The 72,089-nt window shown below is 40.4% G+C and overlaps 2 protein-coding genes across 3 annotated transcripts; both read left to right on the forward strand.

The window, feature by feature from the left end:
* The first annotated feature begins 1,544 nt into the window (after window positions 1–1,544).
* Window positions 1,545–15,469, forward strand: PSMA1 (proteasome subunit alpha 1). Its single transcript, XM_024202159.3, has 10 exons — window positions 1,545–1,669; window positions 4,155–4,199; window positions 7,709–7,810; window positions 8,291–8,394; window positions 9,188–9,276; window positions 10,048–10,118; window positions 11,017–11,146; window positions 11,908–11,987; window positions 14,493–14,597; window positions 15,113–15,469. Exons 1-10 carry the CDS (start codon window positions 1,667–1,669, stop codon window positions 15,167–15,169), a joined length of 786 nt encoding a protein of 261 aa, XP_024057927.1. The 5' UTR covers window positions 1,545–1,666; the 3' UTR covers window positions 15,170–15,469.
* Window positions 15,470–24,995: 9,526 nt separating this feature from the next.
* Window positions 24,996–59,650, forward strand: COPB1 (coatomer protein complex subunit beta 1). 2 transcript variants are annotated; one of them, XM_024202157.3, is made up of 22 exons: window positions 24,996–25,271; window positions 29,820–29,970; window positions 32,860–33,089; window positions 36,982–37,151; window positions 38,353–38,467; window positions 39,651–39,743; window positions 40,293–40,430; window positions 42,506–42,625; window positions 43,215–43,322; window positions 43,418–43,564; window positions 44,225–44,370; window positions 45,601–45,697; window positions 46,284–46,444; window positions 47,650–47,770; window positions 48,219–48,446; window positions 48,602–48,781; window positions 49,988–50,132; window positions 51,608–51,727; window positions 52,212–52,357; window positions 55,723–55,812; window positions 56,842–56,997; window positions 59,230–59,650. In XM_024202157.3, the coding sequence occupies exons 2-22, from the start codon at window positions 29,880–29,882 to the stop codon at window positions 59,287–59,289; spliced, it is 2,862 nt and encodes a 953-aa protein (XP_024057925.1). In that variant the 5' UTR covers window positions 24,996–25,271; window positions 29,820–29,879; the 3' UTR covers window positions 59,290–59,650. The 2 variants fall into 2 exon arrangements, with proteins under 2 accessions (XP_024057925.1, XP_024057924.1); XM_024202156.2 differs by having other exon boundaries at window positions 24,997–25,275.
* Window positions 59,651–72,089: the final 12,439 nt, after the last annotated feature.

The following is a 72,089-nucleotide window of genomic DNA, read 5'->3' on the forward strand; positions in this document are numbered from 1 at the left end:
TTCCTGGAGCTGCTTGAGGTAAGCGCCGCCCGGAGCCTGCCCACCTGAGCCCCCACCCACACCCCAACCCCCTGCCCCAGCCCTGATCCTCCTCCTGCCCTCCAAACTCCTCGGTCCCAGCCTGGAACACCCTCCTGCACCCCAAACCACTCACCCCCAGCCAGAGCCCTCAACCCCCCCTCCCGCCCTCCGAACCCCTTGGTTCCCGGTCAGAGCAGCCTCCTGCACCCCAAACCCTGCATCCCTAGCACCACCTAGAACCCTCAACCCCCCCCCACACCCCAGCCCCCAATTTCATGAGCATTCATGGCCCACCATACAATTTCTATACCCAGATATGGCCCTCAGGCCAAAACATTTGCCCACCCCTGCCCTAGTCCAAGGTAGGGACCAGCCAGAAGGCACAAGCCCATCAAGTCTTCTAAGTATTGATGAGAAAAAAGATTTTACAAGCCTGAGGAATCTCTCTTGATCAGAGTAATCTCTCACTGCTGATGTTATTGAAGAATTAATGCAACTTCAAGATCAGTGTCCCAAACTTCTATTGGAAGCATGCCTTGTGACAAAAGGTATGGGAATTTCGCCAGCATTACTGCAGAAGAGAGGTAGGAAACTGAAACAATTTCATTATGAGATACCTGAGGAATAATGTTCTATCACCCCAGAAGATAACTCTGAGCCTTTATTCAGAAGGAATGTGTTCTATGCAATTCTGGACAATGCTATCTGTGAGTTGAAGCGCTGCTACAAAGCAACCGATGACATTAGTTTTATGTTCCCTTTGGTTCTAAGGTATGTCACACTGGAGCCTGAGGAACTGAAAGCAGCATCCAAATGTCTACTTCTCCTATGGACCTTAGAGAGAACTTTCCATAGGAAATGGTGCATCTGAAAAAAATCTTCAGCTCTGCTTTTGGCAAAGAACATGAACTGCCACCATTCAGAACAAAAAACTGCACGTCATTTTCAGTGACGCATACATAGCCCTAGGAATTGTTTCACCCATTGCCAGTGTCTAGGTGAGAGGCTAAAAGAAGTTTCAGGGAGCAGCTGGCCCGCATCAGAGTGCGGCTCGCTGCTGCGGCCCAGGAACGCTTACGTCCCCTGGCTGGTTTGTGGTTTGACCTGGCAAGACAAACGGATGGCAGCGAGGTCACTGGTGATTTTGCAATGAAAAGGGCTAGACGCGTGACGCGGCCTCCCACTGCCACTTCACAAACCCCCGGGGCAGTGACTGTGCCTGTGCAGGCTGGGGGGGGCCAGTCACGGGTCTGCCCTGGGCCAGGGACACAGCACCTGCCCTCAGAGGGGAGAGCAGGGGGCTTCTGTCCCCTCCTCCTTCCAGAAGCCGGCCCGCAGCTCAGGCGCGCTTTGTTGGCGACTCTCCCCACCCAGTCCGGACAGGGGCCCCCAGCTAAGCACTACGCACGCGCGGTCCGCGTAGGCAGCAGCGTGTTCCGGCTCCACAGGGCCCCTGCTGGCGCCTCTCTCTGAGCTAGGGGCGGGAGGAGGAGGAGGCACAGCCGCATCCGCCCTTCGATCGATGAATCTGGAGCGGCTGCTCTTCTCTGGGGAGAGGGCGGAAGTTCTAGTCTCTCAGCCTAGACTTATCGCTCGCTGAGCTGCTCGCCGGTCCGAAGCTCGCGCCGGAGTTGGGGGAAGGAAGATGGTGAGGAAGGGGTCGCTAGGGCGGGCTGGGCCCAGGGAGCAGGCCCCTGTTGAGCCCTGGGCCGCTGCCGCGCTGCTGAGCCCGGGCCGAACCGGTGGCGGGATGTGGGAGGGGCCGTGAGTCAGCGCTTCCCATGTGCGGCCGGGCAGGCCGGGGGATGTCCGCGCGCAGCTCCGGCAACCGGCGGGGACAGGCTGGCCCGGCTTCGCCCTTAGCGCGTCCTGGGGCTTCCTCCGCTTTCCCCGAAACCCGCCCCCGCTCTTCACAGAGCGATCTCCCTCCGTTCAGAGACCGACCTGCCCCACCCTAGAGCATCCCCTTCCCTTCCCCCAGAGCGACTGACCCCCTGAGCAACCCCCCTTCCCGACAGAGTCTGACCGCCCAGCTTCACATAGATCTTCTCCTCTCCACAGCAACCCCAGCTCCATTCAGAGACAGACCAACACCGCCTCCCCCCGCTCAGCGTAACCCCCTTCTCTCCACACACAGGCCTACCCCAGTCCCCTATACAACCCTCCCATGTTCTCAGCCCACACAAGCCAAACCTGTATATAGGTTTCCCCATCTGATTCCATTCCATATGAGCCAAGTTTTATTATAGTAGCTTTTAATTTCTAATTTCAAAAAGAAGAGTGGAATAACAGATAACATCAAATCAAACCCTGTATACTTTAGATATGCTTTAATATGCAATAAGAATATTTTACAAGTCACTGTATATAAACATAAAAAATAGGCCCAGATACTTGCACTTGTGAGTAATGTTATGTACCTGACTAGTAGTGTGAGTTATCATGTAAATCCAAGAGTTTATTATGCTTTATGCCGTGTCAATGGTAGCTTTTTGGTGCCCTTTCAGGTCAATCCCCATGGTAGCTATGTACAAGATGCCATTATAAGGAAATTACATACTTGTAGTTGTTGTATAATGTTCTTACAATTGTTTCAAATGCAAACAAACTCTTTATTTCAGTGCATTTTGAAATCATTAGTTAACTAACTTCCTGTGTGGAAAAACAAACACTTGATTTTCAGTAGAACAAAAATCAGAGAACAGAAAATGAAACAATTGCAGGATTGGAGTTTTGAGACATGAATAATTCAGCAAGGTACCTAAGCATGTGCTTAACTCAGCATGTGAGTAGCTCCATTACTTACTTAAAGTTACAAATGCTTAAATACCTTGCTGAACTGGGGCTTTAGTTTAGGAACAATGAACTGTTGGGTTAATGGGTCCATGTGCCTGCATTGCACAGTAATCCTTTGACTTTGCTGAGACTATCCACAGGCACAGGATTCTGTGTGTAGGGTGCTTATTGCAGGAAAGGGGCCTAAGTCTACAGAGGACCTACAAAGTTCATAGCACAATAAATTTATGGAGTATAGATAAGACCTTGGTGTCAAGATAAAGGTGAAGCCCTTCCTTTAGATTTGTAGAAAAGTATTTTTTGTTACCTCACATCTCCCTGTTCCTTGCCACCTGTCTGTAGCTAGGGTGAGTGAGGACTCCACTTACCTTCCTCAGCCTCCTGTTGCTGCCCTACGGTTGTGTCTGCTACTTCAACCTCTGCAGCTTTCTGGCGGATGGGAGGTGAAGGGGGACACCTTTTTACTCAACTCTCCCCCAGACTCTGTGTAAATATTTCTCCTCTTCACAGTTAGGCCCTGGAGCTATTATCCTGGGTACTACTTTTTCAAGCAACAGCAGAATGAAATTGACCTGATTCTTGTCAGGTTTACAGTTGTCCACTGTGTAATGAATACTAGCAGTGAAAACTAGACAATTTTCTTTTTGCTGCAGCTTGGCATTCCTCACCAGTAACATGGCTCCTAAGAGAGCTTTGTTGTCATTGATTGGCTGCCCATGCTTGAACACTCTGGCTTCCCACCCAAAAAATCTGTAGACAATCTGGAATTGGTGTTAGTTAATGCAGACAGGATTATCATTAACCCATGCAGGAAATTAATAGGAATTTCTGCATGTTTCTCTGGGGATTATAGTGCAGTGAAGCTTTCCACTGCCCCCAAACTAGCTATATCCAGATACCCAGTTACAGTTGCTGCTGTTTGCTGCTCAGATACAGACACATCAATGTGTTAAGAGGCTGGTGATGCCTTTTGCGTTACATATCTTTAAAAAGCAATTGTCTCATAATTTCTTGTTGCCAAGGTACTGTAGAGAGGATATAGGGTCACAATGCAAGTTAAATGTATACTATGTGTCTTGTGCGGAAAATGTTTTGAGGTGTCATTTTGTGTTAAAGTAATTCAGAGCACAGTAAGTATTATGCTGATACCGTAATGTTGTATTTACTAAATAATGGTAAATGTGCAGAAAAATATATTGTGGTCGAGCTCTTGTTTTAGACTGGAGAAACTGTGTATGTTGTATTAAGCAAAGAAAATTAATATAATTGAAAGCTCAAAGGCTTTCTTTTCCCAGCTGCATATTCTTTTCATACTAATGAGTTGGTTTTGTTCACAGTTTCGCAACCAGTATGACAATGATGTCACTGTCTGGAGCCCTCAGGTAAAAGAATATAATCGTGTTACTTGCTTTCCATTTTTCCTTTTCCCTTTTTTCACTATTATGGTAGTGGCATGAAGGCAGTGGATGTCCTGTTCTGGTAGCTCAAGGAGTATGATGCTGCTAATGCTGCTCCATAAAGCAACCTTTGAATGTTTTAAAGCATAGTATGAATAATGCTATGTGCCTAACACACCAGGGAACTGTTAAATATGCAGTTTTGAGGATGAATTTTGTGATTTTTGTTTTTATAGTTGAACTTTACAATAATTAACCAGTGTTTTGCTTGTTTACAGAAGATATATAACTATATACTAGATATGTTCTGCAGGAGTGTGTTTAGTTCTTTTTCAACTCTATTGTTGGAGTATTGCTGAGAGGCAGTCATCCAACACTTCAGATTGCTTTTTTAATGTGAAATGTACAAACATTCAATTATATAATAGGAGTACACAAGCAACGTTATCAACTAATATCAGGGTGGATTTGATTTAAATCAAATTGATTTAAATCACTAGTCAGGAAGGCTTGATTTAATCACGGATTTCTGCATAAAAGTGCATTCTGGAATATGCTGCTCAAACAGTTTCACTTTTGTTTCTACTGCCTGTCCCTCCCTTCTCACATTTATCTCCAGACTTCTCCTTGTCCAGATCTATTCTGCCCCCAACAATCTTCTATTCATTGAACTTTTTGAAACTTTGCCCGTTTAGAGAGAGGTAAGGGATTGACGCTGTGCACACAAATCTGCAGAGGGACAATAGGGTTGAGGGCTGTTATTTCTCACATCTCTATATTTTTTTAATTTATTTTAAAACATTTTTGCTGTTAACAAGCATGTTATCTCTGGAGACACAAATCCAGTTTGAGAACTGTAAAACTAAGCATCTCTGATGGTATCTTCTAGACTGTGTACTGAGTCCCATTGGGTAGATAGATTATTTAGGTTAATCTTTCTATACAGAAGCCTCTGGAGCCCCCATATGATTAGGTCCCTAATCCATGAACTATTGGAACTTATTTACAAAACTTTGCTTATATTGTCTCATACTACAGAATTAGAATTTATAATCCCTATTCCATGAGATATCTTTGAGTTATAATGTATCTTAATTAAAACTATCTTTAGATCGAATGCTTTTTGAGGAAAAAACTATCAAAAAAAACCCCCCTGATTTAAAATAAAAAAATCTGATTTTAAAAAAAAAATTGATTTCTATCCATTCTGATTAATATATTTAATGAGATATTTGCAAACATAAAATGGAGAGTGGGAAAATGCGAAGAATTGAATTATAAAAGGATAAGTTGTCTCTGTGATGCACTAACATTCTGTAGTTACAGTGTCTTATTAATTTTCTATGTATTTACCTGGTATCTGCTGTAATATACAATGTGTAATTATGGAGGCCTCATAGTGGCTCTAAGTTAAGGTTGCATTGAGAGTTACATGTAGCAGGAATTAAACCTTTTGATATGAATAATATATTGTACCTTTTCAAAACTTACAGAGGTTAGTGTTTGAGTGCAGAATGAATCTTCTGAAAACTAACAAGCAAACCTCTTAACTAGTTTAAGAATTTTAAAGAGGTCCCTTTGCATAGTTTTTGCGAGTCCAATCTTTTTTCAGATACTTGTAGCAAGTTACAGAAATTTTGAGATCTGAAAACCGACTCACTTCTCTGATTTTGCTACCGGTAAAATCTAGATGTATGCTATTTTTAAAGTTTATTAATGTTAGTGTGAAGTGTAAAAATTACTGTTTCTGCACAGCAATTATTATTAGTGAAGATTTTCGTCTTATACAAATTCCGGAAAATAAAATTTCAACTAATAATGGTTTCTAGCCTCTTGTGAAAATAATCTTGAAAACTTGAACTGAGCATAAAGCAATGCAGGGTTGTCTGTTTTACTTTTTATTGGGTTTTCAAGTTTATTTCAAAATCTTGAGGCCTAGATTTGCCTTCACAGATCTTTACTGTGAGATCATGTGCCCTGTTACGAGTGACAGATCTCATTTCAAAGCAGCTAACCAGTTGGGTATTGTGTTTTCTTGAGGCAAGTGAAATTGGTAGTGTCAAGAAGCCAGACTGCCACAGTTACAATCTTACAAGTTTGCCCTTGAGCCTTCCCTATTCTGTAGTGTTGACTGCAGACTGGTATGTGTCTGGTAAAATTTTCAAGCTATGGTGTTGAGATCCTTGAATTAAAGGTGTTATGTTACTACACTGTGTCTTCTGTAAGGTTGCCCATTACCATAATATGTGAGTGCTATACTCCTATGTTTGCCAAAGGCCTACCCAATTCCTATCTTGTTTGTCTGATATAAAACCCTGCTGCTGTGTTGTAACTTAACTATCCACAGAAGAAATCTTAAACTTGATATGCCCTTGTGTTTATGCCACATATACTAAGCCATATAAAAACTGCAGCAAACATGGTTTGAAGCTGCATGTGAAATGCTGAAGTATATGGGATTTAATATGCCCCCAGGCACCAGTGTTTTAGGATGAACAGCCAAGTAATTGCTGTTAATCAGATATGGTACTTGTTAGTGATATACAAACATTATGTGGGGTGAGACATAAGTGTAGAGTTCATGTTCTAGGTACCTGAATTCTGTATTTTAGTTCTTTCCAGCTTTTTCATCTGTGTGACTTTAACTTTGAATTTCCTGTTTTATTTTTAAAACTGTAACATTCCTTAAGATATTTGTTACTGATGCCTAATTACTGCCTTACTCCTGCTCAGTTTTATTTTTTATCTGATATTATTTATACTTTGCTCTAAAGTACCTTGATACTATGACAAAGATGTGTTTAAAAGAACACTTAAAATAGCTATTCTCTACAGGTTGAAATTACTTCTCCACAAATTCTTGTTTTTAAAAAAATAAATAAATAAAAATTAGTAGGTGGACTTAAGGCTGTGGTGCAGCAGATGCAGTGGTGTAACACCACAATAATATTTTTTGGATCTGTTACTGTTTATGGTGCCATAAAGGAGTAATCAGGCCTTAATGGTGCATGCTGTCAATATTTGTATTAGAGTCAAGAATATACACTTCAATGACTGGAAAGGATTTTGACACATGAGTTGTGATCTTCTGTGTCAACCATGCAGTTCTTAGTCAATAAATAGATGTATATGGGACAGCCCATAATAGTTTCAAAGTACTCTGTGACAGGAAATGTCTTATCCCCTATTACTGAAATTCCTTATCTCAGTGGAAAATAAGAGTGTTTAGATACTTATGGTAGATCTTTCACTGTTGTGATAAATGTAAAACCAACAAACCCACAAATCAGTTAAAGGTCTGATTTCAGTTGAGACTGAAAACTCTGTTCTTAATTAATCTTGAGTGAAATCTTGGCCCACTTAAGTCAATGGCAAAATTCTCATTTACTTTAATAGGGCCAGGATTTCACCCTTTGTGTGTAGTTATTGCAGAGTCTCTACCTTTCTTATATGGAGAGTCAATTTTAGAGTTGTTAATTTATTTCATTCTGTAGGGCCGAATTCATCAAATAGAATATGCTATGGAAGCTGTGAAGCAAGGCTCAGCTACTGTGGGGCTGAAATCAAAAACCCATGCTGTTCTGGTTGCTCTAAAGGTAAATTTAAGAAAAAACATTGGAATTACTTTTTTCTTCTTGCAAGTGCAAACATGATAAATCCAAGGCTTTTATCATTGTTAAATTAAAATGTCAGATAAGGGGAGGTAAATTTCTGGTTTGGGGGAGACAAATTTTATAACTTTTTTCTTTTGTACATTAGAAAATAAGATTTACATATTTTCATATGTTTTAGCACTGGTGTAGAACTACTAATATTTTGATTAATCTGTGATAAAATGGGTCTTAATCTTTTACTAGAAAGCCCACATTTTTTTTTTCAGTACATTTCTTATTGGGGTGGGATCAGCCCTTTATGTATTAAGTCTATTACAAGGTTACAGATTTGGGGCTGTAAGTTCAGTCCTTAATGATAGTTGCTCACAGTTTTTTTTTTTAAGCATTGTCCCTATTGATTGACACATTGCTTAAAGTCTGACGCAATAATTTTTATAACTAATATGGATTTTTGGTGTGTAGAGAGCACAGTCTGAACTGGCAGCTCATCAGAAAAAAATCCTGTATGTTGACAACCATATTGGCATCTCAATTGCTGGGCTTACTGCTGATGCAAGACTGTTGTGGTGAGTTTCTTAATGACTAATGCGTACAATACTCTAGTAACAATGAAGTAAAAAAACAGACTTCTCATACTGTCATTTAATGACGCCAGCTAAGAGAACTTGCCTATGGTTACTGGTCCTGCACTAATATGCAAGAAACCAGGGGTGAAATCCTCGTCCTATTAAAGTAAATGTCAAAATTCCCATGGTCTTCAGTAGGGCCAGGGTTTAACTGCTAGCCTTTATTCCCTGTCCAATGTCTTGCTTCCCCAAGCTGGTCGAGACTGAGCAGTCTCAGAAGTGTACATCACACATTGGCTACTAACAATTCCTTCAGCTAGTGATGTAGATAAACTCTAGAGAGATTCTTTTGAACTCTCAGCTGGCTGTGTGGTTCTGGCAAACGAGATAAATATAAAATGAGCAAGAAGGATTCCTCGGTTGGGTAGAAAGGGACAGAAAAGGCATACTAAGGACCACTTACATATTAATTGCAATAATATTCTAAAGGAATATTTCCTATTAATTTTTCATTTTGCTCCAAATAACCCCTCTTCACTGCATATTCTATAAACATCCGTTTTACCTACATTCAGAGTGTTTCATCTGTACAATATTCTTTCAGGCATGTGGTCTTCTAAACAACAATGATGGGTCATAAAATGTAATTTTATAGTGGCATTTTTGGTCTTCGTAGGCAATGCTGAAACAGTAATAAATATATACATGCACACAAGCTTAAAGAGGAAAATATCAAGTTGGAGAAGCTTCCTTCTGTTTGTGATCCATATATTTTTATTTGCTCTTCTTACAGTAATTTCATGCGTCAGGAGTGTCTGGATTCTAGATTTGTGTTTGACAGACCTCTTCCAGTGTCCCGTCTAGTGTCTCTAATTGGAAGCAGTATCCTTTTTATATTTTAGATGTGTGTGTGTGTGTGTGTGTGTATATATATATATATTTGACATGTAATGACTCCATGCTTTTCTTAAAATTCAGTTCAGTTTTCGCTTTGTTGATGTGTTTAGAACTCTTCTGTATCAAAATATTTATTTTATTTGTTTTATTTCAAAGATTGCTTTGAAAGTTACAGGAAATAGATGCAAAGATCTTGTTTTGTTTTTTGGGAGGACATCCTTTCTTCATCCATGGAATTAGTAGACAAGGCAATGAAGTGCCATGAAGGAGACCTATTGTAGAACTAGAAACCATTTTTTTTACTTGTTTTCTGGAACGCTTAAAAAGCCCCAGATAATGTCACTTTCTGATGTAAAGCACATTTAATGTTACTGCCTCATTCACCTTAATTGCCTATCTCTGGAACACACTGAGCGTTTCATACATCCATTGTACTTGATAAAAGCAAGTGTATCAAATGGAAAGGGGATGAAATTGGCCAGACTAGCATAAAATCAGTCCCTCATATTACTTGCCTGAATATACCAGTCACTTTGTTTGGGGAAGCTAATTGCTATAGGTCTGATTGGAGGTGAAGAAGACCTTACCATTGGTGCTCAAGACAGATGATGAGATCTGTTTCTCTGGAACAAATTTTTTCACCGCAGGAAATGGCTAACAAACCTATAGCTGTTCTGATGGAGTTTTACTTGGATTAAGAATAAAATTTAAAAGGTGTTAACTTGTTCTTTGTGAAGATTCCTTAGCTTGTTTAAGAAACCCAGATACCAACACAGCGATATGGCAGAAGACCATATGGTGTAGGTCTGCTCATTGCGGGTTATGATGTAAGTACACTCTGTGTGTGTTTCCATTCCAATTGATCCAAAAGAAAAATGCAGCCAGTAAAATATTTCACTTTTGTAGCAACTAACATTTTGTTGAGAGGGAGGGAGGCTGACTATAGCAGTACTTATCAATATTCATATGGCTAGAGGAACCTCTTTTTTTTTTTTTTTTTTTTTCTAGACCCTGAAACTTAATTCTCATAAACGTTAAATGAAGGTAATTTTTCTACAGGTCCCTGGAGTGGATATTGATGTATACATATACACACCTAAACCCATGTGGCTTAGAATTTAAAACATGGCTAATGATTTTGGGGCCCAAGATGAGACACTTTAAGGGGGCTTGACCTTCAGAGGGTGGGTGTTCACCACTTCTGAAAATCAGGGCCCCTTTAAGGTGTCTCCAATTGGTTATCCCATTTGTTCTGTGTAGCACAGACAAGACACTGCCCTCATGATCTTACAAACTAAGCAAGTTGAAGGTAGTGGGCAGCCTGATTGAATCTTGCATACCAAGATTCAGCCCTGAACAGGTTTGGACATTTGTACATGTGGGAAGCACTGGGAAATGTGTTTAATATTTATTCCAGGTCATAAAATGGGAGCTATTCATAATATAAGATCAATACAATTTATAGGATTTTACAGAGAAACAGGGTTTTCAGTGGCCTCCATTGAACTTACATAAAAACTTCTGATTAAAGGACATAGTGAAAAGGGACAATTTAGAAAATTTAGGCTTGAAGCAACTATGTAAGAACTGCGATGTGAAGCACAGTATAAAACATACCTTCATATATGACACACACATCATGTGACCGAGTTAGTGCTAAAAATATTTTAGAAAACTGCATGCCCTCCTGTGAACAGTTTATAAAATTCACACCTTTTTTGCCAGGATATGGGTCCTCACATCTTCCAAACTTGTCCTTCTGCAAACTATTTTGACTGCAAAGCTATGTCCATTGGTGCTCGTTCACAGTCCGCTCGAACTTATTTGGAGAGGCGCATGACTGAGTTTGCTGACTGTGAGTGATGACTCTTCCGTTATATTTTCTAATGATCTTTAAAATATATGCTTGCTTTGTTTATCGCATCTTATCTGGTAATATTTATTTATTACTGTGCAGAAGGGGAAGATATAAGAGTTGAATAGAAATATCCAATGTAAATCAAGAGGAAGAAAGAAACTAGATTCAAAACACTGACAGTTTTCATGTCTAACTTATTTCAGTTGTTTAGCAGGCCAAATGGAGGAAAAGTGTCTGCCTAGAGAACCTGAGAGAGAATTAAACAGGAAGAATGAATTTTTTTTTTAGAGACAGTGATGTTCCTTCCATTTCAGAGAGAGGATAGTATTTCAAGATATGCATGTTTTGTCTGCATAATATTTAATCTGTAAATAAGAAGTGGATTTTAAATCCCAAATTAATTTTATTTTTAATAATTATCAGAGGCCACCGAAAAATTGTGGGGGAATAAAGCAGCTCAGATATCATGGCCCAGAGACTATATAAGTACCTAGATGGATTTATCTGCCATTAGCTTAGAGTGTAATACTACTTTTGTGATTTAATTGTCTTGACTGCAGGGGAGGATTGGTTCCTTATGGCATACTTGTATTGGATTTCCAGTTACCTATCAAAGAAGCAACATGCGTAAAGCAGTTTGGGGACATAGCTAGCCAGACTATTTTTCCAGCTAGGAATGGAAGGTGGGGGAGGGAAGGGTCTCGGGAAACAATACTGTATGTTTAACTGTTTTTCTGACGACAGTGTATTGTTTGTAGGTAACCTGAATGAGCTAGTTAAACATGGTCTACGGGCTCTCAGAGAGACCCTTCCTGCAGAACAGGATCTGACGACCAAGGTAAACACCAGGATCTTCCTTCTTACTAGAAATTACCGTGACAGAGTTGATAAGTATGGGTGTGTATTGTAATCCTCATTTTAAGTATGGGAGTCAAACATTAGTATTTAGGTAAAATATATTCAAGTGTGAGTCTAATTCCATATACTATCAGTGTACTATCAGTTCTGAGTCTTAATCTTATAGATTACAGTGTAACTTTCTGAACTTTTGGTGTTTGACCTTAACAAAATAATGCTATTTCTAAATAGAAGACTGTTTCCCTTGTTAGTGAAGTTTCCCTTGTTAGTCTCATAAATTTCTGTGTAAGATAGCTCTTTACTTTATTGATTATTTAAGATTTGTTGAACATAGCAAAATTAGTTACAGCATAGAGTAACTCAGCTTCATGCTTAAATGTTCATTTACTTTTAACTGGAATCTGCTGTTGGTTTCTTCAAGATAAAGTATTTACCTTCATGTTTGTGGGTTTTTTAAATACACTGTACTGTTCCCCCTAAAAACAATATAAAGGGGGCTGGAGCATTGATTCTTATCTCATGATTTCTGGCCCTGAGACCTTGTCCTTAGGTTTATAAGATAGATTTTATATATTTTTTCAGTGTAAGGGAAATTTTAGTATCTTAACATTTTTTTCCTATGGGGCTCATAAAATACTGTCAATGAGACTTTTCATCTGAACCAGTGTTTTTTAAACACTTATTTTAAGGTAACTTTAAAAAAAATAATTCTATTGTGTAATTTTCTTTGTCCCCTTTCTGGCTACTAGCCCCCATTCAAAACTATTTGTTTGGCCTAGTTTAGTCTTGCATATTCTGGAGCCGCTGCAGAGCTCTTGGAGCATAATATGAAGCAATACGTTGGTCATAATATGAAGCAAATACCAAATGGTTATGTTGGTCATCTTTCTTTGTTTTTGATTTGCTTTTTCTTATTTACACTTTGAATTTCACATACTTAATACCTGGAGTTGCATCTTAAAATGTCCTCTATGTTTCACTCTATATGCATCCGAAGAAGTGGGTTGTAACCCACGAAAGCTTATGCTCTAATAAATTTGTTAGTCTCTAAGGTGCCACAAGTACTCCTGTTCTTTTTGCGGATACAGACTAACACGGCTGCTACTCTGAAACCTAAAGTAGTAATGAAATTTGTTCGTTCACGCATGCCTATGTCCAAGTATTCATTAAATATTTTACAGGTCTAGTAATATTATTATTCAGGTACAGTACAAGGCTATTGATAAAAGGCATATGACCGGTGGGATGCGCAGGGATTTGGGCACGATTCCCATTGGTTATCATTGTGCATCATATGGAGAACTTAAAGAAAAGTCTTTATGGATTTTTAAATAACTAAACCTACACCTGTAAATAACAAACCATGAACACACAACAAACATTTTATAAAGTCTTGAACTTCTCGGCCAATTTCCACAGCTGTTATTATCTCTACCAAAAAGCCATATCCTTAGTTACCTTGTAACTCTATTTTCAGAATTTTTTTTTCCATATCACATCAAGTTCTTCAGTTTGATCATTAATTTTACCCAGTTCTGTCATGTTAATTTACCAAAGTGTCATGCCACTTTCTAAGGATCCATCTCTTTGAACAACTTAGGACAATTTTAGTCCATTCCTCAAGAGGCTTTGTAGTTCCAGTAGTTAAAGTATATGTTTAGATCGCATTCCCATATCCTTTGAGAAACTCAAGTGCGCGCATAGGATAAGAGACAATGAGAGAAGGCTGCAAATTTTAATATTTAAAGATTTATGGAAGATGACTCATACTTTGGGTAGTCAGATAAATAACTTGAAATTCCATTAATTTTAATTGAAATGAAATCTAGTTTGTTGAATGCATTGGGATTACTCTGGATTTACACTGGCGTAGCTGAAATCAGAATCTGGCCCTAGGTCTGTTTGATTATCTTAAAGTTTAGGTTAAGATAAGTCTTGCATTTTGTTTTTGGTGTCAGGAAACTTAATACAGTAATGTTTTCCTGAGGTACTCTTCGGGGTTGATCCATTGAATACCAAAAGGAAGAGTCATGCACGTTAGTGGGTTTTGAATCAGAGTTAATAAAAGCTTTTCATCTTAGACAGTTTTGTTTGTTAAAATATTTATACTAAATATATGCTGAAACCAGCAATATTGAAAAATCATATGATATGTTTGTTTATAAATGCTGAAACCCAACCAAAAAATGAAGGGAGTTGAACCTGTTGTGTCTGAAATCATCAAACTGCATTTTTGGCTGATACCATTTTGGAATATGATAGCATCCTTGTAGAGAGTGAGCCTCCCTCACTTTCTTTTTTCTAAGGAAGCCTGCCATAAAGTAAATCTGATAGAGAATTTCCTTCCTTAATTTGATTCACTGTGCCAAATGTATCTTAATCTTAAGAGGAAGCTGTAATTGATACATTTCCCAAGTAAAAGCTGCATAACGTTAGAGATTCACAAGAGACAGTTTCTCAGTTCTTTCAACATTGTACTTAACAGAATGTTTCCATTGGAATTGTTGGCAAAGAAATGGAGTTTACTATCTATGATGATGATGATGTGGCTCCATTCCTGGAGGGACTTGAAGAGAGACCACAGAGGAAGGTATGTGACTTAGTTAATGATCTTAAAAATAGTTTGAGTTGCTTCCTGTTTGAGATGGAATATCTAATCTTCTGCAATAAGACTGAAGATGAAGGCCAAGAAGTCTGTTTAACCAGACTAGCCTGAATTAGCAGAAAGCCCCTTCAAGTTGTTTCCATCTTCTCACCCTGCCTGGCTACATGTGCTTTGAACATGTCAAGCTCTATACAAGTATAAAATATTATTACCCTGACCTTTTAACTCAAAGATGCAGCTTGCAGATTCTGTAAGTCACAACACACAGTTCTGCCATGCCTCTGATGAAAGTGGAGTATTACATGTTGGGGCCTGTACACCTCTGCTTGCCTTGTTTCCATATTAATGAGGGGGTTATGGGAGCCTCGTACATCTGTGGGCTTCTTTTTGCCAACTCTCTCTCTCTCACAGTTAATTCCTGTGCAAAGCTGTCTCTTTCCTGTTTGACGTCTGCCCTTTTATAGTAAAATCTTTTTTTTTTTTTTCCCCCTCTCCTTAAGCTTGCTCCACCTGCTGAGGAACCTGCAGAAAAGGCAGAAGAACCAATGGAGCACTAATATTTGTGGATAAGCCCATGTGTTAACCTATATGTAACAATATAGGAATGTTCATCCATTAATCTTCACCCTGAACCAAATGCATATTATAGTAATACATGATGGGGAATTAGTCCTAGAGTATTTTCAGATATCCCTAAACTGACATCAAAGTCGTCATACTTGGGCACCTTTTCTTTGAAAGGAAAGGTAAAATCTTTTTTTTTTTTTTTTTAAAGAACCAGAATACTATCTGTTTTGTATGAAGAGCAGATTGTCTTTTAAGGGCATCTGGAATAAATTTTTCTTTCTTGAAACTTGCTATATGGATTTGTTTTTAATCTGTTACACAAAAGAATAATTGGTCTAATTACTCACATTCTCTCTTCATATATATTTTCAAGGCACACATCAGACTGGTGTCTAGGTACCAATAGATATTTGACCATTTGTTATATTAGCTACAAAAGTAGTAGCTGATCAGTGGGCTTCATCACTTTTTTTTTTTTTTAAATGAATTTAGTGCTCTTGAAAGGTGCTGAATTGACAAATGGAAATGAAGGTCTATTTATCTTGAGAATAGATCCAGAAGCACAAGCTTCTCTGCATCTTATCAATGTCTCAACCTTGACCTGAAAGTCTAGTAATAAGGGTTGTTCACTACTCTGTGCTGTCAGTTCTTGGCATTTCTGGTGAGGCCTCCATTCGATGTTCTCCGTTTTTATTGATGGTAGTTTTAATGATGTTGGATCCCTGCTCATTTAGAAATGAACTGAGTCAATAAATTCATTTCACAAGAGCCACTAAACAATCATCAGGTGGGTAGGGACTTTCAGAGCACTAACTGGGCTAAAATGAACTGATGAAGGAAACAGGCCATTTCTTATACCAAATAAATGGTGAGTTGTGGGATTGGGATGAGAGACATTACCAGCCCCCAAAGCCATCCTGACTGTGTTGTGACTTACTAAGCATGTGCATTTTATGGATCTCAGTCTGCAGCACATGACAGTCAGTGTTTAGCCACAGTTTGGATTTAAGTTGAATGCCATAGAATCTAAATTATCTTTAAATAACAAGACTTTCCATGCCACTGTTATACAGATCAGCTTATCTCAAGTTTCTCATTGAGGTTCCATAAATCATATCAACATTAGGCATTTTATTTGATTGATTAATATTAATTTGATAAAGTAACATTAAAAGTTTGCAATTTCTAATATTGTGCTGCTATATGGGACATCTCTAATGAAGCTGCTTTTCAATGAGACTGCTGCCACTAGCTATAAATTCTGATATGCCAACTGAAGTTACAGTGAGTTTCAAATACATTTTGCACTTAGCACAATGGAGCTCTATAAACGTGATAAGCAAATGAACTCAGCATTATTTTTTCATTTCCACAGTATTTCACACTCGTATCCTTTGTATTAGATTTTAGTGTTGTAAGAAAGGTATTTGTAAGATATAACTGCGTGGGGGCGTGGATTCATTCTTTGTCTTAAATGTTCTTCAACATATTTTCTTGTGCAAGTTACTAACCCCACATTGGTTATTTGCGTTTTCTGGTTCTCATGCAGTAACGCACAATGCTGTCATGTTGGGTTGCAAACACTATATATGGGAGTGTTTTCTTAAGAAGTATTTAAATATTTTTATTTCAAAAATGTTAGTGGGATTTTTATTTTCATAAAATCATAGAAATGTAGGGCTGGAAGGCACCTTGAAGTCATCGAGTACAGCCCCCCTGCACGGAGGCAAGATTCATAGATTCTAGGACTGGAAGGGACCTCGAGAGGTCATAGAGTCCAGTCCCCTGCCCGCATGGCAGGACCAAATACTGTCTAGACCATCCCTGATAGACATTTATCTAACCTACTCTTAAATATCTCCAGAGATGGAGATTCCACAACCTCCCTAGGCAATTTATTCCAGTGTTTAACCACCCTGACAGTTAGGAACTTTTTCCTAATATCCAACCTAGACCTCCCTTGCTGCAGTTTAAGCCCATTGCTTCTTGTTCTATCCTTAGAGGCTAAGGTGAACAAGTTTTCTCCCTCCTTATGTCACCCTTTTAGATACCTGAAAACTGCTATCATGTCCCCTCTCAGTCTTCTCTTTTCCAAACTAAACAAACCCAATTCTTTCAGCCTTCCTTCATAGGTCATGTTCTCAAGACCTTTAATCATTCTTGTTGCTCTTCTCTGGACCCTTTCCAATTTCTCCACATCTTTCTTGAAATGCGGTGCCCAGAACTGGACACAATACTCCAGCTGAGGCCTAACCAGAGCAGAGTAGAGTGGAAGAATGACTTCTCGTGTCTTGCTCACAACACACCTGTTAATACATCCCAGAATCACGTTTGCTTTTTTTGCAACAGCATCACACTGTTGACTCATATTTAGCTTGTGGTCCACTATAACCCCTAGATCCCTTTCTGCCGTACTCCTTCCTAGACAGTCTCTTCCCATTCTGTATGTGTGAAACTGATTTTTTCTTCCTAAGTGGAGCACTTTGCATTTGTCTTTGTTAAACTCCATCCTGTTTAACTCAGACCATTTCTCCAATTTGTCCAGATCATTTTGAATTATGACCCTGTCCTCCAAAGCAGTTGCAATCCCTCCCAGTTTGGTATCATCCGCAAACTTAATAAGCGTACTTTCTATGCCAATATCTAAGTCGTTAATGAAGATATTGAACAGAGCCGGTCCCAAAACAGACCCCTGCAGAACCCCACTCGTTATGCCTTTCCAGCAGGATTGGGAACCATTAATAACAACTCTCTGAGTACGGTTATCCAGCCAGTTATGCACCCACTTTATAGTAGCCCCATCTAAATTGTATTTGCCTAGTTTATCGATCAGAATATCATGCGATCAAGTAAACCTAGACCATTTCTGACTGGTATTTGTCCAACCTGTTCTTAAAAACCTCCAGTGATGGGGATTCCACAACCTCCCTTGGAAGCCTATTCCAGAGCTTACCTCCCTTTATAGTTAAAAAGTTTTTTCCCTTATATCTAACCTTTGCTGTTGATTTAAGCCCCATTATTGCTTGCCCTGCCTTCAGTGGACATGGGGAACAACTGATCAGTCATTCTGAAAATGGACCTTAACATACCTGAAGAATTATCAGGTCCCTCCCTCAGTCATCTTCTCCCTCCTCCCCTCAAAAAAAAAAAAATATGCCCAGTTTTTTTAACCTTTCCTCATAGGTCAGGTTTCTAAACCTTTTATCGTTTTTGCTGCTCTCCTCTCTACAGTTTATCCATCTCTTTCCTTAAGTGTGGCACCCAGAATTGGATGCATTACTCCAACGCCAAGAAGAGTTGGACAATTACATTCCGTGTCCTACACATAACACTCCTTTTAATAAAACCCAGAACAATATTAGCCTTTTTGGCAACTGCATCACACAGTTGACTCTCATTCTAACCTAGCCAGTCATTTCCCATTTTGTAGTTCTGCATTTGATTTTTTTTTTTCAATTCATAAGTGAAGTACTTTGCACTTATCCTTATTGAATTTCATCTTGTTGATTTCAGACCAATTCTCCCATTTGTTGAGGTAGTTTTTTGACTTCTAATCTTGTTCTTCAAAATGTTTGCAACCCCTCCCAGCTTGATGTTATCTGCATATTTTATAAGCATACTTTCTACTCCATTATCCAAGTCATTAATGAAAATATTGAACAGTACCGGACTCAGGACTGACCCTTGAGGGACCCCACTACATATGCCCTCCCAGTTTGACAGCAAACTATTGATAACTACTCTCTGAATAAGGTTTTTCCACTAGTTGGGCACCCGCCTTCTAGAAAATTCATCTAGACTGCATTTCCCTAGTTTGCTTATAAGAATGTCATATGGGACTGCATCAAAAGCCTTACTTACATCATGTTTACTGCTTCCCCCATATCCACTAGGCTAGTAGTCCTGTTAGAGAAGGAAATTAGGTTGTTTGGCATGATTTGTTCTTGACTAATCCATGCTGGCTATTCCTTGTAATTCTTATTTTCTACTAGGTGCTTATAACTTGATTATTTAATAATTTGTTCCAGAATCCTTCCAGGCATCTAAGTTAAGCTGACTGGTGTATAATTCCCTGGGTCCTTTTTGTTTTCCTTTTTAAAGACAGGTACATGTTTGCCCTTCTCTAGCCTTCTGAGACCTCACCCTTCTTCCATGAGTTCTCAAAAATAGTTGCTAAGGGTTCCAAGATTGCTTCAGCTAATTCCCTAAGTAGGTGAGGATGAATTTCATCTGGCTTTGCTGACTTGAATACATCCCATGTATCTAAATATTTTTTTCCCTATTTTGGCTTGCACTCCTTCCCTCTTGTTCCCTCAGGTAATGAAGGCTGCTATAAAATCCCCCCTCACTCTTCTCTTCTGCAGACTAAATAACCCCAGTTCCCTCAGCCTCTCCTCATAAGTCATGTGCCCCAGCCCCCAATCATTCTCATTGCCCTCAGCTGGACTCTCTCCAATTTGTCCACATTCCTTCTGTGGGGTTGGGACCAAAACTGGACACAATACTCCAGGTGTGGCCTCACCAGTGCCGAATAGAGGGGAATAATCACTTCCCTCGATCTGCTGGCAGTGCTGCTACTAATACAGCCCAATATGCCGTTGGCCTTCTTGGCAACAAGGGCACACTGCTGACTCATATCCAGCTTCTTGCCCACTGTAATCCCCAGGTCCTTTTCTTCAGAACTGCTGCTTAGCCAGTCAGTCCCCAACCTGTAGCAGTGCATGGGATTCTTCCTTCCTAAGTGCAGGACTCTGCACTTGTCCTTGTTGAACCTCATCAGATTTCTTTTGGCCCAATCCTCCAATTTGTCTAGGTCACTCCAGCATATCTACCTCTCCCCCAAGGTTAGTGTCATCTGCGACCTTGCTGAGGGTGCAATTCATCCCATCATCCAGATCACTAATAAAGATGTTGAACAAAACCGGCCCCAGGACCGACCCCATGGGCACTCCGCTTGATACTGGCTGCCAACTAGACATTGAGCCGTTGATCACTACCCGTTGAACCCGACAATCTAGCCAGCTAACTTGCTGGCAAGAATACTGTATCAAAAGCTTTGCTAAAGTCAAGCTATATCACATCCACTGCTTTCCCCATATCCACAGAGCCAGTTATCTCATCATAGAAGGCAATCAGGTTGATCAGGCATGACTTGCCCTTGGTGAATCCATGTTGACTGTTCCTGATCACCTTCCTCTCCTCCAAGTGCTTCAAAATGGATTCCTTGAGGCCCTGCTCCATGATTTTGCCATGGACTGAAGTGAGGCTAAACTGGTCTGTAGTTCCCCAGGTTCTCTCTCTTCTCCCTCCTCCCCCCCCCTTTTTTTTTTTAATATGGGCACTTTATTTGCCTTTTTGATGATGTAAGATGCCATGCACAAGCTTGAACTGGAGAAATAGTTTTTAGGTAATTATTTTGTTTTTACTTTTGCTATCTAAGACTCATGAAAATAGAAAGATGTAAAAGAAATGTGAACTTTTGAACTTCAGCAACTAAAGCTAAATGGTGCCAATTCAGAGACAGCCAAAATCTGAGTTCCTGGATAGTGGAAGTCAGTTGCAGGCTTTATGGGTGCTTTCAAGTTGGCTTCTCTGTTTCCTCAAAACCTGAAACAAGGGGAAATTACTAGAAGTCTTCTCTTCATATTCAGAAGACTAATTTCCAAAATATCTATTGAATGCTTCTACTTTTGTTATACATGGACAGTACATTCATATTCCATCCCAGAAGAGAGGAGTTCAACCTGTCTAGATGTCCAAAGATGTCATCAAGGTAGGCTAAGCATTCCACTCAAGATGAATTGAAAGAATCAGCAAGTAGAAATTGCTGCTCCTTTGAGAAAACCTGTACTTATGCACTCTTTGGGTTCAGTTAGTACTTTACTGTGGGAGACGTACCTCTTAAGTATGAAACAAGAGTTACTGGTTAAAGGAACCTATGCCATCATGAAGCAATACAGAACAAGAAATCATTAGATTGCAAACAACTTAATTCATAGCTGTGTTGTAGCCTTGTTGGTCCCAGGATATGAGGGACAAGGTAGGTAAGATAATACCTTTTTATTGGACAAACTACTGGTGGAAGGTATAAGCTTTCAAGCAGCACCGAGCTAGGTTGTACCTTCCACCCAACAGAAGATGGTCCAGTAAAACACATTACCTTGTCTCTCATGAATTAAGTTTTTGATTTTGTCAACTTCTTGCAGGACCTCATGGTGATTTTTCAGGCATTTCCTCAACAATAATAGTATTACTACTGAGGGAATTCTGTGCCAAAAAATTAAATTCTCTGTGCACAAATTTTTAAAATTCTGCAAATTTTATTTGTCAAAATAACACAATGATATAATCACACCATTTTCAATTATTTGCTGACAAGTATTTTGAAATAAATTACCAAAATAATTGAAATTGCTGTGATTATATTATTATTTTGAAAATTAAAATATGCAGAAATTAGCAGATTTTTTTTTTTTTAATTTTTTTGTACAGAATTCCCTTAAGAGTACCAGGGTTCTGGGAGGTGCAATCTGGGTACGGACAGCTCGGTGAGGACAGGATGAATTTGATTTAAATCACTAGTCAGGAAGACTCGATTTAATCATGGATTTCTACATAAAAGTGCGTTCTTGTTGGTTGTTATAACCTTAACACACATTCTTCACAACTCAGAGATACATGTAGGTTTCATTTTTAGAAGGTACACACTATACATTTTTAAAGTGATTTATTTTGAAAACTTTTCAGATTAGTTTTACAGCTATATCAGAAAATGAATGATTGGTTATTTCATTTACCAAAGGTAATTGAAGCAGATATTTATGAAGTCATTGGGAGGTGAACTATCTCCAATTCAACGGGTTAATCATTAGTATTTGGAGGATTTTCTTGCCATGCTGTATTACCATCACCAGACAGACATTTAAATTGTTTTTATTTAACTAAAACAACATTATGTATTCTGGATTTTTTTCTTCAACAGCAAACATAATATTTTAACAAATCTAGTGCATGAATTTTTGAATTTAATTAAACTTAAGTTTTTTAAAATCAGGTTTGTTTTTGTTAAAATTGTTTTAACTAAAATAGTTTTTTTTTTAATACAAAAATTAAATCGACTACATCAGCCAGGTCAACATGAGAAACTTAAAATATTGGCTTCTGGCGCTAACTCAGTCATCTTCATCTTCATTTTCCTGTTTGTTCATAATCTGGAAAAGAAAAACAAGCTTTCCTGCTTTTTCAGGTCCCAAACGATTTCTCAATTTGGACTGAATTAGTCCAAAGGAAGAAAATTTTCTTCCTCCACCAACAGAAGAAGCTACTGCTGTTAAAAGTGAGATTATCACTTCAACAGTCTCTGAATCCAAGTGCTTACGTGACTTGCACCAGTTTACTGGGGTGACTTTCTTTAAAACATCATCAGCAAACATATATTTCTCGAATGGTTCTTATTCCCAAACTGAGTCTCTTTTATGGCCTGCTGCCATTATAGATTTTCCCTTCTAGTGAGAGAATAGCATGGTAGATCTCAAATAAATGAAGGCTGCACTCAGAAAGACCTCAAGACTTCTGGAATATGTTGCTCAAACAGTTTCACTTTTCTTTCTACTGCCTGTCCCTCACTTCTCACATTTATCTCCAGACTTCTTCTCCTTGTCCAGATCTATTCCGCCCCCAACAATCTTCTATTCATTGAACTTTTTGATACTTTGCATGTTTAGAGAGAGGTAAGGGATTGACTCTGTACACAAATTTGCAGAGGGACAATAGGGTTGAGGTCTGTTATTTCTCATCTCTATATTATTTATTTATTTATTGTTGTTGTTAACAAGCATTGTTGCTGTTAACAAGCATGTTATTTCTGGAGACACAAATCCAGTTTGAGGACTGCAAAACTAAGCATCTCTAATGGTATCTTCTAGACTGAGTACTGAGTGCCATTGGGTAGATAGAAAGATTAACCTAAATAATCTATACAGATGCCCCTGGAACCTCATAAAATTGGGTCCCTAATCCATGAACTATTGGAACTCATTTACCCCCCCCCCGCAATCATTGATTTTTATCCACCGGGAGTCGGAGGATCTGGGTGCAGGGGAGAATCTAGATGCACAGGGGCTCGGTGTGGGGTTCTGGGTGCAGGGGGAATGGGACTCTGCAGGGGAGTTCAGGTGAAGGTAGTTAGGGCTCAGTGGGGGGAGTATAGTATGATAGTGTAAGAGACAGTGAATGCACACTATATTAACTACTAGGATTTGGATCCATGTGACTCATCTGCTATTCTGTTATTGCTGACCTCCTCCATGCACAAGGAAATACCCTCTCCTCACTGAACATGACAAATCTTTGACTGCTTCCACAAATATCTTAAATAAGCCTTTTCTTTTTTCTGGAACATCTATACCAAACAGCAAGGGGTTTTTTTTTTTGTTTTTTTGTTCCCCCCCTAAGAGAGAATTATCAGACATGTATGCCTCATGAACTTCAAAGTTGTACAGGAACAGGTTTATCAGTTATCTGGAATTACATGCTAGATGCTCTTCCTGGGGGTTTAAAAGCAGTTGCTCTATTACCTGCAGTGATATGGGGGAAATAGAGTTTTTAATTTGGTAGCTGCTTCAGGCACTGTAACTTCTGAAACTGTCTACTACCCAGGAAAGGATAAGATTTTCTGAAGTGATATTGCACCTTATAGGCTGGTGTGATTTACTGAGAAAACAGGTAAGATGCCTGAAGGATGTTTGTGTTGATAGTATGAGTAATAGTCTTGTTGATTTTTAAAGGTTTCACATTTTCTTTGAAATCTTCAGGTTTGTGTGTCTGTAGCTGGATGTTCAGTTTCTGACTGTGGTAAGAACTTTGTACAGTCTTGCTTTGTGCAATCAGCAATGAATTCTTCACATTGTTTTCTAATTGCGGTAAAATCATATGTAGTCGTTTTCTTCCCATTTTCTTTTTCCTATTTTAAGCAATCATTAGTACAACTTGCTACTCTACTTTCCCAGAAATGTTTCTCTTACCTATTTAGCCCATGGGAGAGCTGATCGCTACCAGAGACTGACTAGTCATGCTGTGTGCGATGTGACCCAAGGAGGCTCAGCCACTGGGACAGCATGCTAGCTAGCTCGCAGGGCAACTGGACCAGCTCTGACCGGTTTTTGTGGTGAGCTGTCTGTGTGGTGCGCACACTGTTTATAATGGGGCTTGTTCTCTGTTTGACAGCTAGGGTGACCAGACAGCAAGTGTGAAAAATCGGGACAGGGGGTGGGGGGGTAATAGGAGCCTATATAAGGAAAAAGACCCAAAAATCGGGACTGTCCCTATAAAATGGGGACATCTGGTCACCCTATTTGCAGCAGAGAAGCTCAGGCCCAGACACAAGTTTCATTAGCAGCTGGTGTAGTGTAGTAAATTGCTTTGCATAGGAATATGCTATTTATGGTGTATGGAGCATGCTCCGTTCATCTGCTGAAGCCACTACCCTTCACCCTGCCCTTCTTAGCTGTAACATGCTGCTGCCTGCTATTTACAGGGGTTAAAAAGGGGCAAAGGGGGTGAATCGAAAACTGCTACATTAGGCAGCAGTTTTATACAGTAGCAGTTTCTTACAAACCAACGTACCAGTAGCTGCTACCAGTAGCACATTCCTACACTACACCGGCCGGGCCCCAACACGCGAACAGCCGCCTGCCCGGGGCATGCAACGCGCTTTGCCCAGCCCTGCCAAGAACACCCGGGGGAAGTGACGTGGCTGCTCCGTGGCCTCCTGCGTGCCTGCCAGTGCCAGGAGGGCGACTCGGACGGTCAGGGGTCACGGTCACGCGGCGAGTGAGGGGTGCGCGCGGGGCTGGGACTGGCCCATTCAAACGCACAGGACCCAGCCACCGCCGGCCCCTCCTCTCCCGCGCGGGGTGCGCGCGCAGGAGCCCCCATTTGTGCATTGTTGCGTACGGAGGAGGCGTGTCCTGCTGCGGCCGCCGTACTACCGATGTGGTCCGTCACTGTTGGGGGGAGCGGTTCCACGTCAGCCACAGCGGAGCAGCGGGCAGAGCCGGGGCTGGAGGGGGCCTGCCGCGGGCAGCACGGGAGGCAGGTACAGCGCCTAGGGCGGCTGCGGAGCGTGGAGGGCGCGAACTCCTCTGCTGGGCCCGTGTCGCCCTGAGGGCCGCGGCCCGAGACCGGCCCCCGCCCCCTTCCGGAGCCAGCGGCCTCGGTCTGGGCTGAGCCGCAGCCTCGGGGTGGGAGCGGCTCCCCTGGGCGGGCAGCCGTTCCGGTCCCTGTGCTTGAGGGTCCGGGGGGGTACGGTCGCCGTGTAGCCGCCTAGTCAGCGGGTAGCGCGGCCCAGTGCCAGAGCGGGGAGCCGGGACCCCCGGGTTCTGTCCCCGGTCTGCCACCGATTTCTTTCGTGAGCTGTGGGGGCAGCCGCGGAACCATCGGGCCGGGTCTGTGCAGCGCTGGGGAGGCTCCCGGGGAGGTGATGCAGAGAGGTTTAAACTTGAGCCCCCCGCCCACCCTGCGATTGGCTTTGCCCCTCTGGACCTGAGGCTGAGGCCGCCTGCCCAAAACTTATCGCAGGGTCGGAGTGTGAGGTTGCAGCTTTACTTTGTTATGATTTCTTTTCACCGTTTCTAAAAATTCTCATCCTCTTTGGACTGAAACTTTGTGTCAAAATTGTTTGTGGAAAGTTTCAACAAAGATCTATTCAACTGATGTTTGTTTTATTTCTAGATTCTTAAACATATGTTTTTTGTAATGGTTATTTAGCAATATTGTTAAATCTATGGAGTCAATATGAATACATGGACAATTAAAAGTTATATCTATCGATATTTATAATGGAGATTATGAAATAAGCCTTTATTTCTATTTACTATTTAAGTTTCCATTTTGCAGACGTATTTGAATAGCTTTGTGTCAGAGCATTCCCATTGAAGTCAATGGCACATACTTAAAATTGAGTCCATATGAGTTTGCAGGTTTGGGGCCATGGTATTTTTTTTTTTTTTTGTATAGCCATTCATCATTTTTTTTTTTCATAAACATTAGGAAAAATGTGAAATAAAAATGACTGAACTTTAAAACTTCGAACTAATTATGTGGCTAGTTCTCATCAAGGAATAGTCACTTGGAAAAATGAAAAGAGAACTTTTTGAACTGATGTTATAAGCAATTGTAAATTTCCCTTGCATTCTTCATAGATGTTTTTATCCTGTATCTTCAGAGCAGTGAGTTTTAAAATAAGTGAAGTTGCTGAAAAACAAAGTTATGCAGCTCTGTAGTTCTAGAGCTAATGGTTTAGGGCAGGGGTTCCCAAACTTGGTTCGCGGCTTGTTCAGGGTAAGCCCCTGGCGGACCGCAAGATGCTTTGTTTACCTGAGTGTCCGCAGGTACGGCAGCTCCCAGTGTCCACGGTTTGCCGTTCCCTGCCAGGGAGTGAGCGCAGTGGAGCCCCCCTTTGTGGCCTGCACCGCTTCCCGCAGGTCCCATTGGCCGGGAACGGCGAACCACGGCCACTGTGAGCGGCTGTACCTGCGGACGCTTAGGTAAACAAAGCATCTTGCGGCCCGCCAGGGGCTTACCCTGAACAAGCCGCGAACCAAGTTTGGGAACCCCAGGTTTAGGGCAATGGTTCTCAACCAGGGGTGCGTGTATCACTGGGGGTATGCAGAGGTCTTCCAGGGAGGGTACATCAACTCATCTAGATATTTGCCTAGTTTTACAACAGGTTACACAAAAAGCACTAACGAAATGAGTACAAACTAAAATTTCATACAGACAATGACTTGTTTATACTGCTCTATATATTTGACTGCCGCTGCACATTGCGGGGATGTTTTCAGAGAACTATCCACAATGACTCCAAGATCTCTTTCTTGAGTGGTAACAGCTAATTTAGACCCCCATCATTTTATATGTATAGTTGGAATTATGTTTTCCAATGTGCGTTACTTTACATTTATCAACATTGAATTTCATGTGCCATTTTGTTGCTGTCACCCAGTTTTGAGAGATCCCTTTGTAACTCTTTGCAGTCTGCTTTGAATTTAACTATCTTTAGCAGTTTTGTATCATCTGTAAATTTTGCCACCTCATTGTTTACCCCTTTTTGCAGTTCATTTATGAATATGTTAAATAGTACTAATCCGAGGACAGATCCCTGGGGGACTCCACTATTTACGTCTCTCCATTCTGAAAACTGACTATTTATTCCTACCGTTCATTTCCTATCTTTAAACCAGTTATGGATCCATGAGAGGACCTTCCCTCTTATCCCATGACAGCTTACTTTACTTAAGAGCCTTTGGTGAGGGACTTTGTCAAAGGCTTTCTGAATATCTAAGTAAACTATATCCCCTGGATCACTCCTGTCCATATGCTTGTTGACCCCGTCAGAGAATCCTAATAGATTGGTGAGGCATGATTTCCCTTTACAAAAACCATGTTGACTCTTCCCCCAACAAATTGTGTTCATCTATGTGTCTGATAATTCTGTTCTTTACTATAGTTTCAACCAATTTGCCTGGTACTGAAGTTAGGTTTACCAGCCTGTAACTGCCAGGATCACCTCAGGAGCCTTTTAAAAAAATTGGCGTCACATTAGCTATCCTCCACTCATCTGGTACAGAAGCTGATTTGAATGATAAGTTACATATCACAGTTAGTAGTTCTGCAATTTTGAGTTTCTTCAGAACTCTTGGGTGAATACCATCTGGTCCTGGTGATTTATTCCTGTTTAATTTATCAATTTGTTCCAAAACCACCTCCTATGATGCCTCAATCTGGGACAGTTCCTCAGATTTGTCACCTAAAAAGAATGGCTCCGGCTCCCTCACCTACTCAGTCGTGAAGACCTATGCAAAGAATTCATTACATTTCTCGCAATGGCCTTATTTTCCTTGAGTGCTCCTTAGTCCCTCCTATTTTCTGACTGTGGCACATAATATAGTCTAGTCTCCTATGGGCTGTAATACTTTGATCTCATTTTAGTTGCTGGATTAGTGTGCGAGTGCTTGTTAGTATTGGTGGCCTGTGCTATAGGAAGTCAGACTAAATGATCTTTCTGCCCTTAAACTCTGACTTGATCGCACCTGTTTTCACACATTTATAACTTCCTGATTATGCTTTGGGGCTCAAATGCTCCAAGTTTACTACTCTGGTGGCTAAAAATCTCATACTATATAGCATGCTTAATAAATATTAAAATAGAGAGTCTCAAAACTCCATAGTAAAGGGTATATTTCAATTTCCATTTTGAGACCAATTCTGAACTACTTACATACAACTTCCAGGAAAAAAAAAAGATACTTTCTGCATAAATTTATCATGGGTAATCTTTACCCAGAGAATTCTTAAATTTGAAATTAATTGAACAGATGCTTACAAAATATTGGAAAAGTGACAGTTTTTCATTTAAAAAAAAAATCTCCTCCTAATTAAAACATTACTATGTAAAGCTTCAAACTTGTTTTATATACCAGTTCTTAATAAGAACTAGTGAAAAGGACTTTTCTTACACCAAAAATGCTCAGTTATTACAGGGTGATCTCCAATATGTGTTCTGATTTTTGTGAAAGGACTAACAAACATTACAAGTTTTACTCTCCTAACTTAAGGTTATAGCTTCACGGCATAGTTAGCTTCTCTCAAGTTAGCTTAGCCCAAGTGAGAGCTTCCATATTGCAAACAATTCCTATTTGGAGGCTGTTCCAGAACTTCATCCCTCTGATGGTTAGAAACCTTCTAATTTCCAGCCTGGATTTGTTCATGGCCAGTTTATATGAATATTCTTGTGCCAACATTTTTCCTTTAGCTTAAATAGCTCTTTACTCTCCCTGGTACTTACCCCTCTAATGTATTTATAGAGAGCAATCATACACCTTTCAGCCGCCTATTTGCTAGAGTAAACAAGCCAGGCTCTTCCAGTCTGTAAGACAGGCTCTTCATTCCATTGATCATAGAAGTGTGGGACTGGAAGATACCTCAACAGATAATTTAGTCCAGTCCCCTGCACTCATGGCAGAAGTACATAATAACTAGACCATTCCTGACAGGTGTTTGTTTAACCTGTTCTTAAAAACCTCCAATGATGGAGATTCCATAACTGCCCTAAGCAATTTGTTCCAGTTTAAACTAAATTAACTTGTTTCAGTAGTTCTTCTTTACAGTTGTTCCAGTTTAAATTAATCTTTAAAGGGTTAAAGGAAATGTTATAATCTTGGTTATAGTATTTGTTACTATTTTATTTACTATAATACTTTGCTCTTACAGCACTCTTCATTCATAGATCTGCCTTATACTCAATCCACTAGACCCTAGCTGTCCCTATAAAACTTGTTCATTAGTATCTAAGTAGTACACATATTCATTAGATTTTTGCATATTACTTTTTATTTGGGGATTTTGCATACTTGTTTTAACATTTTAATACACAGTATTAATAAGAACATTTATAAAGTGAAAGGGGATCTCACTCTTTCGGGAGAGGTTTTGAATAATGTAGTTTAAAAGTCCTTTAAATCCAAATTTTTAGAGAAATTGAATATTTAATATTTTTGTGGACATTGCAATAGCATACTTTTGTGCTGTTTGTTATGCAGTTATTAACACGTTCCATTAATTTCATTTTGTTTTTTCTAGAGTGCCTGATATTTGTCGGAAGTAGTTCTTCTATTAAGAAAGTATTTGTAACCAAGAACAATGACAGCCGCAGAGAATGTATGTTATACGTTGATTAATGTTCCAATGGATTCAGAACCGCCTTCTGAAATCAGCTTAAAAAATGACCTAGGCAAGTAGTATACTTTATGGCTAGCAGGCGATTCAGTTTTACTTGAATTAACTCTTGTTTTTCTCTCATTATATGATAACCTTTAATGTAATACTTACTGTAAAATATAAAACCAATCTCTCTTAAACGAATGGCTTTTATAGTTATTTTAAAAAGTACATAACTGTAATATTATGTTTAAATAAACTTAATTTGGTAATTGAAAAACTGAACCTTTATCCATAACATTACTATTCTAGTCCAATAAAAAAGTAGTCAGGATACAAACCTGTACTTAAGCATGGGAGTTCAATGGGACTACTCACTCACTTAAATACCTTGCTGAATTGAGGCCCTAGTTGGTTGATATAGGATCTAAAGCACCTATCAGAATATGCCTTACAATTTAAAAGCAAGAAACCTTGGGGCAAAGTTATCATTCTGTTTTATGACTAGAATACGTTTCAAGTATCCTAAGACCTGTTTGAGGATGGGAAATAGAGAGAGGTTACTTCATGGCCCCTCAAATACAAATTCTTTTTGGCCCCTCAAATACAAATTCAAACCACTAAGTAAACTGCCTCCCATGCATAAAAAGGTAAAACTTAATACCTTTCTGTATTTTATGTATGTAGAAAGATAGCATTTCCTATTGAGGTCAGTGAGAGTCAAAGTAGTCCTACAATGCAGATTTCAAGGAGAGTTCCTGGTTGCAAGTTCTGTTCTACCACATCACATGTTGGAATACTTCAACCGTTCTGAAAGCAGAGAAAGGAAAGAGGAGAATACCTCCAAAAACCACTTGAAATAATTAACATTTTCAAAGCCAGTGGTACTCTAGAAACCATTTCCTCCCCATAATTCAAGAGTACCTACATTAGTATGCGTTGGGTCGGAAGTCTGTCCATTGCAAAATAAATGTCTGATGGCCCTAGCAATCTCTTCTAATTAAATACTGATGTATACAGTAATCTGTGAATTTAGGTTTGCTGGATTAATGTTGGATTTTGAAACTTGAGTGAAAATTTCCTCTGTTTACAGTGTTCTGGTAGGAACTGTCCACTAATGACCTGTCATTTATATAGATCCTATCTTTATTGTATCTGAGCAAGTCTCTCTTTTTGTGTCTGTTAATACTCTCTCTCTCTCTCTCTCTCTCTCCTATTTATGTAGTATGTGTTTGTGCTCAGGTAGATTTAATAAGGAATGCACTGACATACTGGAGTCTTGAAGTTTTTGCTGCTTTGTAGTTCAGTACATATTGCCAACACTATTGCATTCTTACTAACTCAGAGGTTACTCCTGAGGGCATTCTGCGTCAAAAAATTAAAATTTTTGCACACAATAGTTTAAAATTGTGCAAATTTTATTTGTTAAATAAATGTGGAGGCTCCAGCATGACATTGGGGAGCACAGGCCACTGGCTGCACAGAGGTGGGAGATGACTGTGCAGCTCCCCCCCGGACATGGACTCAGCAACGAGGCTGCACCCAACCCTGACACAGCGCAAGGACCGGGCCTGCCCCAGAAACACCTCAGGGCCCTGCCCCTCTGTGCCAGGCACACTAGGTGTGGGCAGGCAGGCTCAGAAAGGCAAGATCCAAGTGTGGAGGGGCTTAGTGTGGGGGGATCCAGGTGTGGGTTGAGAGGGTTCTGTGTGGGGCAGTTTGGGTGTGGGCGGCTCAGTGCTGGATCTGGATGCACAGGGGCTTGTTAGGGGGTTCTTCGTGCAACGGTAATGGGAGTCTGCAGGGGGGGCCCAGGTGAAAGTGGTTGGGGCTCAGGGGGGGTGTCTGGGTGTGGGGGGGATAGAGCTCAGCGGGGGGGGTCTTAGTGGGGGGGCCAGATGCTGGGGAAGTGGGGCTTAGTGGGGTGGGGATCCAGGTGCAGCTAGTTGGGGCTCGGTGGCGTGGGGATCTGGGTGCTGGTGGCTTGGGGTGGCTCAGGTGCAGGGAGAGGGGGGCTCATCGGGGGGCTTCTGAGTGCGGGGTGTGTGGCTCGGCAGGAGGGTCTGGGTATGAGGGGGTCTGGATGCGCGGGGTTTGGGGAGATGGAGGAGCAGCTCCTGTAGAGGGATCCCTCTCCCTGCAGTTGAGGAGCAATGGGTGCAGGAAGTGGGGGCAGGGGAAGTTTGCAGAGCTTCCTGCAGCTGGGGGAGAAAGCTGAGCGTGGGTCTGACCCAGCTCCAGATGCCGTGCAGGTGAAGAGGATGTCCTGTCCTCCCCAGCCCAGCCGGGACTAGCAGCTGAGCCTGGTGCAGGGTAGGAGCCACCAGCCTTGTCTTCCCCAGTCCCGCCCCCTGCTCCACAATAATTTACGTTTCTGCCAGCTGCCCTTGGCATCCAAAACATACTGCTGGGGAGGGTTGCATGACTGCTCTTGTGGCTTCCCTTTGCTTCCTTGTCAAAGTCACTTTTCTGCGAGGAAGCAAAGAAGTTTGCAGGGAACATAAATTCTGTGCATACACAGTGGCGCAGAATTCCCCCAGAAGTAAGAGGTTCATATGCAAGAGTGACTGCAACACCATAATGCATTGTGATTTCTTGGTGTGAATATGGTCTGTCAGTAATGGAATTCCGAATTAACTGAGCTGCAGTGGAAGCTAAATTACAGCTGTATTTATTAAACCTCCTATGCTCTTTATTATTCTCTTAAATTTAGGAGTATGAATTCATTACAGTCGGGTCCTGGTCTGTGACTAGGGCTCCTAGGTACTTCGGTAATACAAAAAAATAGTAATGTGGTGGTGTCCTGAGGGGCAAGGTTTATATTTGCTGGCATCAAGTATCAATATTTCTGTTAGATTGTTTTAACAAGCCTTGATTATTTAAGTAATTCTGGGAGCGCCTGTTATTTGTCACTTTCTATAATTGCTGTGCTTACTTTTGAACTCCTCCTTCCCTCTACCAGAAAAAGGAGATGTAAAGTCTAAGACAGAGGCCTTGAAGAAAGTAATTATCATGATCCTGAACGGTGAAAAACTACCTGGACTTCTGATGACTATTATTCGTTTTGTACTGCCTCTTCAAGATCATACCATCAAAAAACTGCTGTTAGTCTTTTGGGAGATAGTTCCGAAGACCACTCCAGACGGCAAACTATTACAAGAAATGATCCTTGTATGTGATGCCTATAGAAAGGTAAACATGTTTGTTATTGTATGTTTTTACGCCCTATCACCCTTGTATCTGACCAATCTCTACATAAAGCATATCCAGGTAATATAATATTTTGATCCAAATGAGTGGATGCACTGCATTCCTTTCCTCAGTGACCTAACCACTCTGCCTGCATGGGTCAGAACCGAGGAATTGCCATCCGGAAGATCTGTTGCCAAGAAAATACAAATATTTTCAGTTATGCCTAAACAAAGATGTGCACTGTCTGCTTTCCAGCAGGAGTGGAGCTGAGTGGTGAGGACCAACCCTGTTACCTTTTCCTGTGATATCTTCTCTGGGGATTAACAATGTTGGATGCAGTTGTTATGAGGGAGTATAAAAGGGAGAGGTTATCTTTGAAATAACTGTATCCTATGCTATTTAGGACTTTACAGATGGTAACCAGCACCTTCAGTTATACTGGAACATGAAATTGCGGGACACATGTCCATGTGTAATATGCACTTATCAATTTCTCTTACCTTCTAAAAGATGGCATATGTGTCTGGTCTAGCTGGAGCATTCAGGTAACCTTCAGGAGTAGCCCTGGATAATTTGCATAGTTAAGTGCTAAAGGCATGGACTGTGGTGGCGTAGTCTGCATCTGAGAGGAAAGGTTGTAATGTCTTGGCCGGTTGCAGATAAAAGATGACGATTCTGGTCATGGCTGATATCTTTTGTCTTATGCAGTGTTGTTCTAGCCATGTTGGTCCCAGGGTTTTAGAGAGACAAGGTGGGCGAGGTAATATCTTTTATTGACCCAACTTCTGTTGGTGAGAGAGACAAGCTTTCGAGCTTACAGAGACCTGAAGAACTCTATGTAAGCTCGAAAGCTTCTCTCTCTCACCAACAGAAGTTGGTCCAATGAAAGATGTTACCTCACTCACCTTGTGTCTCTAATATCCTTTGTATTAATCAGATTTAGCCTGTGAGCTAGTTTTCGTCCACTCGCTGGAAGTTCCAGGAAATAGCTCTGTCCAGATAAATGAAAGAGGCATACACCTGAGCATCATCATAGTGAATTTACTATTTCCCTCTGTGGTTTCACAAACACTGAATAAAAGAGGCCTCAATTTTGCACCCTGAGGGATTCCTTTGGTGAGAAAGAATGAGAAAATACTGGTTAGTGTGATAAACAGTGGTCTCAGCACATTAATTGCCCAGCTGTTGTCAAAAATATTTTATAGACATTGCAAAAAAAGATGTTTTAAGGAGGGATTAGAAAGAAGGCAAGGCTTTATGGGAGACTCCTTCCATACAGAGTGGGAGCGAGAGAGAAAGCATGAAAGTACTTGTTCCGAAATTTAACAAGTGGGCAGTGAAGGCTGACATCATTGGCAGAGCAGAAGTGGGATGCCATCTCAAGATCAGTGGAATAGGTCTAATAGAATCAACCTGTATTTCTGACCTTTATCCATCTTTTTGAAGAGATTGACTGCTGAGTTTAATAGATTCTGTGCCATGTCCAGGTTTGAGACCCAACTGAATATGGTCCAGAAAAGGAGGATATTGGGTGCTGCTAGATTTTGGCATTCTGTCACCTATCCCTCAGAAAGAGTTTAGAAATAGGGCAGAAATTGGCAAGTTTGTTTGAGCAGGGACCAGACCCTATCATGTTTAAGGGTGGTTGCAACTGCCTTCCCTCAAGGAGGCATTAATTATCTCTCTCAATAAAGAGCACAAACATTTTACACTAGGAGGGTCATAACTTCAGCTTGTTGAATGAACATTTCTCTTCCAGTGCGTTTGAAACGTACTGTTCTGAACTGTTAGAAGAGACTGTACATTCATTCTTTTCTGCACTGATGCTACTGCTTTGGTGCCATTGAGACTGTCCTGAATCTGATAAACATTATCCTTGAAATATGATGAGAAAACTTAACTAGATCTCAAAGTCAAATGTTTTTGATAGTGAACAGTCTGGAGTAATACAATGACATTGCTAGACCACATTCTTTCCAATGAAATCTTCAAATTATGAAAATATGGATAGTCAGTTATTTTTCCTAGATTTTTTTTTTTAATTGTCATTTTCAACCAGAATAATGTAGTAATCAGCATGATTCATTCAGCATGGTTGCCATTGGGTCTGAAACACTTTAGGAATTTGCTTGTTTTTGTTGATCAGGAAAAATAACTATATTGGAATCATACAAGTAGCAGTAAAAGCTTAAAAACTTGAGGCCAAGGAGTGTAGCAATGCCACACAAGTGTCTGGGTGTTTTCCATTTATAACAAGTACATTCCTTTGTAAATTTGGAAGTCCCCTTCCTGTTTGCTTGGTGATGCATGCAGTGGTCTCAGTGCTTATTTCCAGGTGACCATGCCTGCTCCACACACCAGGCAATCCCCCGCTTGGAGCAGTGCCGAGCTGCTGGATCTCATCAGCATTTGGGGAGAGGAGGCTGTGCAGTCCCAGCTGCACTCCAGCCATAGGAATTATGATACCTACGGGAAGAAAGTCCCTGCTTGCAGCTTCCTGAACAGGCCAGTGTTCCCAAAGATGCGTGCATCATGCATCTTTCTGGATCAGCCTACATTAATGTCCTTGAAACGCCCACGGTGATCCACGAACGCCTGGGAACCATTGAGAAATACCCCTTGCGATTAATGTACTCGCTGGCTAGGTGGTCTGGTGCCAGAATTGGAATATGCGTGCCATCTATCGCCCCTCTGCAATTAGGGAAGCCCATCCACAATGTCATGCACATTGCCCAGAGTCACAGTCTTTCGGAGCAGGATGCGATTAATGGCCCTGAACACTTCCATCAACAAGACTCAAACGTTCGACTTTCCCACTCCGAACTGGTTAGCACCCAATCGGTAGAAGTCTGGAGTAGCCAGCTTCCACAGTGCAATCGCCCCGCGCTTCTCCAGCGACAGGGCAGCTCAGTCTCGTGTCCTTGCTGGGGCGAGCTCATCACACAGTCCCATAAATGTGGCTTTCCTCATGTGAAAGTTCTGCAGCCATTGCTTGTCCTCCCAGACGTGCATCACGACGTGATCCCACCACTCAGTGCTTGTTTCCTGAGCCCAAAAGCGGCGTTCCACTGTGGTCAGCACCTCTGACTGCCACCAGCAATATCGTGTTGTAGCTACTTCATGTGGCAAGATCAATGTCACACTCCTCTTGCCGTTGTAGTTTAAGGAATAATTCCACTGCCACTCGTGACGTGTTGGTCAGAGCGAGCAGCATACTGGTCAGCAGTTCGGGATCCATTCCTGCAGCCTGAAAGAGGCAGGGCGCGCAGTACACAAACCATTGAAAGATGGCACCAAATGTGGACGGAAGCACAGGGATTGCTGGAATGCGAAGCAATGCATCACGGGGCATTGGGACTGGACCCAGGATGACCCGCGACCCCCTCCGCCTTCCCACAAGTCTTAGCAGCAAAAGAGAAAGAGGCACTCTGTGGGATAGCTGCCCAGAGTGCACTGTTCCGAGTAGTGCTGCAAGTGCCGCAAGTGTGAACAACTATCAGTGTGAATACACAACAGCGGTTTTCCTTCTGCGCTCTCTGAGCAGCGCTATAACTGTGCCAGTGCAGACGTGCCCTTTATGTTCTGGTTACAGACATTCAGATTTCCCTTATTCCACTCTCTCCACTGAAGAGAGATCTGTTATCCCATATGTGGTAATCGTTCTAAACCCCCCCAATGTTTCTAGGGTCATAAAGAATTAAAATCTATATATTGGGAGTAAAATAAAATAATCTTTCCTATATCTCAACACAGTTTAATTACAAAATTGAGAGTGTTTTATCAGTCATTTTAGCTCTTGTTCAGAGGGCAAATGTTTAACAGCAGGGAAGATTGTAAAATGGTAATACTCGGTATCTCAGCAAACACTAATACTTTACTTTTCTTGTTTTAGGATCTTCAGCACCCCAATGAATTTATCCGGGGCTCTACTCTTCGTTTTCTTTGCAAGCTGAAAGAAGCAGAATTACTGGAACCTTTGATGCCAGCTATTCGTGCATGTTTGGAACATCGTCACAGCTATGTGCGCAGAAATGCAGTCCTGGCAATCTACACAATTTACAGGTAAAAATTCTAAATTATTTAAACCTTTGGATCCTGGAGGCCCAGGCTAATGTCAGAGGATTTCACCTGGGCAGTCTTGATAGAAAAGGAGGCTAATATGAGATTCATTTGAATTTTATTTTTGATCCTGCTTAATTCAGTAGACTTAGAATATATAGTACCTTTTACCATTACAGATTTCTCAAATATAACTAAGGCCCTGATCCTGCAAGCCACTTTGAGTGAGCAAACCTCTGCACCTGCCCAGAGCGCCACTGAAATCAGCTTAGTTTAGGTTGTTGGGAATGAAGATTGTACAGCTGCTGTGAATACATAGAAAGTGGGACAACTTCCAGCTAATTTTATTTTTATTTTTTTCATTAATTAGTACAACATTATAATTTAGTTATATATGGAGTAGCAGTAATGTGAAAATTGTTCTCAAATGAAAACTGTATTTGTGTGATTGAATAATACAAATAAACTAAAATTAAACCAAAACCATTGAGGGGGGGAGGTCTAAGGGTATGTCTACACCCAGCCGCTAGTTCAGCGGCTGGCAATCGAAGTTCTGGGTTCGACTTATCGCGTCTTGTCTGGACGCGATAAGTCGAACCAGGAAGTGCTCGCCGTCGACTGCGGTACTCCAGCTAGACGAGAGGAGTACCGCGGAGTCGACGGGGGAGCCTGCCTGCCGCGTGTGGACCGAGATAAGTTCGAACTAAGGTACTTCGAACTTCAGCTACGTTATTCACGTAGCTGAAGTTGCGTACCTTTGTTCGATTTGGGGGTTTAGTGTAGACCAAGCCTTAGTTACCAGAGTAACAAGCAATAATTCAATAAATGTGAATGTGTATATTTCTTACATCCATTCACTTTTTAACGTAAGTGCACAAAGGTTTTTGAACAAAAAATTAAAGATCCTATCTATTAACACTAAACATTTTAAACATCTATGTAGAACACATGCAGTTAAGTATTTAGCTATACACCTCTACCTCGATATAACGCTGTCCTCGGGAGCCAAAAAATCTTACCGCGTTATATTGAACTTGCTTTGATCCACCGGAGTGCGCAGCCCCGCCCCCCTCCCCCACCGGAGCACTGCTTTACCGCGTTATATCCGAATTCGTGTTATATCGGGTCGCGTTATATCGAGGTAGCGGTGTATCACTCTGTTTACCTTTCTTACGTTTTTTTTTCCAAAATATTTTTTTAAAAGAAACTTTGAACATCTTATACCTGATGCTCCTGAATTGATCCATGATTTCCTGGTGAATGAGAAAGATGCAAGCTGCAAAAGAAATGCATTTATGATGCTAATTCATGCAGATCAGGTAAAATTGGTTGTCCTAATTCTCTTATGGTTTTGATATTTTCCTTAAAATTATTTTTGAACACCTAGTTAATGACTGACTATCCTGTTGTTTGATTTGTTGGTGGTGTAAATTATCAAGGTACTTTTGCATAAAATAGGTGCAAGTTAGTTAGTTCTATGAAAATTATAAACTAGAACTGAAATATTTTTAAAGGTTTAATTTGTTAATAAAAAATACATGGTACAGAAATTTGAGGTGGGAAAGCTCTCAGGTCATGCAAAAGAATAAATTTTTGAGAGGTACAGTATGCTTAGTTTCCCTGGTTATACTTTGGCTGTTTAATTTGGGGCAGAGGTAGCTGAATGTTCTATTTTGACCGAAGTTAGGTTCCTGTATATCGTTTATTGGTTGCTTATTCAGAATATGAGTTTACACTGGCTTCCAACGTTATTTTTGGAGGAACAACTTAATAAGTAAAATGTTAAAGTTTCCCTGGCTTCTGCAGTTCTGTCCATCTCTGTTGCTGAAGATTTTCAGGATTTTTAAGAGTGTGAAAACTCTAAACGTAGAGCTAATGGAGATATTTGTAAACAATTGGATATGGCAGATGTTTTAATATAACAAATATACCTCCCTTATTTAAAGACTATTCATAGATTTGTGAAGTATTTGGAAATGTTGAAGAAGAATAAAGCTAAGTGAGGCCTTTACACCTCTCTGTTTTCAAACAGTGCAGTCCCCTTATGTGGAAGGGAGATACACTGGCACTGAGAGGCATAATCATTTTTAGCCATGTCAAGATTTGCCACATTACCTACCATTTTGTAATTTATATTCGTTATTTATTTCTCAAATGATCTCTCCAGTCTTGGCTCAGAAACCTTTTGCCTCATTGGCTCAAAAATTGTTATGCAGCAATGTTTTGGTTATAAGGGGTTTTGACCTATTTGCCTGATTGGTGGCAACAAATAAGAAAATAATTGTGTGAAAGTATTGGTCTTTAGGGCCTAAAGGAATTCATTATTTTGTAATTTTATTTTTGTATATTGTTTTATGCGCTGTTCTAAAAGTGTAAGTTGAATTTAGCAGAAGGAATAATCTGTGCTTTTAATTTTTATATTGTGATCACTTTAAAATTTGTATTAAAATATAACAGTGTTACAAGTAATCTGAATGGTTTGTTTTTATTTTATTTCCATAGGATCGTGCTTTGGATTATCTGAGTACCTGCATTGACCAAGTCCAGACATTTGGTGACATTCTTCAGCTGGTTATTGTTGAACTAATTTACAAGGTATGGGGAAATGACTGCAGTCATATAAATAAATGTGCATTTTTACTCTATATTGAAAAAATACAGTTCAGAAAGGTTGGCTGGATAGTGAGATGTTTCATAACTAGAAATCTAGTCTTAAGTGAGCAGCTAGTCCATTTGGGAATGATGACTCATTGTTTAGCTGAATTGGATATAATTTCTCTTGAAAGCAATGGACTGGTCAAGCTTAGAAGGTGCAAGCTAATGCAGTGAAATTTGCACACATCTGATTTGCTTTAACCTGGACTGGGAATAAATATTTTTTGTTTTCTGTGTTTTTCCCTCTTTTACTTATGGAGTACTCCATAGGACTAGCTAATGCAGGACATTCTTTACAAGTTGAGGTCTTAAGAGGTGTATAATACTCTCTTACTTCATATTGCTTGGTTCCTATCAATCTAGACTGAGGGGCTCTTATCCTCGAACAAGGTCATTCCTGCTTTTCACTGCCTCCTAGGGTTCTTGTATTTTTAAAATAGCTTTTTATTTTTCTTCAGTATGCTTTCCATCTATTGTTTTCTCATCTAGGTCTGCCACGCTAATCCATCAGAAAGAGCTCGATTTATACGCTGTATTTACAACTTATTGCAATCATCTAGTCCTGCAGTAAAATATGAAGCAGCAGGAACACTAGTTACACTCTCCAGTGCACCAACAGCAATCAAGGTATTGTAATGATTTATGATGTTTAAGAATGCTTTAATAACTTCTCTGCATTACACTGGGTTAGCATACATTACAGTTTAACATGTGTAATGTCTGAAAGATTGACGTTCTTGGTTGCATGACTGTTTTGACACTAGACAAATGACTCAACCATCTTGTGAATATCTCCCTTTTCAGTGGTTGGCTAACGTGAGCCTCTGGATGTTTGTCATTGGGCAGTAGGAAATGAGTTGGTGGTCTCTATCCAGTTGCCAGTGGACAGATGTAAACATTACACAAACCACCTCCACAGTTGATACTAACTTGAAGTCTTCTTGGCACTCTTAGCAATGAAGCCAAATGCTGAATAGTTACAGACTAAGGCCTGGTCTACACTGGGGGGGGTTTCGATCTAAGTTACGCAACTTCAGCTACGTGAAAAATGTAGCTGAAGTTGATATACTTAGATCTACTTACCGCGGTGTCTTAACTGCGGTAAGTCAATGGCTGACGCTCTCCAGTCGACTCCGCCTGCGCCTCTCGCCCTGGTGGAGTACCGGAGTTGATAGGAAAGCGCTTGGTGGTCGATTTATTGCATCTAGACTAGACGCGATAAATTGACTCCCGCTGGATCGATCGCAGCCCGTCAATCCAGCGGGTAATGTAGACAAGCCCAGAATTACGCTCTCATCCATAGTTGTGGTCCTTTTAGGTCAGGTTTGAAGTGTGTTAATGAGACAGGGAAGGTTTGAGCAATCTTATGCTGTTGCTGGCTTTTCTGTGCCCATTTTATGGGTAAACAGAAGACTGTGATGTAAAGGGCAGTCACCCTGACACTATACAGTATAAAAAAAATAAAAAACTCTACCTTGAATGGTACCTTACAGTATGTGCTAACTACTTATGCTAAACAATCTGTTCCACCTTGCATTTTGCTGCGATCGTGGGCGTACCTTTCCCAGACCTGAAGAAGAGCTCTGTGTGGCTTGAAAGCATCTCTCTCTCTCTCTCTCTCACACACTCACACTCACACTCACACTCACACACACAGAAATTGGTCCAATAAAAGATATTACCCCTCCAACCTTGTCTCTCTACTATAGTATCAAAGTCAAGTGAAGTATTCATTCTTTTATGTTCTTGGTACAGTGCAGTCACTTTTGCTAAATAAGATATGATAATTAGAATCCATGTAATTAAAACCATACTTAAAACAGCAGCAAGTATTGGCATATCTGGTTTGGTTTTAGTCTATTGTGGAGACCCAAATGTTGTAGAAATCAGTGGGAGTCTTTCTGTTCATTTCATTGAGCTTTGGATCAGGTCTGTGTACTGTAAGTTGGCATCAGCATGTTAGGTTTTGTTTTTTTTTAATTTGTTGTTTAATATTTGTCATGAACTTGCAGAACATGTTCAGAGTTAACCAGATATCCTAATGGTATGATCTTTATATGAGTGTTCTGTACCTACACAAGTAGCTTCATTCAAGTAGACCAGCCTGTGTAAATATGGGCTACTCATTTGAGTAAAGCTTGCGAGATTGGCCCCTTAATGTGCAGCTGGGCTTATATTTTGTTTATTTGATCTTTTTGGAAGATGGAACCGTAGAAACAGACCCTATCTTTAGCCTGTAAAATTTGTAGTGTGAGTATAAATCATGTTATATGGGCTGGTGAGATTACCTTTGTGAGCTGGAAGAACAAAGCTAATTTAGATGAGCTTTCAATCTCACCATTGCCTTTGCAACTTTCTGGAGTTAGGTGCTAGTGTAAAAAAAAAAAAAAAAAAAAAAATTCTGGGTATTTCTGGCCAGCGTTTCTGCTCAATAGGTAAAACTGCCTTGTAGCATACAAAATGCATCATCAGGTGAGCCCTAAATTGGAAAACAGTTCCAGCAATGAAATCCTAGAAAACTGTTCAGCTGTCTAGTTTCTCTTGCATATTATTAAAATAACCCCTCATACGTTTCTAGAGTGTGTTCCTTCATTAGATTTCCCCCAGGAATTGGTGTTTCCTAGGAATAGTTGTTCTTATCTTTCCCACAATTTCTACAAAATTTTTAAAAAATGCTTTCACTTCTTTTTTTTATTATTTAGGCAGCAGCTCAGTGTTACATTGACTTAATTATTAAAGAGAGTGATAACAATGTGAAACTGATTGTATTGGATCGCTTGATTGAGCTGAAGGAGCATCCTGCTCATGAACGAGTGTTACAAGTAAGTGCCCTACTGTTGTTGTTTTTTGTTTGCACTGGGAAAACCTATATTAGATTTTCCTTTAACTAAAATAAAAATAAAATTCTGTCATTATGGTAAGAAAAAATAATGTACTTTCAACATTTAAAATAATTGGTGTGTTTATGAAATGCTGCTGGGCAGTATTTTATGTTTAGGTCTAGTTTGACTTGATAGCATGAGAACTAGCAGCGATAAAGGGTGACTTTTTTGGAAAACTTCAATGATTCAGTTTGTTTGAAAAATGCCACATAAAATTACAGTGTATTAGACAAATATTTTGAATTTCCTTAATGAACAGTCAGGCTTCAGATACTAATCTCAGAACAGGAAAAAAAAGAAAAAATCTTAATTGAGATGATGAATCATTTTACCATTATACTTTTCTGTCAATATGCTATACACAACTTACACATTTTTTAAATGATCTCTTCAGTAATTCTGTACTGTAGCTTGGAATTTGTATATTTGCACAAAAAAGAAAGAAGACTTAATTAAAGCAAGAAAATTATTTTTTGTCTGACTAAATGTTGGTTTTGAAACTTAATTTAAGTGCGTTTATTGATTTCAGGATCTCGTTATGGACATACTGAGAGTGCTGAGTACTCCAGATTTAGAAGTGCGCAAGAAAACCCTTCAGTTAGCTCTGGATCTTGTATCTTCCAGAAATGTGGAAGAGGTAAATACGTATTTTTGTGTGTGTGTGCTTTTATTCTATCTTGTTCTTCAGTGAAGCATGTGGTTCAGTTGAAACTTATTTGATGTGTTTTATAGTTGGTGATTGTTTTGAAGAAAGAAGTGATTAAAACAAACAATGTGACAGAACATGAAGATACTGACAAATACAGACAGTTGCTTGTTAGGACACTGCATTCCTGTAGCGTTCGGTTTCCAGATATGGCTGCAAATGTTATTCCTGTGGTATGCAAATATTTAATTATATTTACAGTAAATGTGTTTTACCTGATCTCCAAAATCCTTGTTACTTTATCCAAGAAAATAACTGAAGCTGAGATCTTACCTTTTAATATCTTCTTTGTAATGGCATTATTGTAAATTATACTTTTATTCACCTAAAAAGTTTAGGGCTTCTTTGTTATTTGCCAGTTACCCATCTTGTATACGTTTTACTTTTTGTGTTTAAAAAAAAAAAAAAAAAAATTACTGTTCTTGATGAACACGAACTGGAAAAAAATTATTTTTTTTTATCAGTACACAGTAACCCATGCAAATAGAAAAAATGTTTCAAGGTCCTTATTTATTGGAATGTGCAAGTTTTGTTTGAATAAAGTATGATGGCATGAATTCTTTGATCTCTAGGGAGTGAATATTAAAGATATATAGTTCGTACTCTTTATTCTTCTGAATTAGTAGAGAGAACTTTGGGGTATCTCAACTTAAATCGGTTTGACATCAGTTTGCAAATGACAGGCAAAATGCTATATTCACTTTTGTTTCTTGTCCTTGTTCCTTCTGTTGCTGTTCAGCACTTGGTGCTGTAATAGTTCTTGTAAAGGTTGTGATCATTTAAAGTTATGTAACTTTGCTGTTTGAGCTAATGTTCACTCTTGTTTGTCCTAGTTGATGGAGTTCCTAAGTGATAACAATGAAGCTGCAGCTGCTGATGTCTTGGAATTTGTGCGTGAAGCAATTCAGCGGTTTGATAATCTCAGACTACTTATTGTTGAGAAGATGCTGGAAGTCTTTCATGCCATTAAAACTGTCAAGTAGGTTTAAAATATTTTTAAAGAGTACACTGCACATTAACTAAATTTAAGAATTCTCATGCACTTTGAAACTGTTTGAAAGGGGAAATTAGATGAGAGAATTTTATTTTGAGCAATCTTCAGACTACAGTCATCCCTACTTAAATTGAATTTATATTTGCCAGGAAATTATTTCTGGGGAATTTCTTTCCCTCCAAATTTGTGTGAAAAACGTAATAAATTCATATTGCATTGAGTGAGGAACATTGACTTAATAAATCTCATTTTTATGATGCAATTGTTAGTTGTTTGCTTTTCATTTACTAGACAGCAGCATTGATAATGAAGGCTAAATCTAAAATATTGTAATTGTTAAAATAACCTAGTGTTGCCAAGGGATGACCACAATATGATTTTAAATGCATTTGAAGGAAACTAGAAATTGCTTATTGTATTTTATCAGAGAACTCGCTGTAAAAGGATTCCAATCCACATAGCAGAATATGAAATAAGTGGTGGCTACAAGGAGTCCACGCTTCCTTTGCAGGGCACTAAACATTTAGTATTCTGATGGACCAGTAGAGCTTCAGTCATAGCAGAAGTAATCACGTTTTTTCTATGACATTATACCACTTTTATTATTGTGATACCTAGCGCACATCTGAATCATAACTTCATTACAATCCAGATAAAATTGTAACCTCCTATTGGGCAGGAGATGGACTAAATTGAACAATTGGAGATTGTTCATCCACAATACCTGTTTTGATTGAAATCTTTCTAGAATATATTTTTCCTTATTGACCTAATAGCAGATTTAAAATCTGACCCAATTTTAATGTGTATGGTTTATTAGAAACATTACAACTGACCTCATAATAAAATAGCGGTTCAGCTAAACATTTTAAAGTGTTGGAATTGAATTTACACATGTTAAGATTAATGTAGCAGGGAATAAATCCTTAGCAGAAAACTCGCCTTGTATAGTTATTTTAATTTGAATGTTGAGTTTATAATTATACAATGGGATAGGATAGCAGTGCCAAAAAGCTGATTGTCTTGACCAGTCACGTTATATGTTTTTTAGCTTGTTGCATACTGTAAGCACAATGTATTTTCTTTTCCTCATGCTGTAACTCATAGCCCCATGAAAGCTGTTCAGTGTAGCACTTCCTCATTGTGCATTAGAGCACAATGGAAAAATCATTACCAGTAGTGCTTGAAAATGTGTCTTAATTATGTTTATCTCAGGATTTACAGGGGAGCTTTGTGGATCCTTGGAGAATATTGCAGCACAAAGGAAGATATACAAAGTGTAATGACAGAAGTCCGCAGATCACTGGGAGAGGTATGTGTGTATTGTCTAAAAAACTCTTTCTGCTTTCATTTCTATATTTTTGTATGTAATGTGTGTTTCAAGAGAAGATTTAAAAATTGATATAAGATGCAATAGTATTTTGAACTTCAAGACTTTGCAGGCTCTGTCATGTGTAGATAATCAGATCTGATTATCTGATGATTCTTGTTTCCCCTTCTGACAATGAGATTCTTATTGGGAAAGAATACAGCAAATTTGAAATTATAGGGTACACCTTGACTAGTGTGTGTCTGCTCACAAATGGCGAGTACATGAGGTTTTAATTTGTAAAAGGCATCCAAGACAGTATAGTGGGGGCAAGGCTTATTCCTGTTTTGGGATGAGCTCCTGTGTACATTAACGCCCCCTTCTAAAAGAAATTTAAAAAAACCCTCCATATTATTATGCTGTAATTGACCTTTCCCTGTTTAAGAGGTGGAGAAGCTGAGGAAAGTGACAACACTTTTATGAAAAAAAGGCTGCTTTCCTTAAAACAAAAAGATTGTCTTTATATTCAAATTCTTTACTGAATTCTTTAATTTAGCATATATTAATGTCTCCTGTTGTTCATTGTCAGATCCCAATAGTGGAATCTGAAATAAAGAAAGAAGCTGGTGATATGAAACCTGAAGAGGAGGTGACTGTGGGTCCAACCCAAAAATTGGTGACGGAGATGGGCACCTATGCTACACAGAGTGCCCTCAGTAGTTCCCGACCTGCCAAAAAGGAAGAAGATAGGTAACTAGGCATTTTATATTTTACTAGTGGTAGCTACATTAAAAATGGTTAGAACTTTAAAGCCTTTCCAGAATTCTTCTCTGCCTGAAAAGGAATTTCTGCACGTATTCTTCAGCTAAACATTTCTTCCTACGAGAGGGTTTCGGTGTGTGTTTGAAACATTCATTGCTCTATTGCCCCTCCATATCCTCCTTTCTTATGTCAATCTCCAATAGCAAAACTTGTGTCTATCACCCCTTTAGTTCTTAAATGTACAAACAAAACAGGGTGGATTGATACTTGGCCAAAATGTGGCGCTGTAGCGGCAATAAAATACGGAAATTGCCACATTTTCTAGTTGTTTCCGCTTTTCCAGAAAACAGTTTATTTAGGCTGAAAACCATTTTTCTGTGATACAGACTGATCTAGTTTAATATTTTCTTTTAATCCTGGGTTGTTCTGTAGCTTTATGATGTGGACTGGCAGTGGAAATCTAAGAGTTTTTTCTTCTATTATATTCTCCACTTTCTGTCTTCTCATTTGTCATTTTGTTTCCTCCATTTTTCTCCATGATTTTCTCCATAAGTCTTACTATTCTTTCCTTTTCTGTTTTAGTCTCTCCCTCTCTGTTCAGTGCTGAGTTAATACCTGAGCTTTATGGTAAAGACCATTGCCCTATTGAAGGCTATTATCTTCCAGATTATACTTTGACCACTTGTGATCTTTAGTCAACACATGGCACTTCTTGTAAAAGTACATTGTTAACTCTGATGTACTGGCCAAATTCCAATATGGGTAAATTACATTCTATCTACCTAAATTCTCCCTACAGTTTTAATTGGGTCTGGTGTTCGTCACTTGTTACCTAAATTATTGCTTAATGTTCCTGTGCTCTGCTAAACAGTTGCATGTTCTATCTCATGTACTGGGTGAAATGATTACTATACTCTTATATACTTCACAGTGAGTTATTTTGTGGCTTAGTTAGCTCATACTGGTACAGAGCTGTGAGATCCTTTGATGATAAAAGTGAAAGTTATCCTTTATTCTTTCCACTTCCCATCTCACTGCCAGTGTAAGTAAAACTTCACTTAGTCTCTGAGACCTTCCAAACTGTCTGTACAACACTGGTCTCACAATATGAGAGCTAAAGTAAAATATGGAAAAAAGGAGGAGAGAGACAATGTCTTCCAAAACTAACACCCCATGATTGACTTTCTTTGCAGACCTCCATTACGAGGATTCTTGCTGGATGGGGATTTCTTTGTTGCTGCCTCCCTTGCCACAACTTTGACTAAGATTGCCCTACGCTATGTGGCTCTTGTTCAGGAAAAGAAGAAACAAAATGTAAGTCATATTTCCTCTGGTAGTTCTTACAGATCTGATCATAAGCTTTTGAGAGAGGCCCAAAAATGAAATGCTTACATTGAGTGTTTGATGATAATTAATCTAGTCCCAAATAGAATCATAGAAGATTACGGTTGGAAGAGACCTCAGGAGGTCGTCTAGTCCAACCCCCTGCTCAAAGCAGGACCAACCCCAACTAAATCAGTTGGGGACCAAAGGAGGACCAACCTCAACTAAATATTTCTTACTATTTTCCAACTGGTATGACTGGCAGGTCTCTTGGGTTCTAAGCAACAAGTCACTGACACAAATCATCTTACCTACTGGGATATAGTTTTAATTTTTAACCATATTTTAAACTTGAATGTTAAGACAAATATAATATTCCTACAATTTTAAGGATATGTAAGATTTAATAACCCCCTTCCTCTCTCCTTTCCACCTTTAGTCTTTTATTGCCGAGGCTATGTTGCTAATGGCCACTATTCTCCATTTGGGTAAGTCATCTCTTCCCAAGAAGCCAATTACAGATGACGACGTGGATCGTATCTCCCTATGTCTGAAGGTTTTGTCAGAATGTTCTCCTCTAATGAATGATATTTTCAACAAGGAGTGCAGACAGTCCCTTTCTCATATGCTGTCAGCTAAACTAGAAGAGGAGAAACTTTCTCAGAAGGTGAGATATTGTAAATTTCATTATGTAATCATAAACTTTTGGGTGCTTGAATTTTGAAGTAAGCTCACATCCAGGGATACTCCAGGAGCTGCATAAAGTTCACTACTTCAGTGTATGTTAGAAGATAGAATTAATACCTTGCTTTCTTACCACAGAAAGAGTCAGAGAAGAGGAATGTGACAGTTCAGCCAGATGACCCCATTTCCTTCATGCAGCTTACTGCTAAAAATGAAATGAACTCAAAGGAAGACCAATTTCAGCTGAGCCTTCTGGCAGCAATGGGGACCACACAAAGAAAAGAAGCTGCTGATCCCTTGGCATCCAAACTCAACAAGGTAATGTATAATTCAGTATCTTATTTCTGTAAGCGTATTGCTCACACCTAGCGTCAAATGTTGACAATTGGGTTTGTGGGGGCTAAGGAACCTAATTAAGCTCATCAGGTATCTGAAAAGTTCAGTTAGGTTTTGTTGTTGGAGAGGAAGGCTGGGGGGGGGAGTCCTGAGAAGTGAAGAATCCTTTTGTCCCTGTGCTTCATGGTGCTCCCTTGGCCCCCTGATATCGGGTGCGGGGGTGGGAATTGGAGAAGAGAAACCAGGAAGTGGTGACGTGGTGCACTGTGGAGACCTTGAGTTTGTTGGATGGCTCAAGAGCCGAGTAAGGTTTATTGGGTGATGGGAGGAGGACGACAGGGAGTGCCATGGAGTGAAGATCCTGTTCTTTCTTCCCCGTATCCTGAGGCTCTTTTGGCCCCATGCAGTATTTTTTTGCGCCACTTTCCTGCCTTCTACTCCCCAGAAGCCATTCAGGAGGGTCCAAGGGAAAGAACCCCTACTTCGCTACTGCTCTGGGGACCAGGAAGCAGAAATATCTTAAAAAATCAAAAACAAACCTAAGAAACTTCCCAGAGAAGATGACTTTCCAATATTTGGTTTTCGTTCAGTTTAATCATAACTCAGCATTTTCTGGGTTTCTAATGTTGGCTTTTTTTAAAAATAACTGTAACATTATTGTAAGTTGGAGGGGCAGAGATTCTATGGTTTAGAGCGTTTTTTTAATCCTTAAGAGTCTGATATATATTCTGAACTTTAACTCACATTTAACAAAATAAAGTATATGCATATAAGGGGGGGGGTCTATTGCCTATTTAGTTAATCTTTTCATACCTGACGACCCTCTCGTAACAGTGAAATTTATGAACTTTTAATGGTTTTTAAATTGATTACTTTAAAAAAATCATTAATCAGTTTGTTGACTAAGCTTCTATTGATAGGGTGAAGAGTTAGATTTTTCAGGGGCAGGGGTTTAAATACAAACACAATAAGCTAATAGTACGAAACTAAAGCTCTTCTTTGTACAGATCTCTTGTTTAATTTGCAATTTTGTCTTAAACTACCAGTCTCATCAGTCTTAGCAAATATTTTTCTCTTTTTCTATTGTTTTCATTCCCTCTCTACACTTGTGTGACCATGTTCAACATTTTAAACTGACAATGGGGAAAGATACTTCAACAATTTGTATTAATCTTCTTTCCTTGACAGGTTACTCAGTTGACAGGTTTCTCAGATCCTGTCTATGCAGAAGCATATGTTCATGTCAACCAGTATGATATTGTATTGGATGTGCTTGTAGTAAACCAGACCAGTGATACTTTGCAGAACTGCACATTAGAACTAGCCACACTAGGTAAGGAATAATCTAGTGCAACAAGAATATTTGTTGATATAATTAGGTCTGAAATTAAGCAGTGGACGTTGTTGAAGTACAAGAAATTGCATCTCATATTATAAATGCCTAAAGAATTGTTTAATAAAACTGACTACTTATCTTAAAAGGTATTTTAAAATGCCTTTTAAAGAATTGCCAAGGCAGTGTGGGGAAACTTGGACTGCTGTTGCACATGTTTTATCTGCTCTGTGGATGAATAAGGGACCTAGGTAATTCCATCACCTTTCATAAGCACTAAATTCAGACTAAAATTTGAAGAAAAAAAAATCAGAATGGGCACATGACTTGAATTTCACATGGAGGCTGCAGTGTAGGTGTCAAAGAAGCTTTTTTCTGTCTTTATTTTTCTTCACATCAGTTTTAAACATTTAATATGTTGATATTATAGACCAGTGGTTCCCAACCGGGGCTCCACAAGCCCCGATACCCTGCAGGGCAGAAGCTCCAAGCCCATGGGCAGCGTTGGAAGGTGCATGGGGGTCTTGCCCCCACCCGCAACTGCAATGCCAGAGCAGGGCAGTCCCAGGAGCAGCTCCACACCTCCTCTCCCACCACCTGGCCAGGTCAGAGTCAAGAAGCAGCAGTGCAGGATGGCTGCTGCTCTGGCTTGTGCCGTGGAGCAGGCAGCCACGGCACTCCCCCATCTCCTCCTCCTGCTGGTTACTGGGGCTGCAGCTGCTCCTCAGCTCCCAGCCGCCTTTGACTGCTCCTGCAGCCAGTAAGAGCCACCTGGGCGGTTGACCCGGCTCCATGGCTGGCAGAGCCCTAGGGGAGCAGTGACTGAAGGGGAAGGCCCTCCCAGCAAACAGCCCCTATCTGCCCCTTTTCATGCACCCTGAGCTACCCCCCTGCCTGCACACAGCCCCATCTACCCTTTCCCTGCACCCTGAGCTATACCCCTGCTTGCACACAGTCCCTAGTTAGCCTCTCCCTGCACCCTGAATGGTTTTCAAACTTTTTGAGCTGAGCTCCCCCTCTTTGAGTGATAATATTTGGTTGCACAACCACCCACCTAGACAGACTGGGTGGCCTGCTGAGGTGAGTCGGGGTGGAGGTGGTGCTCCATTCCCATGCCCCACCATGCGGAGCTGGCTCGAGCTCTGGTGGGCCCTGCCCACTCCCCAACATAGAAGTTAAACTGCCTATGCCCAAGTGCCCCCCTCCCTGCCCAGGGGCCGAAGCCCAGCGCCATTTAACTTCAGTGGGTTTTGAATCAGTCCATTAATGTTTTAATGAATGTGTAAATTTCATTAGTGCTTCAGCTTTCAAAAATGTATGCTCAATGTTTTACAATTTATTGACTTCATTGTAATTTTGGTAAGATTTTAGAATTCAGATCAGAAATGGTAATCTGCTGTGTCCTGAAACTGATTTTAATTGGACTTTATTTCTTGTCTGTTCGTAAACTTTTCTTTCAAAATTTTTTTAAACAGGTGACTTGAAATTAGTGGAAAAACCATCTCCTTTGACGCTTGCTCCTCATGATTTTGCAAACATTAAGGCTAATGTCAAAGTAGCTTCAACAGAAAATGGAATCATTTTTGGTAATATTGGTAAGTAGACAATTCTGTGTGCAACCTTAAAAAAAGTAGAATATTGAACTTTCTGTGGAGAAGTAGAATTATTTAAAAAATATTTAATGCTGGAAGATAAGTGAAATGTTCTACAATATGAGAATGTTTTATTGCTGGATTTAAAAAAAATTCATTATGAATGTAATTTTTATTTTTATATATAATATTTTTTTAAAAGCATGCTGGTGTAACGCAATGCCTGTGGGTGGTCAGTAGTGGGGATTGAACCTAAGTCTCTTTGGATCTAAAAGCATGAGCCTCTTCTGCCTGAGCTAAAAGACCCACATCTGTTAATTCAAAGGCTGTAGGAGACTTTTAAACCTCTGGTATCCAGCCACTAGAAGGACAGAGACCAACATGTGTTGGTTATACTGACAAATCACAATTGAACACTCATTTTGTGTTGACAATTCTGTAGCCACTTTCAATTTGTAAACCTGTGGTTTGTGTTTCTTGTTTGCAGTGTATGATGTATCTGGAGCAGCCAGTGACCGAAACTGTGTTGTCCTCAGTGATATTCACATTGACATCATGGATTACATCCAGCCTGCTGCTTGTACTGATGCAGAGTTCCGCCAGATGTGGGCAGAATTTGAATGGGAAAACAAAGTTAGTTCTTTTGATGATGATCTATTTGCCATTGTTACCTAGCTTTACACTAGTACCTTATCTCAACAGCTTTCAACAAAAACCATCACTGAAAAATTATTTCAGTTACTGTAGGTGCTTCTGTAACACATTGGTTATTTTACATAACCCAAGCTTCATTTTAAAACTAGAAGGTTGCAGCTGTCTCCATTCTGTAGATAGCTTGCCCTATATAAGTTAGTGTACCGTTGTCTTCTGCCAAACCTCCTCATTTGAAAAGCTGCTCCAGGATATGAAAGGAAGTCTCCAAGCTGTAAAATATGTAGCTCATTGGTTTTAAAAGTCTGATACTTCTGTTGGTTTCCTGTCACTTATTTACTGAAGCTGGGCCTTGCTTTATGTCTGAGGTGCATTTAGAGCTTTACCTCCAATCCAAGGGAGGCTCAATTGCAGCCACACAAATTGACTCAGACGGGGTGCAGTACAGTGTATGAAGCCTGTCACTTATTCTTGTGGACATTGCAGAAATCTTTACAAGCTCAGCATCTTTCAGGTTTCAGAGAATCGTAGAAACGTAGGGCTGGAAGGGACCTCAAGAAGTCATCAATTCCAGGCATCTACGCTGAGGCAGGAACAAGAAAATCTAGACCATTCATGATAGGTGTTTGTCCAACCAGTTCTTAAAAGCCTCCAGTGATGTGGTTTCCACAACCTCACCTGGAACCCTATTTCAGAGCTTAACTACAGTTATAGTAAGAAAGTTTTCTTAATATCTAACTTAAATCTCCCTTGTTGTAGATTAAGCTCATAACTTCTTGTTCTACCTTCTGTGGACATGGAGAACAGTAGATTACAATCTTTTTTTATAGCAGCCCTTAACATATTTGAAGAGTATCAGGTCTCCCCACAGTCTTCTTTTCTCAAGATTAAACATGCCCAGTTTGTTTAACTTTTCCTTATAGGTCAGGTTTTCTAAACCTTTTATCATTTTTGCTGCTGTCCTCTGTTTGATCACATCTTTTCTAAAGTGTGGCACCCAGAATTGGGTGCAGTACTCTAGGTAAGGCCTCACCGTTGCCGAGTGGAGTGGGACAGTTACCTCCCTTGTCTTACATATGACACTCCTGTTAATGCGCCCAAGAATTAGTCTTTTTTGCGGGGGCATCACATTGACTTCATATTCAATTTGTAATCCACTATAGCCCCCAGATTCTTTTTCACGTATTACTGCCTAGTCAGTTATTCCCCATTTTGTAGTTGTGCATTTGATTTTTCCTTCCTAAGTGAAGTACTTTGCACTTGTCTTTATTGAATTTCATCGTGTTGGTTTCAGACCAATTTTCCCATTTTTTTGAGGCAGTTTTGAATTCTAATGCTGTCCTCCAAAGTGTTTTCAACCCCTCCCTGCCTATTTTATAAGGATATTCTCCACTCCATTATCCTAGTTATTAATGAAAATATTGACTAGTACTGGACCCAGGACTGGTCCCTGTAGGACCGCCTAGACTTGCCCTCCCAATAACTACTTTTTGAGAATCATCTTCAAACCACTTCATAATTTTAATCTTGAATGCATTTCCATAGTTTGCTTGTGGGAATGTCACGTGGGACTGTAATCAAAAGCCTTGCTTAGATCAAAATATATCCTGTTTACTGCTTCCCGTATATCCAACAGGCCAGTAACCCTGTCAAAGAGTGGAAGTAATTTGCATGTGATATGCACATCAAATTGGGCAGCTCATTAGGGTCATTAAATAGAAAAAATGTGTACAATCTCAGTCTGTAATACAACAAATTACAATTGTACCCAACTAAAATGAATGCTAACATACTTTTCAGGCAGATTTTTTTCTTTTTCCCCTACTCCCTCTAGATTTCTTCTGTCTGGTAATAAGAGTCTAAACACCGGGGCTGGGAGCTCCCCGAGTCCAAATGATAGATCTTTAGCCCTCTTCTGTTAGCACAGGCAGTGGTTGAGCTGGCCCAAGAGCAACTTCAAAGGGACTGGTTCCTATGGTTGGCTGTTTGTGCCAGCTTGCACCCTTTTCCTTGGGCACTGCTTTTCAGCAGATACCTGGATTTTTTTGGCAAGGTTTGAGCTAAGGTCATAATTTTTTGTGTAAGCTTTGATGTACTAGGGCAGCCATCGTAAAAAGATCTTTGAGAGGAGGCTATGTGGTGCGCTTCCTGGAATAGTGAGGCAGTAGAGCCTTCCATACCTGTCTTTTTTCCCTTCCTCACGCCCCTTGACTTTATCATCCAGTTTGTCTGAGAATTCCTTCCCTGAGTCTTGAGCCTCGAGTAATCCTGGATCTTCACAATATGAGATATAGCAAAGGCAGTTTGATTCTGGCATGGGAAAGTTTCTAGCAATGAAAAAAGGAAAAATAGATGCACACACATTCATGCACAATCACTCTCACTGCTCCACACTACCTTTCTTGCAGTAACCTGACCTCCATGCAGTTCTGCCTGACCCAGGCTTTTGTTGGCCAATTAGCAGAGTAAACCCCTTCTCCCAAGGAGTTTAAAGTAAACACCTAAAGCCCCCCTTCCCTCTCAGACATATAAAACAGGTCCTGACCACTTGTAGTCATTAAAGTTCCAGTGCCACTTTAAGAGTATAAGTTTTTTTGTGTCTTTTCCCAAGTTCCTGCTCTAATTACGATTAGGGTGACCAGATAGCAAGTATGAAAAGTCGGGACAGTGTGTGGGGGGTAATAGGTGCCTATATAAAAAAAAAAGCCCCAATATCGGGACTGTCTCTATAAAATCAGGACATCTGGTCACCCTAATTACGATCATCCTATCTAAATTTCTCTTGCAGTTTCAACTGGATACAATACTCTTCTTCACTTTCTGTCCTAAACTGTCACAGTATCATTGTACAGTGTTGAACAGTATCATAGTACGCTATTGAACGGCTGCTTTTTTCAAGAGGTGGCTGTATTTCATTGGAGGGTGAAGTAAACACTAGCATTGGTCAGTCAGAGAAAAGCTACTGGACTACATGTATCTTTGACTTGTTCTGGTGTGGTAATTCAAATGTAAACATTTAGGCTGTAGCTAGACTTGAAGCAACCATTCATGATAAAGACTCTTTTCACATGTTTAGCAACGTATGGTGTACACTTATTGTGACTGATATTTAAATATATGGTAGAAAGTAAGAGGCCATCCCTACTTAACCACTGGATGGTGGAAGATGCAACTTTTTTGTAAGATTCTCCAATATAAAAGGACTTACAGCCATCAACAAGTACAGTATGGTACTACAGGATAACTGACAGTGGCACTTTCTTTTCCATAGTCTTAGAACAAAAAGATTTAAAACGTGTCAGAGAAGCTGATGAAAATGGTCACACCTTGTTCTTTCTTTCTTGAAGGTTACAGTTAATACAAACATCATTGATCTAAATGAATACTTACAGCACATACTAAAATCAACCAACATGAAATGCCTTACCCCAGAGAAGGTAAGATACTTGCTGAAAATTCTTCAAGTACTTTTTAAACTGGAGTAAAATTACTGTGCGAGTATAAATAGATTTGGATACCAAAATATAGCATATTTTTTTCTCCCTCTTGAATTCTTCTTGGGCATTGATTTCACTTTTTGAATAATGTAGAGTTATTCTAACTTTGCAAGCCACATGTTGCATAGGATAAGTTTCTTAGAACTCACATCAGATATATTTATATATTTAAAAAATTCAAAACAAAAACACACATTACCAAACAGAGACACTCCTGCGCACACTTCTCCCTCTAGAGAGAAGATGAGAAAACAAACAAACAAACCACAGATGTGTAGTCCAGTTGATTAATTCACTACTGGAAGGCACTTAGATACTAATGATGATGAACGTAGTATAGGAACCTATATAGAATAGTATTTTCCGGTGCCCTTTTTGGAGTTTGTGTTCTTTAGACTATTTACCTGGTCTAGTTTCTAAATTTATAAACCTCCACCAATTATATAGATCTTTGTTTAGTCTGGAAGATTTTAGTATTCTTTAGTATTTAATATACTTTAGAAATGTATGCTCTAAGAAAGCTAAAAGGAAATTCATGTTAACTGAGTAATTTTCAACCACTTTCTTGCTGTAGCTGAGCAAGAAGCAGTTAATAAAATGTCAACTAACATATCTGCTTCAGAATGGTCAGCACAATTTTTTTTCAATAGGTCAAGACTTCCTTCCTTCCTTTCAGTAGGAATTAATCTTTCTTAAAGCCTTTTTGCTATGCATTACTTCAGAGCCTGAAAATGCCAGTTATATCTTGTTTAAATTACTTGATTAAATCTCTGTCAGCTTTCATTTTAGAAAGATCTATTAATGTTTCCTTCAGAACCGGAGTTCAGGTATCTTACAAAAAGCTGTATTTAGAAGGATAGGTTTTAAATATAAAAACCTACTGAGTTGTGCTTAATATGGAACAAAATGTGTCTGTTAAAGGACAATTAGCCTTTTGTAAAGAGTTAAATTTAAGTGTTCTTTCTCTAGGCACTTTCTGGTTACTGTGGCTTTATGGCTGCCAATCTGTATGCACGTTCCATATTTGGAGAAGATGCACTTGCAAACGTCAGCATTGAAAAGCCAATTCATCTTGGACCAGATGCTCCTGTCACTGGCCACATACGAATTCGTGCAAAGAGTCAGGTAATGAATGATGGATTTTTTTAAAGCTTTGTCGCTATCATTTTTATTATGAGTTCTATAAACATTTGCAGAGCTTGCATTATAGTTTATGGTTTATTTTTAGTATTGTTAATTAGATTCACAACTTTCAGGAAAAGTGAAGGAAATCCCTGTCTCAATTTTAAAACTAGGTTTTCTGAATGAAAAGCTTTAATCTCCACTCCCCTTATACAGCACAATTGTTGATTTATTTATTTTTTATTTGGGGGAGAGAGCAGTTCAACAGGTGGAACAGGGTACCTTAAACCAAATTAACGTGCCTCATACAGCAGTGCATTATTATAGTCCAAGATTTTGCTGTATTAACATATCCCATTTGCAGACCTATGTTCTTTTGTTATTAAAAAACATAATGTACCACCAACGTGCCCCTCATGCTGTTTCTCAAAGTGTTGAAACCACCATTGTAATTTTCATCTCATGTTGGAATAAAGGATTCTATTAAAAAAAAAAACAAAAAAAAAACAACCTAACAATGTTAGGAACCATTAAGAAAGGGATAGATAATAAGACAGACAATATCATAATGCCACTATATAAATTCATAGTATGCCATGGCATGCTGTTCTGGCCACCCCATCTCAAAAAAGATATTAGAATTGGAAAAAGTATACAGAAGAGCAACAGAAACCATTAGGGGTATGGAACAGCTTCCATCTCAGGAGAGATTAGAAAGGCTGAGACTGTTCAGCTTAGAAAAGAGACAACTAAGGAAGGATATGATAGAGGTCTATAAAATCATGAATGGTGGGAGAAAGTGAATAGGAAGGGATATTTACCCCTTCACATAACACGTGACTCAAGTGTCACCCAATGAAATTAGTAAGCAGCGGGTTTAAAACTAACATAAGGTAGTACTTCTTCACACAATGCACTGTCAACGTGCCAGGGGATGTTGTGAAGGCCAGAAGTATGAATTAGATAATTTCCTGGAGGACAGGTCCATCAGTGACTATTATCCAAGATGGTCAAGGATGCAACCTCATGTTCTGGGTGTCCCTAAACCTCTGATTGGCAGAAACTGGGACTCGATGACAGTTGCATTACTCAATAATTGCCCTTGTCTGTTCATTTCATCAGAAGTATCTGGCACTGGCTGGTGTCAGAAGACAGAATACTGGGCTAGATGGACCGTTGGTCTGGTCCAGTATGGCCATTGTTATGGTCTTCTATGTATTTGCTGTGTATATAAAAGAAGTCTACTTATATAAAATATTCTCACTTGCAAAAAAAAAACAAAAACAAGATGATTTTATGGGAATTTTTTGGTCCTTAGAAAACGTAACCTTGAATAAAGAAGAAACTAATGTATAACTAGAAGTATATTACATAGCTTATCATAAGGGTTCCTTTAGGACTTTTGGATTCAAAAGAACCATTTACTTTACATGATGCTGTTGGAAGAATTTTGAAATGGTTTTGATAGAAGTGGGTAGTATGTTTACAATGGAACCGATAATGTCAATGGAACTCCTACATTAGACACTAAGTTCAGTTAAATCTGTGACTTGGTCTAACCTAGGGAGTAATTCACTATTGATTGAGTAGCAGCTGGAACTTTGAATTTCCTTACTTTTGTTAGTTTTACTGAGACCCTAAAACACACACACATACTCTGTTTATGGGCTAGTCTCATTTTTTATGGAGGTGGAAAAGATTTTTGGGGGCTCAGCATGTTGAGAGCTGGTGTCTCTATTTATAATTATTATTTTGTGTGTATTATGATAGTGTTGAGCTTTTCCAACACTCTAACTTCAATTACTGCCATTTGGACTGACTTTTGTAACTGCTGGACTGACCGCATTTTAAAATGGTGCAACGTCAAGGGGTTAAAATTCTTGACTCTTGCTTTTTTGGGGTGATGTTACAACTTTCTAGTAGCAAAAGATATAGTCTATTTACAGTTCATTATTTCAGCAAGATATTGTACGCAAATCTAGCTTATTCATGCTTTTTGGAAACTATGTACTGAACTGTAGCTACAAATAAATAAAATGTTGTCATTGTTGAATTAGAAATATTTTCTTTTCCATGTAATTAGTTTCATGAATTTTATATACTGAACTGTAGGTTAATACTGGTAACAGAGAGGTGGTGGTGTTTTGGGGGGTTTTTGGGTGGGGGCGTTGAGATGATAGTAATTTTATGAAATATCCAAGATGTGAACATCTTTCCTTCTTTATTTCCTTACAGGGAATGGCCCTAAGTCTTGGAGATAAAATCAATCTGTCTCAGAAGAAAACGAGTTTATAAACTTTCCAGATAGTCTTTTCAGAGCTTTTACAATTAAATTTTAGGTATGTGGCTTGTTGGATTCAGAACATCTTGTATTCTTCCATGTTCTGTAATTGTAGAAGCAGAGCTTTTGTGCTGAATGCCTTCCAGCGGATAATTTATAGATTCTTCTGATCAATATTGAGTAAAACTTTAAAACATCAATTTATTTTTTTCTCTTTGTCTTAGAAGTCATGTATACTTTGTCTCTAATATATACTGACTATTTCACAGTACAATAAACAAATCTAAGCCAGGCTGGTTTTGTCCTGATTTACAAATAAACTCAGTATTATTTGATTACTACTTTTTATATTTCAATAAAGTAAAGTTACATTGCTTGCAATGTTTATTGTGAATGAATAACCCTGAAGCTTGTAAATATGCAGCTAAGTGACTCTTAAACTAATACTGTGATGTGCCCAAAGGAACTAAACTTCAGAGTTAAATCAAAGACTCTCTTTTATGCAGTTGGTTTAATCACCTGGCACTGGCAAAACTTCAATACTGTAAAAGATAATGCATATTTCACGAACATTTGCTATTGTCAAATCCCAGCTCTTGCCAGCAATGGGTGAAATTTAAACTAAGTCATGTTCTTTAAGCTGATTCTGTTTGAGAGAAATTGGAATAATGAATTAGGAAAACCTTGGTGTTTCTTTTTATCTGTTATGAGTCTGTTTTTAGTAGCATATTTTGCTCATCTCAGAATACCAGAAAGGGAAAGTGGTGTGTTAGCACTAAGCTGTAGAAATGTAAGCAATGTTTTAACTGGATGCAGTGCACATAGCCACCTTCAAAAGATCAGCAAGAAAGGATTCAGATTGTGTGTGATCTTGAGTTGAAGAACAATAAATTGCACTGCGTTTGTGTGGTACGCAAATTATGGAAAAGGTTTAGGGGGGAATCTAAATGGTGATATAAGCATATCCTTATGCTAATGTTTGCATACAATAATATTCTAGATGGCAGAGCTATATTAGAATAACTTAAGACCCTAAGTACACCCCCCTCATGGCCTTGTCCCCTGCTTGGGCAGCAGTGGTATTGGCCAGTCACAGGAACAGTCTGCTGAGTGGGTGAGGAGCCCATCACTCCTCTTTGAGAAAACTGGGGCCTCCCTCCTTCCCAAACTTTCGTTCTATCTTCAGCTCCCGCTCACCTAGAGGGAGAACTCTGCATGAACTGCAGTGGCTGTGAGAATCCCTTTCATCCACCCACCACCCCTCCTGCATCCCAATTCCTCTCCTGGGATGGAGCAGACCTTCTGCTCCAGTGGGCTTCAGAATCAACACCCCAGTAAGACGGTTGGAACAGTTTGCATCTCTCAGCTGTTTTAGGCTGTTTGCAAAATGCATTGATTACACTTGTCAAGTTATCAAGCTGCTTTTAAAAAAAAAAAAAAAAAAACCGGGAGGACTAAAAACATCATTTTGCTTTTAAACAAAACCTTACATTCCCATGTCTCGCATGACATGACACAAGAGGGAGTGGAAGGCATGTGCCTAAGCATCAATCCAGCCCTAATGATAGATTTCCTGTGAACTCGGTTCTTTCTTTTCTTTATTCTCCTGCACCCTCAGGTGCATAGGGTGTCTACCTGTTTCTGCCACTTATTTTGGTCTTGTGCAGGTCTGTCCAGGTTTCAGAGTGTCATGTTGATGGATTTAGCTTCTTTATTGCTCTTAATAATGTTTCTCAAGGTCGGGGTGGGGAAACTACGGCCCCCAGGACGGATCTGACCCGCTTCCTAATTTCAACTGGTCCGTGGCAAGTCTCCGTACTGTGGGCCAGAAGTCCTGAGCCTCTCTTCTCACCCCGCTGCAGGGGGAAACTACGATTGCCAGGCCGTTAAGTCCGGTTGGCTCTGCGCAGCTCTGGGAAGCGGTTGGCATGTCCCTGTGGCCCCTAGACGTAGGTGCGATCAGGGAAGCTGTGTGTGCTACCCCACCCTGAGTGTTGCTTCCGCAGCTCCCATTGGCTGGGAACGCAGCCAATGGGAGCTGCAGGGGCAGTGCCTACGGGTGTGGGCAGTGTGCACCACGCAGAGCCGCCTGGCTGCGCCTCCGTCTAGGGGCCGGACATGCCAGCCGCTTCTGGGAGCAGTGTGGAGCCAGGGTAGGCAGGGAGCCTCCCTTAGCCCTGCTGCACCACCGACTGGGAGCTGCCTGAGGTAAGTGCCACCTGGCCGGAGCCCAGACCCTGAACCCCCTGCCCCAGTTTGGAACCCCCTCCTGCACCCCAACCCCCTGCCCTGAGCCTCCTGGAGCCTGCAGCTTGTCCCCATCCTGCAGCTTGTCCCCCTTCTGCACCCCAACCCTGTGCCCCAGCCCTGAGCCTCCTGGAGCCTGCAGCCCACACCCCAACCCCCACCCCAGTCCTGAGATCCATCCCACACCCTAACTTCCTCCCGGACCCCACACCCCAACCCTCAGCCCACTCCCGCACTCCAAACTTGGCCCCATTCTGGACCCCCCCTTCTCCACCTCACATCCCCAGCACCACCCCAGAGCCCTCACCCCCTCCTGCACCCCAGCCTGGAGCCCTCTCCCACACCCTGAACCCCTCATTTCTGGCCCCACCTCGGAGCCTAGGGGAAGCCCCAAGCTTTCACACCTCCCTCTCCCCCCTCCCCCCCACGGGGATGGAGCTGTGAGCGCCGGCTTGCCCTGGTGTGGTGGGAAGCCTGGAGCCTCTGCGCACACACGCGCACACACACACACACACATATATATATATCCCACGGGGCTGTGTGTGGCCTGCAACTGATTTTTTTTTCTGTGAGTCAATGGTCCCTGATAGAAAAAAGGTTCCCCATCCCTGATCTAGGTTGCCCTCCCTCTTTTGAGGGGATGTCCATGTTACCACTTATCTTAAATATATCAGTTATCATCTTGTCATGTCTGATGCTTTAAGTTAGTGTGCTTTGCTTAGAATTTCTGATGTAATAAACTCTTTCCAGTGGACTCTGAAAATCTTGTGCAGGTTACACCAGTGAAAATTTACAGTAACTCCATTGACTGTTGTAGAGTTACTCTGGATTTACACTGATGTAATGGATTAGATTAGAATGTGACCCATTGTCTTTTATAGTGCATATTCAGCAAAATATCCAGGTATGGCTCCTACTTGCCCTCCCTTTTGGGGTTCTCCCACATAAATGAAAACAATAGTTTCAGGGCAATAAACTTAACTTCTAGAAAAACATTTACAGTCATATCTTGTGAGCAAAGAAAAGCCTGGAATCTAGATAAACATATTCACCTCTCCTGAAGGGGATAGGATTAGTAGAGTATGCTTAAGGAGACTGTGTCCTATGTGTGCTGCAGACCCCAAACCTATGGGGGCCTCCTGAACTGTGACTACCAGGACTTATTGCCCAAACCCTGTTTCGGGTGCAAGCTGTAACCCTGAAGTATAGAAACAGCAATAGGACACACTGGTGGAAGACTTATCTGTGCAGAGCTCCTCAGAGCCATTTGTGAATGTGCTGCGAGGGGTATAGGATTTAACCTGCCATGAAATACATTTTGCTGCAAGCATTTCATTTGTGTAAGAGCATGAAAATAAATGTTCAGCACAAGTTGGTGTGCCTTTGAGTTTTTCTTTTCTTGCAAGTATCACAACTTTCAATGTTCCCAAAAATAAATGAAACATGAAACAGACAGGGGTGCCAAAGTTTGTCTTCTAAAAACACACTGCCATGGACCATGTCCATAAGAGTCGTGTTCTTGAGGAAACTCTTAGTTCAATAGTATAATTTTGTTCAGGTTTAACAGATCCCTTGGTATGAGCTTGATTAATTTAGAGGGAATGGTTGGTGGTAGAATTGGAATCTGAGTCCAGTGCGGAGGTGCCCTTAGTGCTCTTCTGAGCTGCCTAGATATTAGACAGATGTGCATAGATGTGTATTCCATCTCCAACTACTAGAACCCATTGTGGTTTGCTAAAGGTTTTTTTCAGTAACTAGTGTATGGGCCATGTTTGGTTCATGATACGTCTCTCTAGTATAGTTTCATATACCCTGAAAAGTGGATACTAATTTCTTGCAGATATATTCTTCTCACTGTTGCACATTTGATCCATTCTGCATATGAAGATGTAATTTCTGTTTCTTGAGTCTGAGACTACAATCGTAGAGATTTGGCTAAAAGTAGGGGTTCTCCAGCTTTGTCGTAAGGTGGATCACATCTCGAGAGAGAGTCTTGTGGACCACCTCTCCCCACATTCACAATTATGTGGATCACCTCCTCTGTGACTGCTGATCAAATACCATTCTTGTGACGACTGCAGCAATTGCTTATATGGAGAAGGAGAAATAAGAAAATGTGCTTTGCTCTGTTTTTAATGTGAGTTAGCAGTTGGAAATGAGGCGAGCCAGGAGCATGTGACCAGCAAAGATCCTATAGACCACAGTTTAAAAACTTGTTCTAAGGCAGGGGTGGGCAAACTTTTTAGCCTGAGGGCCACATCTGGGTATGGAAACTGTATGGAGGGTCAGGAATGCTCATGAAATTGGGGGTTGGGGTGTGGGAGGGAGTGTGGGCTCTGGGGTGGGGCCAGAAATGAGTTCCGGGTGTGGGAGGGGGCTCCAGGCTGGAGCAGGGGACTGGTGTGTGTGGGGGGGGGGGGGGGCGCAAGCTAGGGATGGGGGGTTTGGGGTGCAGGAGAGTGCTCTGGGCTGGGACTGAGGGGTTTGGAGGGTGGGAAGGGGGATCAGGGCTGGGGCACGGGAGGGGGTCAGAGGTGCAGGCTCTGGCCAGGTGGCTCTGAGCGCTGCCCTGTCAGCAAGCACCACCCCTGCAGTTCCCATTGGCCGTGGTTCCCAGCCAATGGGAGCTGCGGGAGTGGCAGCGTGTGGAACCCCCTGGCTGCCCCTACACGTAGGAGCTGGAGGAGGGACATGCCGCTGCTTCCATGAGCCACGGCACATGCGGAGCAGGGCAAGCCCCAACCCTGCTCTCCGGTGGGAGCTCGAGGGCTGGATTAAAATGTCTGAAGGGCTGGACCGTTTGCCCACCTGCCCACCCCGTTCTAAGGGGTGCAAGAGACTATGAATCTGAGTAATTGGTATGGAAATATAAGATGGCTTTAATCTCAGATCTCAATTAGTTGTGTCCTACAGAGCATTTGTTGCTTATCAATAGAGAAATTACTAAATCAAGAAGACTACTATGCTTTAGGATCTGGTCACTCAACATACAACTTTTTAAATTGAAGTAAAATTTAAGTAAAGCAGGTATTGGAACATGGATACTCAACATTGTATAAAACTCCAGCATTGGAGCATAGCAACCTGTTCTGGTGGTCATGAAATTGTGTACACTATATAACACTCACACAGTAAATACCTACAGAAGGTAAATGCCTTCTAAAGTCTTGGCTTGTGAAACTCAGGAAAGAACCTGGAGCAGCTATAAGCCAGTGGCATATTTTAGAAACAATATCTGATGACAGATGATGATTCTGTTTTGCTACACAGATGTAAGGGAAAAAGCAAGAATGTGTGTATACATATGATAAAAAGCCCAAATACAACCCCCAAATTTATAAAGTTAACGTATCTTTACACAAGAGGGTGCTATCTTACAACTGGTCTGAAATTTGGTGATTTAGTACTTTAAAGCATTAATGAGGAGGAGAGAAATCAAGGAAATACCCTTAAAATCTAGGGTGTTTGTGGGTTTTTGTTTTGTTTGGTTTTTGACATGAAACAGATATAGAATAAATCTGTCCTATAGTTTGGAACTTTTTCACTGTTTTAGGTATATTTGCAGGTTGCCTGGCTGCGTAATCAGTGCATGACGGTACTGGCAGCTCAGCATACTAATATAATGCATCTGTTTCAGGGCTGACTTTTTCCTCTAGAGATTGTCTTTTTCAGAAGCACAGTGAGATAGTTTGATTGTGTACATGTGGATTAGGGAGTTTCTCATATATGAAGGGCATGACAATGATTTCATTGGGGGAGGGATGTAGATTAAATTTAAGTAGTCCTAATCCTCATTTTGCACATAAATTTTAGCACTGGTTTAGGCAATTTTTTGTTTGTTTGATTAAAGCTGCAAATATACAACTTATCTCACTGGACTGGACCTTTCTCCCAGTCCCCCGAGGATCCCCTTTTATGACCATTTTGCATAGTGTATTTTAGCCTCTCTCAGATTCTAGTGTAGTATTTGCAACTTGAATGTATTACCTAGAATGATCCAGAGTAGAGCTGTGCAGGAAATGGGTTTTTTTTTCCATCACGAGAAAAATTGAGATTTCAGATGTTTTTCCTATTTTGCATTAGCATGAAACAAAGACCTTTCAAAATTTAGAAAGAGAGAACGCATGCAGACACCCCCTCCTCAGAACAGCCAAGAGCCTGGTGGTTTGGGCACTCACTTGGGATGTGGGTGATCTTTGCTCAAATTGCTTTGTTTCCTGCATCCCTGATGTGTGCCCTAACTACCAGGCTATAAACTAATCTGGGTTGGGGAAGGGGGTTCTCTCTCTGTCTGACCAGAAATTCTGTCCTGGACCCAAGAAAACTTCCCAACAAAGGTTTAATAGAAACTAATAAATTTTGTTTAATAAACTGGTATTTTCTGATGAAAATAGTTTTGCCAAAAATTTCCTGACCAGCTCCAAACCAGAACCACCAAGTATACAGAGTTAGTAATAGGATGGCATCTTGATTTTGTTAAAGATAAGTAATATTTTTAATGTGCCCCTAGTTATCCCAAGATTGGGTGTGGGATCCCATGTGTGAGCCGAGGATGCTGATCCCAAGTGTGCAGACAGAGCTTTTGCACATCTAAGGGCTGGGCCAGTATCTCTAAACTCTGTTTACTAATTTCTTGGAAATAACCCAGAGGTCTTAAATTTTAGGCGTTTTTATGAAAGCATTAAATAACTAAGTAACATATGAACAAATACATCTACTTTTTTGATGGGTTGTGATATTAATACCATTTGATTAAAAAAACTACTTTTTTCTCCCTCTTTCTAATTGAGGTTCTGTATGGTAGAATTGTGTTGGATTTTTTTCTAATTCTTATTCATGCTTACTGACAGGATTCTTGGAAATGCAGTCTCATTTTTGTGAAAGATTTATATTTAGAAATGTTTGAAAATCAAATCTTCATACATGAGATTTATTCTTAGAATTTCAAAAATAGTTTTTTCCCCTTTTATTCTGATCTCCCATGGTTCCAAATAACTTCCTGTCATTCATTTTAGCAGTTATCGATACCTGTATTAAAAGACAGGATCTGCACACACTGGGTTGTCCTTAAGCTGCACATTTATTTCTTGAGAATACATAATGATACCACCAAGAATGACCTTAAGCAGATCACTGTAGACTGCTGTGGCTCTGGGAAGAAGAATAGAAGAGTTCGGGGCTCAAGTGGTGTTCTCGTCCATCCTCCTTGTTGAAGGAAAAGGCCCTGGCAGGGACCATCGAATCATGGAAGTAAATGTGTGGCTATGCAGGTAGTGTCAGTGAGTGGGCTTTAGCTTCTTCGACAATGAGCTGATGTTCCAGGAAAGAGGGTTACTGTGTTGGGATGGGCTCCATCTATGGGAAGAGAATCTTTGGACACTGTCTGGCTAACTCTATAAGGAGAGCTTTAAACTTAGTCTTATGGGGGATGGTGACAAAAATCTAGCTATGCGCATCTAGGCTCAAGTAACGAAGACAAGGAGAAGGAGCTAAATTCTGGGGAAGGAACTAGAAACTGCATTAAAGAGGCAAGAAGAAAAACAACAGGGTAGTCTGCAAAATATCTTCGATGACTGTATACCAATGCAAGGAGTATAGGGAACATGCAGGATGAACTAGAAATCATGGTATATGAAGAAATGTATGACTTAATTGGCTTTACAGAGACTTGGTGGGACAACTCCCACGATTGGAGAACTAGCATTGAGGGATATAGCTTGTTCCGGAAGGATAGGTATGGGGAAAAAGGAGGAGGCGTTGCACTGTCACTGTATGTCAAGAATATATACACCTTGCTCTGAGGTCCAAGAGGAAGTGAACAGAAGCCCTACTGAGAGTATCTGGGTGAGGATAACAAGGGGAAAGAATGGCAGTGATGTTATGGTGGGGGTCTATTACAGACCACCAAATCAAGAAGAGGAAGTGGATGAGATGTTCTTCAAGCAGGTAACAAGATTAGCTAACACACGGGGGACTGGACTAGAAGATGACTCTCAAGGTCCCTTCCAGTTCTATGATTCTATGAGCTAGTATTAATGGGGATTTTAATTTCCCTGATATCTGTTGGAAGTCTATTACAGCAAAATAGTCGGGAACTTGGGAGGAAGTGATCATAATCAATAGAATTCAAGATCCTAAGGAAAGGAGGACATGAGAACAGCAAAACAAGGACACTCGACTTCATAAAGGAAGATTTCAACCAATGCATAGAAATAGGAGGCAAGGTCCCATGGAAAAACCAATTAGGAAGAAAAGGAGATGATGGGGGCTGGCAGTTCCTAAAAGATGTAATACTAGAGGCTCAATATCAAATTATTCCAACACAGAGGAAAGATAGGAAGAAGCACAGGAGACCAAGGAGCTTTTTAGCGATCTAAAAACCAAATGGGATACATGCAGGAAATGGAAGGAGGGGCTTGTCACCAAGGAGGTATCCATGGGAATAGTGCAAGTGTGTAGGGACAAAAGTCAGGCAAGCCAAGGCAAGGAATGAGTTACACTGGGCAAGAAATGTTAGAGACAACAAGAAAGGGTTCTACAAATATGTCGGACAAAAAAGAAAGATCAGGGATGATGTGGGTCTGCTGCTCAATGGAGAAGGTGAGCTGGCAACGGAAGATAAGAGGCAGAGCTGCTCAATGCCTACTTTGCTTCAGTCTTCACACAAAAAATAACGTGGCCAGATGATTAGCAAAGTTATCATAGACAATAAAGGGGAAAGGATGCAGATCAGGATAAGTAAAAAACATGTCATAGATCTTCTGACTAATTTGAATTAATTCAAGTCAGCAGAGCCTGATGCTGTTCACCCCAGGGTGCAGAAGAAATCTTCGCGCCATTGGCAATAATATTTGCAAACTCATGGATGATAAGTTAGCCCTTCTCCAGTCTTCCGGGACCTAACGTAGTGCCCATCTTTAGGTGAGCCACACCCACACAATATTTATACTAACTGTAGGGCCCTGAGAATGTCACATGAGCTGCAGCTGTGTGCTGATTGGGCTGCAAGTGACCCGCAGGCCGTGGGTTCAGAACCACTGTACTAGAGCAATGTGTAAAATACTCAATTTGAAAATATCTGGAGGATGAAGGGGTGATCACTTGCAGCCAGCATGGATTTACTAAGACCAAACCATGCCAAACCAGCTTGATTTCCTTATTTGACAAGGTAACTGGTTTGATGGATAGGGGGAATGCAGTGGACATAGTATACCTGGACTTTAGCAAGGCTTTTGACACAGTCCCACATGACATTTTCATAAGTAAGCTGGAGAAATCAGGCTTGGTGGCTACCATTAGGTGGGCAGATAATTGGTTAAACAACTGCAAACAAAGAGGAACTATTAATGGAATGATTTCAGATTGGAAGGAGGTCTCAGGTAGGGTTCCACAGGGATCTGTTCTGGGTCTGGTGTTGTTTAACATCTTTGTTAATTACTTGGATATAGGAATAGAGTGCATATTGATCAAATTTGCAGGTGACACAAGGGGGGGTTGCCAGCACTTTGGAGGATAGCGCTAAATTTCAGAGGGATCTTGATAAATTGGAAAACTGGGCTAGAAACAACAAAGACAAATGTAAGGTGCTACACTTAGGGAAGAAAAACAAATGCACAAATACAGAATGGGGGATAACTGGCTTGGCAGCAGCACTGCTGAGAAGGATCTGGGAGTTGTGGTGGATCACAACCTCAATGTGAGTCAACAATGCAATGCTGTTGCAAAAAAAGCAAATGCAATTTTGGATTGCATTAATGGAGGCATAGCATGCAAGTTACGGCAGGTGATAGTACCACTCTACTCTGCACTGGTTAGGCCTCAGCTGGAGTACTGTGTCCAATTTTGGTCACCAGTGTATAGAAGGGAGGTAGAGAAACTGGAAAGGATCCACAGGAGAATGACAAAGATGATCAAAGGGATAGAATGCAAGCCATATGAGCAAAGGCAGAAGGAACTGGGTATGTTTAGTTTGGAAAAGATGAGATTAAGGGGGGATATGATAGCAGTCTTCAAATGCTTGAAAGGCTGCCATAAAAAAGATGGAGAAAAGTTGTTCTCTCTTGCCACAGAGGGCAGGACAAGAGGCAATAGGTTCAAACTACCGCACAGCAGTTTTAGATTAAATCTCAGGAAAAACTTCCTAACTGTAAGAACAGTAGGACAATGGAACGAACTACCTAGAGAAGGTCACTGGAGGTTTTCAAAAAGAGGCTGGATAGCCATCTATCTTGGATGTTTGGACACAACAAATCCTGCATCTTGGCAGGGGGTTAGACTAGATGACCCTTGTGGTCCCTTCTAACCCTATGGTTCTGTGATTCTATAAGTGTTTAACCGTATGTAGCATCTTTACTTTTTTGATAGGATTCCCAATGGCCTTTGCATTGTCTGAGCTCTGATTTTTCCTTCCTTTTTGTTTGAATATTTTACGGCAGTGACAAGAATTACCTGATATGTCATTTCATGCAATGTCCCAGCATAACATAGCATGCTGAATAGAAACTCACTTGACTAGTCTTTATGCTTCTTTTTCATATGAAGTCTATCATTATTTTCCATAAACATTTGCATATAATGGCGTCACTGGTCCAAATTCTTTTGAGTTACAGCCACTGAAATGTACCCTCTGAAAATTGCCCCTGTGCGGAAGGCCAATGCACCACTTAACTACAAATTAAATCATATGTTGAGAGCTTACATAAAATATTGGTGGTGTATATGCCTAGAGCTGAACAAAAACTTTTCTACAAAACATTTCTCTGTCCAAACTGAAAGGTTTTGTGGAAATGTGTCCATTTCAATAAGGGGCCTATTGCCCATGTCAGAATAGCAATCGCTTTATATTGAGGCACTCACTGGCAGTGTGGAATACCTAAGTTCAGGTCCCAGCTCTGCCTGATTCAGAACAGGAACTTGAAGGTGGGTCTCCTCCATCCTTGGTGATTGCCCTGACTGCTGTTCTACTGGCTGTTCTGGGTTGGTTCTGGCTCTTGTGTTTTGTCATAAAAAAATTCAAAAGGTTTCAGTTTTGTTCCAATGCAAAATGAAAACAAATATTGAAACCATTTTTGTTCAAAATGGAATTGTTTTCCGGCCACCATAAACCTCCTACTGGTTGCCTGCACAGGGACTATTTCAATTAGTTGTACAATTTGGCTCACTATGCTATAATACAATATCCTATTGTGATGGGTCCCCCCCTGGGTGCCACCTGGAATTGGGGTACCACTGAGCCCCCTGACCCACCAGCCTCGCTCCCTCTCACACTATACTGCTGTGACAAGCTGCAAAGCCCTCCAGCCTGCACTTTCACCAGCATTCACACAGCTAGGGACACACCCAGCTGCAGTTACATGCAGGATCTCTAACCACCAGCTTCCCAGCCTGGGACCCCAGAGCAGTACCGTCCTGCCCTGGTCAAATCTGGCCACTATACAGGTTTAATACCTGGTCTGCCTTTCCCTCAATGTAAAGAGAACAATGCACGCTTGTGTTAACCAAGCAGAGATTTTCCCCAAGCACTCCAGTCAAAGCTCACTGGTTTAAATTAAAACATAAAATAAGTTTATTAACTACAAAATAATAGATTTTAAGTGATTTAACTTGGGACCATCACTTCCCACAGTTCAGTCCTTGCCCCTCAGGTGTTTCCAAGTGTGTTGTTGTAGGGATAGTGTGGTACCATCATGATGTCATTTCCCCCTTTTATATCGTCTTCCCACTTGCTGGAAAGCTCTTTTGCTATGACCTGGGTCAAACAGTTCCCATTGTGTAGTGCTACCTCTGAGAGGTTTCAATTGCACACAGGCACAAGGATTACCCCAGGAACTGTGTACATTTCCTCAATAAGTCATTAACATTATTTGGCCTTTTTACTGTTGTACCTGAAAGGCTGCTTGTGGGTGATTTCAACCTCACAACATGTTTCAGTAACACATACGTAGCCAAACTTCATAACTTCACATACAACGATAGCATATACAATCTAATGAGATATTAATGTCTAGCAGATCAAGACTTTTAGAATGATACTTCACAAGGCATTCTTTGTACGAAACATACCCTAATTACATGACAATGGTAATTATTGGGGTGCCAGGGTGTCACACCTATGATATATAATGGCAACCTGAGGTAACACATGTTGCTACTGTACACTACATTCTTACATATTTGGATTCTGTAAAGCATGCAATAAAACTGAAATTCAGTTTCTCATTAGTTTAATTCCAGTTATAGTTAAAATGTCCAGCTTGCCTACAAAATACAATATTCACTCAGAGCCTAATTCAACTCCTATTTAAATTAATCCAAGTAGTGTTGGGCCCTTGCACCAGCTTTTCTTTTCAAAGGTACAAGAAAATAAGCCATTAAAAAAACCTCCAAAGTCTCTGACCAGGCAATACTCTCATGCTATAGGAATTATCTAGAAGCAAGTAATGGGTATTTTCCAGATTGAGCTAGTGCAGCTTTAACTACAGATATAACTATTGCAGGATTTGTATGCCTGTTCCATAAATAAGAACAGTTTTTGTTTTTTTTCCCTACGCCTGTTCTCGCTTGTGGA

This window comes from Terrapene carolina, unplaced genomic scaffold (assembly GCF_002925995.2).
Source record: "Terrapene carolina triunguis isolate 2854851 unplaced genomic scaffold, T_m_triunguis-2.0 Scaffold96, whole genome shotgun sequence".
Lineage (NCBI taxonomy): Eukaryota > Metazoa > Chordata > Testudines > Emydidae > Terrapene > Terrapene triunguis.

Coding starts and splice junctions, on each gene's coding strand:
- PSMA1 (XM_024202159.3), top strand. Junction 9,277..10,047: donor AGTGTCTCTAATTGGAAGCA/GTATCCTTTTTA, acceptor AGCTTGTTTAAG/AAACCCAGATACCAACACAG. Junction 14,598..15,112: donor AAGAGAGACCACAGAGGAAG/GTATGTGACTTA, acceptor CCTCTCCTTAAG/CTTGCTCCACCTGCTGAGGA.
- COPB1 (XM_024202157.3), top strand. CDS start 29,880: ATGACAGCCGCAGAGAATGTATGTTATACGTTGATTAATGTTCCAATG. Junction 46,445..47,649: donor GCCAAAAAGGAAGAAGATAG/GTAACTAGGCAT, acceptor CTTTCTTTGCAG/ACCTCCATTACGAGGATTCT. Junction 50,133..51,607: donor ATTAGAACTAGCCACACTAG/GTAAGGAATAAT, acceptor TTTTTTAAACAG/GTGACTTGAAATTAGTGGAA.